The 70,898-nt window shown below is 40.3% G+C and overlaps 9 protein-coding genes across 12 annotated transcripts in view; 6 read left to right on the top strand and 3 right to left on the bottom strand.

The window, feature by feature from the left end:
• The window catches only part of LOC121868241 (M-phase inducer phosphatase-like), a 2,099-nt gene extending 1,065 nt beyond the window's left edge, over window positions 1–1,034 (bottom strand). Inside the window, exons 1-2 of the mRNA XM_042368558.1 lie at window positions 861–1,034; window positions 1–582 (exon numbers count right to left, since the gene is read on the bottom strand). The exon at window positions 1–582 is cut by the window's left edge and continues 1,065 nt beyond it. Coding sequence (XP_042224492.1) covers window positions 1–578 — 578 coding nt within the window. The 5' untranslated portion in view covers window positions 579–582; window positions 861–1,034. The remainder of the gene's footprint in view (window positions 583–860) is intronic.
• LOC121868242 (M-phase inducer phosphatase-like) overlaps window positions 1–8,863 on the top strand; it is a 13,179-nt gene extending 4,316 nt beyond the window's left edge. Inside the window, exons 1-6 of one of the 2 annotated variants that reach the window (XM_042368561.1) lie at window positions 4,926–5,502; window positions 6,516–7,106; window positions 7,210–7,351; window positions 7,549–7,672; window positions 7,774–7,947; window positions 8,290–8,863. In XM_042368561.1, coding sequence (XP_042224495.1) covers window positions 6,579–7,106; window positions 7,210–7,351; window positions 7,549–7,672; window positions 7,774–7,947; window positions 8,290–8,587 — 1,266 coding nt within the window. In that variant the 5' untranslated portion in view covers window positions 4,926–5,502; window positions 6,516–6,578 and the 3' untranslated portion in view covers window positions 8,588–8,863. Of the gene's footprint in view, window positions 1–4,925; window positions 5,503–6,515; window positions 7,107–7,209; window positions 7,352–7,548; window positions 7,673–7,773; window positions 7,948–8,289 lie in introns of those variants that run through there. The other variant, XM_042368560.1, reaches the window with a different exon arrangement.
• Window positions 1,269–2,596, top strand: LOC121868243 (putative uncharacterized protein DDB_G0292292). Its single transcript, XM_042368562.1, has 2 exons — window positions 1,269–1,467; window positions 1,656–2,596. The coding sequence occupies exon 2, from the start codon at window positions 1,663–1,665 to the stop codon at window positions 2,593–2,595; it is 933 nt and encodes a 310-aa protein (XP_042224496.1). The 5' UTR covers window positions 1,269–1,467; window positions 1,656–1,662; the 3' UTR covers window position 2,596.
• Window positions 8,864–9,163: 300 nt separating the features above from the next.
• Window positions 9,164–11,923, bottom strand: LOC121868186 (WD repeat-containing protein 48 homolog). The gene is made up of 4 exons (XM_042368493.1): window positions 10,881–11,923; window positions 10,460–10,579; window positions 9,563–10,166; window positions 9,164–9,449 (listed from the first exon to the last, which is right to left on the bottom strand). Exons 1-4 carry the CDS (start codon window positions 11,117–11,119, stop codon window positions 9,345–9,347), a joined length of 1,068 nt encoding a protein of 355 aa, XP_042224427.1. The 5' UTR covers window positions 11,120–11,923; the 3' UTR covers window positions 9,164–9,344.
• A 1,842-nt stretch (window positions 11,924–13,765) lies between these two features.
• On the top strand, window positions 13,766–15,074 carry LOC121868185 (GATA zinc finger domain-containing protein 8-like). Its single transcript, XM_042368492.1, has one exon. The coding sequence runs from the start codon at window positions 13,784–13,786 to the stop codon at window positions 14,582–14,584; it is 801 nt and encodes a 266-aa protein (XP_042224426.1). The 5' UTR covers window positions 13,766–13,783; the 3' UTR covers window positions 14,585–15,074.
• Window positions 15,075–21,008: 5,934 nt separating this feature from the next.
• LOC121868198 (golgin subfamily A member 7-like) lies at window positions 21,009–31,206 on the top strand (the record flags this gene model as incomplete). The annotated part of the gene is made up of 4 exons (XM_042368509.1): window positions 21,009–21,146; window positions 21,273–21,425; window positions 21,976–22,077; window positions 24,291–31,206. Coding segments are annotated over 4 exons (441 nt in total), but the record flags the coding sequence as incomplete, so codon positions are not given.
• A 6,472-nt stretch (window positions 31,207–37,678) lies between these two features.
• LOC121868184 (probable G-protein coupled receptor B0563.6) lies at window positions 37,679–39,054 on the top strand. The gene has a single exon (XM_042368491.1). The coding sequence runs from the start codon at window positions 37,687–37,689 to the stop codon at window positions 38,749–38,751; it is 1,065 nt and encodes a 354-aa protein (XP_042224425.1). The 5' UTR covers window positions 37,679–37,686; the 3' UTR covers window positions 38,752–39,054.
• Window positions 39,055–42,242: 3,188 nt separating this feature from the next.
• On the top strand, window positions 42,243–57,806 carry LOC121868240. The gene is made up of 5 exons (XM_042368557.1): window positions 42,243–42,422; window positions 46,665–46,788; window positions 49,122–49,216; window positions 49,549–49,644; window positions 52,919–57,806. Exons 1-5 carry the CDS (start codon window positions 42,368–42,370, stop codon window positions 53,053–53,055), a joined length of 507 nt encoding a protein of 168 aa, XP_042224491.1. The 5' UTR covers window positions 42,243–42,367; the 3' UTR covers window positions 53,056–57,806.
• Window positions 57,807–58,116: 310 nt separating this feature from the next.
• Window positions 58,117–69,616, bottom strand: LOC121868239. Of its 3 annotated transcripts, none has more exons than XM_042368553.1 (10): window positions 69,508–69,610; window positions 67,919–67,967; window positions 64,875–67,337; window positions 64,491–64,659; window positions 64,118–64,268; window positions 63,619–63,834; window positions 63,301–63,405; window positions 62,683–62,891; window positions 61,912–62,082; window positions 58,117–61,183 (listed from the first exon to the last, which is right to left on the bottom strand). In XM_042368553.1, exons 3-10 carry the CDS (start codon window positions 66,001–66,003, stop codon window positions 61,030–61,032), a joined length of 2,304 nt encoding a protein of 767 aa, XP_042224487.1. In that variant the 5' UTR covers window positions 66,004–67,337; window positions 67,919–67,967; window positions 69,508–69,610; the 3' UTR covers window positions 58,117–61,029. The 3 variants fall into 3 exon arrangements, with proteins under 3 accessions (XP_042224487.1, XP_042224490.1, XP_042224488.1); XM_042368556.1 differs by having other exon boundaries at window positions 67,907–67,967; window positions 69,508–69,595; XM_042368554.1 differs by lacking the exon at window positions 67,919–67,967 and having other exon boundaries at window positions 69,508–69,616.
• Between the last annotated feature and the right edge of the window lie 1,282 nt (window positions 69,617–70,898).

Genomic DNA, 70,898 nt, shown 5'->3' with positions numbered 1-70,898 from the left:
ACCATGAGATCATTAGTGTTGAAGTTGTTGTCGTTGTTGTTGTTGTTGTTATCGTTGTTGTTATTGTTGTTGTTGTTATCGTTGATGCTGGTGATGAGGTTGATGACTAGGGTGGTGGTGAGGACAGTATTGCTCAGGAAGTTGAAGATGGAACTGGCTGGGTCACTCTGGGAGGGACATTCATCTCGCCTCACTCGGCCCCCTCGCTCTATCCCACCATCGTCTCCTGAGGTACCCGAATTGAGGTCGGTCCAGTCGCCACTGAGATTGTCGCTAAGGACATTGCTGGGATCGTCGCTAAAGTCGTTGCTGGAGTCGTTTTTGGGCTCGTCGCTGGGGTCGTTGATGAAGTAGCTGGGGACATCGTGGGTCCTAGGTCTGCTGATTATACTACTGACTCGGTGAGTATCTGTGTGTGCACCTGTGTATGTCTCTGGGGGCGTGTCCGTGTGTATGTTTGAGTATATGCTCATGTAGGTGCTGTGAGGTGCTATATTGTGTATATCTGTGTGAGTGCTGTGAGGGGCGGCTGTGGTCCCGGAGCACAGCAGCAGTTGCCCCATCACCCGCCACTTCATGACCCTGAAGAAGAAACAAAAGAAAAGCGATCAAAAAGACGTGTTGTTGAGTGAACCTGAATATAAACATACACCTTCAGTATTTATTAGTTTTTTGAAAATACAAAACAAACAGTGAAATAATATAACAACACTTTAAAGTCACTCGGAATAAAATAGTAAACAATAAACTCATAAATCCCAATTAAAAAAAATCAGACACTGAACTAAAAATGTCTTTGCTTAATATTTTATATATATGACAGTGATATTTTGGTAAAGAAATACCATTAGTACCCGTACCTCAGTGGCTGTCGAGTTCTCAGGTCTGTGGGTACTGGTAGAGGTGTACACAGGTTCGCATCCCACCTTGCTGCCTCGGCCACTGACTCTGTGGATCATACAAGACAGTGGCCACGTTTTCTATCATGATGTCACGCGCTGCGATGACTTGAATGGTGGAGGTCGTAGGGTGAATTCATGTGTTGCGATGATGTGAATGGTTGACGCCCAGGAGTGACGAAATGCATCACGAAGATGTGATTGGTGAAGGCTTTAGTGACGTCAAGAATTACTATGGCGTGAGTGGTGAAGGCTTTCGTAACATCTTGTAGTGTAATGACATGAGTAGTGGAATTCTCGATGACATCATATTCTGTGATGACGTGGTTGGTCTGCTATGGATGACGACCCCGCGAGTTTACTGTATGCTTCGCGTCTCCTTACCACCAAGACCCACATAATCTTTAAACTTACAGTTACGTGACCTATTCATAAATCTGACGAAACTAGACCAAGTTATCACCGTACGCCCTTCTCCTCCACCTTCCCCACGCACAGCTGGCGACGACAACGGTGAGGAAGTGATCGTTTTCTCGGGCAGTCCTTCAGTCCTACCGTGGCCAGACAGGTATGTACGTCACCAGGTGTATAAGTGTTCAGGTGTATTTGTTCTCAGATGTGTTGGGTTCAGGTGGGTCCGTAGTAGTAAACAAACAGTAGTCAGGTGTTTAATATTTACGTCATGCTATCTTGTACACAATAGTTGAGGAACTTTTTATATCACTAAGACCACAGCTGTACTCGTCCCTCTGTCAGGTTCAATATGACGACTAACAAAGCAACGGTGTTCCTGCTCCTCGTCTGCCACGCTATAAAGAGCACCACAACCGCGCCCTCACACACCTTTCTAAACCAGGGCCTTCTTCAGGATAGGACACCTGCCCTAACAGTCACAGGAGGAGACATAGAGCCTTCTCAGAGCAACAGAGGAGAAGAGATAAGAGTGTGGAGAGAAGGGAGGGAAGGAATGCCTGAGGGACGCGGAGGGAAGGAGACCTGCCCGCCACAATATCCTGCCGGAGAGTTCACCATCTTCAGCTTCCTCTCCTTCAGTATCCTCATCATGCAGTTCATCGTCAACATGTCCATCAACAACAACAATAATAATAACAACAACAACAACAATAACAACAACCTAAACAATAACAATAATAATGACAACCAGAACGACAACTCCGTCAACAACGCGAACGTCGTCGAGAATGCTGTGACAGGCACTGGTATGGCTGGCAGGAGCTTCCCTTACCTCCCACCAACTGCAGAAGCGCCACAGCACACAGAAACGCCACAACATACTACAGTGCGACAACAAGACGCCTTGGCAAGACAACAACAACAACACGAAGCTCCAGTCAAGACAACCTTATCTTCCCTCACTAACTCCTCACAGTGTGTGTGTGTTCATCCCTCGGAGTCCACCCCTAAGCTATCCTCCACAACCCTAGCCCCTATTGTCTCCCATGGGGCCTCTTGCATCTCCTGGTTACTCTGTATAGCCGCCCAGGAACTTCAGGCCCCCGATGAACTATATTTTGTCGCCTACAAGTTCTTGATATCCATAGATGAGCTGGAAACTTACCTCATCCTAAGAGACACCGCCAAAAGTCGTGTTCAGTCACCCAGTCAACTTAACATAGAAAACGTTAAAGATTGTCGGGAACACTTAACCAAATGTATCCAAGATGTTTTTTCTTAATAAAATGCAATTCTTCTGAGACCGTTGGTATAATTTACTCATGATATTATTAAAAACACCAACTTCTTCAAATGGTCAATAAATTATAATATTAGCTGCATTGGTCTGCACAACGTTTTCTTGGTTGCTAAAATAAAACAAAACAGAATCGCCATGCATATAATTATGACGACTGAACTTATAATCTGTATTTCCGTGACAATTATCAACACGTGAGAATTATCTTAACTATAGATTTATACATTTTTCTCTTGAAGCGTCTGTCTATCTGTCTGTCAATCTTTCACTTACATGAACTGAATTACTCCAACACAGCGTACCCTCGGTGTGAGTAGGAGGCAGCACTGTTATTTAGGAACTTCGCCGTGATAATAAAAGATGGATATTCAGTTATTCATTTATTAAAGATGAACAGTAAAGAGTTTTATCCACTTTATTTATTTCGTGTTTATTTTTCATTTATTTATTTATTTATTTGTTTATTTATTTTTGTACATTTTATTCTTCGTGTCAACAGAGTGGTTTGGTTTGGTTATGTTAGGTTTATATTAGGTTCAGGTTCGGTTTGTGTGTGCGTGGGCGTAAGTATTGTTGCTGTTTATGTGTACTTAACCATGTTTGGGTGTGTATGTGCGTATTTTTCTTTACGTATGTATTTGTCTCATGTACGTATGTGATCGTATGTGAGGTGTGTATGTGTGTATGTGTGTATCTCCATTAGTACACCACACCTCCATCACACCCAGGGAAGAGCCGTCCACATTCGCCCACATCACTACGCCCACGCTCAGCCGCCCACACAAGATAGCTGGGGTCACATCCTCTCTCCTTTATCAGGAGGTGGGCGGCTGCTCTCACGCCCACCACGCCCACCGATGACGTCACTGACCCACCCTGGTGCAAGTAGCCGGCAGTGACACAAAACCTGTTGAAAGAATGGCGAGTGTAAGCTCTCTCTCTCTCTCTCTCTCTCTCTCTCTCTCTCTCTCTCTCTCTCTCTCTCTCTCACCTGCAGTACCCACCTGTAGGCGACGCAGGGAAGGTGCGGGTGTGTGAGGGAAACGTTCCATAAGTCCAGCAGTGCTGCCACGCCCACAAGCCCCCGCGCCCTCACCTTCTCCGAGCCTCCAGGACATGCCCACGCCATCCCCGCGCCCTGTGGAGGAAAAATGAGTGACATGATATGGGTGTGGCAGTGATAGATGGATAGATTGATGGATTGATGGAGAGAGAAAACTACTAAGCGTCATTTACACAGAGGGCTTTCCATGGGACACAGGACATCACCTACAGAAGTTCTAAGACACCTTCTACAGTAGTTCCTGACCTGGGTGGTGTAGGTCCATCGTCGGGTCCTCCTCTGGCTGCGGTAGACGTGGTCGTTGAGGCTTCGCTGTAGCTGAAGGAGGCGCTGAAGACGGCGCCCCACCATCACCTGTAGAGACCCGGGTGATGAGAGAAGTTTTGGACCACACACACACACACACACACACACACACACACACACACATGTACAACAACAAACAAACACACAAACTCACCTCGTTGGCACTGTTGACATTGTTGTTATTGTTGGCAATGTTTATGTTGTTGTCATTATTGTTGTTGTTGTTGTCGTTGTTATTGTTGTTGTTGTTGTTATTGTTGACGTTGTTAGAGATGTTGATGACGATGTTGGCGACGGCGAGGGCGAAGGAGAGGAAACCGAAGGAGGACATCTGACCCGTCTTGATACACTTGGTAGTCTCCTCCGGCACGAAGATGATGGGAGGACGACCTTTCACCTCTTCCTCCTTCTCCTCCTCTTCCTCCCCCTTCTTCCCATCATTCGACTTCCTCTTCTTCAGTTTGCTGGGATATAGATAAAATGTGAAATCTCTCTCTCTCTCTCTTTTTCTATATATGTGTGTGTGTGTGTGTGTGTGTGTAGGTTGCATTACCCTCACAACTTGCATCACGGCCTACCTGCCACTGGGCCTCCTGTGTGAGGGTCGTGGCAGCCTCATCATCTGCCTCATCACCGCCGCCGGGATGAACGGGTGACCCTGAGGTGACCTGACCTTCCTTGACCTGCTTTCCTCTGACGCAGGGAAGTCCTCTCTGCCACTTTTCTCACGTTTCAGGAGCTTCGACTCGACACCAGAAAACTGTAGGTCCTGAGAGAATTTGAGAAGGACTTTCTGCAGGAGTTTAGCCTCGGAGTCACTGGTGAAGGTCAGTAGGTCAAGATCGTCTGTCTCCTGCCAGGGTAGTGAGGTCAGCCATTTTCTCTGTCCTTCCAGGTAGTTGTGTGTGAGGTTGGTGAGGCCACTCCTGAAGGCGTTGTGAGCTGAGGAGGTCCAGGGCGTCGACAGGTCAACAGAAGACACAAGAGATGCCAAGTTTCCCTCCATGTAAGTTATGAGTCTCAGTTGATACTCGTGAAGCTTAAACACAGCGCCACCACGAACAACAACAGTTTTGTGAAGATGAACGCTTTTATAAGTTGCTTGAGACGAACCTTAGCCTGACCGCCCCGCCAGTAGCGACACTCTCGTACAGCACGAACATGAGACTGTAAGTAAAAAACAATGACGACGACCCTGGGTGGTTGTACACCTGGCGGCCACACCAGTGTGAGCTGTATCAGAGTCAGCTGTGGTATGGGAGGTATTACTGAGCTACACACACACACACCCTCACTCTCCCAGCACTCCCACGGTCCTCCTCCCACGCTCGCCCCTTCTCCGAGCGTGAACGCCCTTCAATACACCTACTGGGCCTTACACAAACACCTCCACCCACCACCACCTCCCGTATACGCTCGCCAGCAGGAGTGTTTCCCGGGACGACGTCGGGTCCTCAGCGCTACATACAGGTGGGGACGACGACACACCCGGCACACACGAAGTGTTTCCTGTATTGTCGGTGAGTAATGTTGGTCTATAGTACGTACGTTTTGATTTTATATTAACCCTTAAGTCAGTGTTATCAATATCTGAGTTTATAGTTGGGTCACATAGACGTGGATATACTCTAAGTGGTCATCCTCCTCCCTCACGACACTCTGATAATAGGACTGCCTGAGAAAAGGATTTACAGATATTTTCATTACTGTGTCGTTTATATACACACACTATATAATAATTGACAAAGCCAATAAAGAATAAACACCAAAGAATATACCAACAGGAGAGTCACAGTGAATAACTGGATAAAACGTAAACAAAAGAGCAACGCAAACCTCTGAACATATGATCGTAACCACTAAACTGTGACGTCACGCGCTGTTTACCTTACACACAGTGATAAACTAACTCCTCTCCCGTCCCTTCAGCCCGCCACCACGACCACCGGACCGTAGCGAGCGTGTGGTGCGTTATTCAGTTGGATATAACGGAGGTATGTTGCCCCCAAAGACTGGTAGTATAGGGAGGCAGGGGGGGGGGGCAGGAAGGCGAGGATCGAGTGGGGGAAAATAGTGAGAAAATTAAATTAATCAGGAGATGGAGATATACCTTATAATTCATGTGTTAAATTATGTATCATGTAGGATTTTTGTTGAGGAGAATGACACATCACAGCGACACATCACACATGTTGCTTAATGTTTTGACTGTCACAAACCGTCGACTTTGAAGATGGTCGAGAATATAGCTGTTGTGGTCACCAGTCCTCATCCTTCAGGTAGAGAATTCCTTTTAAAGTCGATCACTTAACCAAAATTTTCTTATTAGTAAAGTGTATGCGTCTTTATTTTCATTTATGTGTTTAAGATAATGTTTCATGATGATGTATAATGTGAGTAGTGTGTTAATATTGTTGTTAGTTTTACTTGTAACTCAGTAGCTGTATTGTTAACTTATCCCGGATTATCTAGAGGAGCATATGAAAGATCCAACGATTAGACCACAGACTCACATCAACACTTACTCCGACAGACCACAGCCTCCGTCTCACAGACCACAGCGTCCCTCCCACATACCACGGCCTCCCGGGTTGTCATGTCTGGGACCATCATCACCAACATGACACAGCTTACAGGGGTCCCATTAACCCCGCCATTACCACCGAGAGAAGAACGGTCACTGCCCTTCCTTCACCCCCACACCTACGCCTACCCTCAAGTACCTGTGGACGTCGGCGGGAGTGTTATACCGCTTCAGGGGTTCTTCCAGCAGCATATAACACACATGGAGGCCCTGAGACCACCCCGACCAGCTGTGTCCCCAAGGCTGCGACAGATCATCCGTCCGGCACCTCTAGTCCCTCATCCCACATCTCCCCCTGTTTCCCTTTCCGCCCTCCTCGATCCTTTCCGCCTCTTCTCTCGCCCAAAGCTGACGAGGAAGTCCTACATGGAAGTAGAGTACCCGACAACGACGGCTAAAACGACAACAACGACGACGAAGGCTCCTCTCGTCTACTTCCCCGCCGGTGACCAGGGCGAGTGTGGTGACTACAAGCCCCCCGGGTTCGACACGTACAGTTTCATCGGGTTTCTGTTAGGGGTCGTGAACATCGTAGCCCAGGTACTAGATGAGAGAGAGTGTTCAGCCTATATCATATAAAATATTTTTCTCAATATATCTTAACCATTACATTACTCACGGCCTTAATCACCTCATATTGCAGGTAGCCAACAACGTCAACAACAACCTCAATAACAACAACAACAACAATAACGACAACAACAACAACCTGGACAATATCAACGTTGCCAACAGCAACAGTAACCAAAATAACATGAACACTGTTACTATACCCCCTGCCATGGGTGAGTTGCCTCTCTCTCTCTCTCTCTCTCAATACTTTTATTAGCATTAACCAATCAACATCTTCCCTTCTGTTGACGTTGACTAATAGCCAGCGCGCTTACTACTCCTGTTGACCAATCAACAAAGTTCCTTATACTCCTGTTATCAATCAACCTGTAGCGCTTATCCTCCTGCTGACGAAGGACTTCTCCTACAGGCCGAAGACGCAAACGAGGGACAAAGGAAGAGGAGGAGGAGGAGGAGGAGGAGGAGGGAAGCAAATGGCAACGACCCAACGTCGAGGAGGTTCTGGCAGCTGCAGTAGCTGTTCCCTTCCTCAGGTGAGAGAGAAGGAAAGAGAATACGTCTGTCATCATAAACTCAAAGTAAACTCGTTAACCAGTACAATAAAAGACCTGCCTGACGGTCTTGTCTCCTGCAGAACCTTCTGGGTGCTGGCTGGTGGGCGCCCCGGGGAGTGTGTCTTAAGAGCCGTCTGTGAGGCAAACTTTAATGCCACCTACGACCTCCACCACACCCATGATCGCTCCTTCAACTACAACAACACTGCCCGCGACGACAGCGACCTCGCTCAAATCTTCGCCGCGATCTTCACGTGAGTATTGACTACTTGATTCTCGTTAGAAAGATAAACAAACTAGCAAGTAGACACACACACACACACAGGACAAAGGTAAAACGTGAGAAAGAAGAAAACTTGAAAACAGTTATACAATTTTGATATTTTCGACCCAAATTAACAAGTTCCCTTCTTCCTCTCTCATTGACTCCCACTTACACATCCTTCGTCGCCGCTCTCTCACCTTTCTACCTCTTTTATTCTTCCCCCCCTCCTTACCTCCCACATGGCATGCTTTCGTCTTTTCCTTCCTCCCTCCTTCTCTCTCTGTCTCTCTTTCTCCTTGCATGTACTCCCCCCGCCCGCCCGCCCTTACAGCGAGGCCCTGGGTGAGTGGGCCCCACCAGCAGGTGTCCCCAGGTCTTCCATCACGGCATCTGGACTCTATGGTCGTCGAGGACAGGATTGTTCATTCCTCAGTCCCCATTGTTCAAGGGCGGCATGGAAGCGCATCCTCAGGGACGTCGAGGACCACCAGACCATGAACCTAAGCTTCCTGAAGGAGGAGGAAGGCGAGGAGGACCTCCTAGATCACATCAGGAACCACTCCGAGGACTTCGCTGACCTGGGGCTGCCTAATATCGCCTCCATTTTTAATTTTGATGAATTTATATGAGAGTCGGATGTTGGTGTATGAAAATCCGTTTGAATTTGGGTTACGGATTAGAGAATCGAAATTTTCTGTGGCTGAGAATTAGAAACCCGTCATTTCCTGGGGGCATTGAACAAGAGAGCTTCCATTTTCTGTGGTAAAGGACAATAGCACTTTTATTTTCTGCGGCTACGGACGAGGATAATGTTCTGGTCTGTGTTACAAGGGAAGCTCAAGTTTTGTTATTGGACTCCGAACCATTATTTGTGAGACAGATTAATTTTTTCTTAATAAAATCTAGAAATAATCAACTGTTGTTTAAGTGAACCAATATTATAATTACTGTATCAAAAATTATAGTTTGTCAGTCATCCAACAGTATTTATTCAGTATAAACAGAGAACGTTACGAGCTATGGAGGCCTTACTTAGCTGATATGTATGTATACGTTTATTGACCATGACATTTCCTGGAGCTGATGTAATGGTGATACTATAATATTTTTTCTGCATGAATTTCAGGGTCCATTGTCAAAGGTAACTGTACTGATGGCCTTGTGGGGAAACAATGTCCAGGGAAAGATACACACGTTAGTACAGGTATTGTAGATTCTGTATTTTGTAGAAGATCAAGTTTTACATAACAACTGTGGCAACAACAACAACGACAACAATCTCGAAGGAATTTGGGGGACCAGTTGCTGGTTTTTCTTAGTCGTGTTGTCCTCTCACATTCTCGCTCTTACTTCTTCCTCTTTAGGCTGCAGCTGAGTAAGAAGTGGCTACTGACGGCGGTGGTGGTGGCCACAGGCGCGGTACTTCTGCCAGCAGTCCACTCCATCTGCACCTCCCTCAGCAGCCAGCACCAGATACTCCGGGTTGACGCCCTGTCGGGGGAGGGGGACACAATTACATCCTCTAGTGTTGTCTGGTCTGGGAGGGACTGATACAATACACTAAGTGTTGCATGTGTACTCTCTCTCTCTCTCTCCCTCCTCACCTGGAAATTGACGAGCATGTTGGCTGCGGCTACGGCACCGACCTGACCCATCATGCCCGCTAACCGCGACACTTGCCGCAGCTTGACTGCAGTGTTACACACCTCGGCCGCCATACACACGGGGTCGTCCTCAAACAGCACTTCTTTCCACATGTCCATCAGAGCGACGGCCGCAAGCAGCGCCTCGTCCACCACGTCCTTGTCATGGCTGCCGCAGGAAGATGAAGATGATGATCCCGAGGAAGACCTGCGGCTGCGGTTCCTGTAGTTTTGGATGCGGCGCATATGACGATCGACAGAATCTCTCATCATCTTGAGCCGGGAGAGGCGACGCCCGGCCGTGGCCATGGCTGTGTTAGTGTTGGTGGCAGTCTGTGATCCCTGGACCTGGTTGGTGTTGAGGTCGTTGTTGTTGTTATTATTGTTGTTGTCGTTGTTGCTGTTGTCGTTGTTGTTGATGTTGTTGGCGACGTTGATGACGGCGTTGACCACGTTGAGCACAAAGCCCAGGAAACCGAAGGAGGAGAGCTGGTTGCTGGAGACGCACTCAGCCTGGTCCTCCTCCGGCACCAGCACCACCGGTAGCTCCTCCTGCTCCTGCCTGCTGGGATAACGCGCAGGGGGTTAAGTACAGTAGTTATCTCTCTCTCTCTCTCTCCAACCCTCATTCCTTTCTTCCCTTTCTCCTCCACCTCCTCACTAATCCTCACTACCTCCCTTCTTCCTCCACCTCCTCACCCATCCTCACTACCTCCCTACTTCCTCCACCTCCTCACCCATCCTCACTACCTCCCTACTTCCTCCACCTCCTCACCCATCCTCACTACCTCCCTGCTTCCACCACCTCCTCACCCCTCCTCCTCCCTCCCTCCCTCCCTTCCTCACTCCTCCACTTACTTCTTTCTGTTCTTCTTCTTGGCGCTAGTGGTCCTCCTGTTGGCGTGGCTGCCGAAGAAGCTGGAGTAGCCGCCCTGTAGTGCCAACAGGTCAGGCGATATCCCCACCTGACGCCGCCTCCTGTTACCATGGCAACACTGATTAGAATTTTGTTTACCTAACCTAACCTAAGGTAAGGTTAGGTAACGTAACGTAACGTAACCCATATCTCCAGCTGGGAATATCTAATGTATGATCTTTTGAAAATCCATCTTTGTGTCGTGGCTTAAGTGAGGCAGGTAATTGCATTGTCTCAAGCCCAGTTAAAGAAAAAATGCAAATTTTTAACGAATCGAAATCCTGGTCTTTAATTCTTACGTTAAATATTTCCTCTAAGTATGAAAGAAAGCGTTTAACTGCTTCAATGGGTTATATATCTCACCTTAACCCCACGCTCCCTGTAGATGAGTCCTCCTGCTGGTTTAGCCCGGCAGTATTCTTCAGGAAGTCCTTCAACGCCTCCGTCATGTTGGTGTATCCCTGGAGGTAAGTGTTGGTATAGACGCCCAGTTGCTGCCTCAGCTCCTTCAGGAGGAGGTCACCAGAGGTCAGAGGTAAAGTCTCTTGAAAATGTGTTGTGCTCGCGCCAGCTGTCACCCCCGATATGTCTGGGTGTAACATCTTGGACCAATTCTCGTTTTGTCTGAGTCTGCAGTTAATTCTTGTCAATTTCAATCTTATCACTGTCTTCCCGTCGTGTCTGATAACTTTCACACTATTTGGTAACACGATTGAGGGTTTCACCTAAAGCCCGTGTCCAGAAAATTGCCCAAAATGTGGAATTACAAACGTCGTGTTCTCGCTCTCAAATATTTATATTTATTTGAATATTTCTGAGTGTTTTTGTTGTTCAAGATAAGACGTACACTGTCTTTATTTTTTTATTTATCATTTACACTATTTTCTATCATTGTGTATAGTCTTAAATCATATGTTGTTTTTTGTAACCTTGTAAACACTTTAGCGGCAGTAGTATTGTCGTCACAACCTGGTGCGTGTTGGTTCTGTTAATATTGCTGCTGTTGCTTCTGTTACTGCCGTTGGTATTGCTGTTGATAATGTTGCTACAGGTGGTACTACTGTTGCCACTGCTGCTGCTGCCACACTCCTTGCCACCGCACTAGCGGGCCGCACTGCCTCTAATCTGACTGACTTGCTCGCGAACAACCCCACAATTGCCACAGTCCTGAGCCCGGGTTTATCAAAGTTCGTAAGTTAATATTCCTCCGTCACTGGAAGTATAAAAATAATAACAAACTAACTAACTTAAACTACGAAGCAAAGATGGATTCCCAAAGGTTCTTCAGCAATGTTTTCCGCCTTGATTGGAGATGTGGGAAGGCATCTAGTTGATTCCCTCAAGCAACGACAACAAAGAGGGATTCTGAAAGGTTCATTTATTTGTATTTTCCTCGTAACAAGAGATAGGAGATCGCATAACACACACACACAGTTATCCCCCCAATCACCCACCATCACCCTCCACGCCTCTGTAGTCTTAAGGTATAACGGCATATATCACCCACCCCCTCTCTCTCTTCTTCACCTTACGTCCCTCACTCTTCTCCTTCACCCCTAACCCCCTCTTCTGCGCTTCCGTCGTGCAGCCCCAAGACGACTCTTTTCACGCCTCACCCTCAGTACACCACAATAGCGACTACGGCAGGTAGGTTCTGAGTGACTGTGTGTGTGTGTGTGTGTGTGTGTGTGTGTGTGTCACTCACCCGTCTGGCGTCCGTCCGAGAGGTAGCTCCGTGTCGAGGGGTGTACTCTGATCCTCCGAGACTTGTAAGGGGTGGCCTGGCATAGAGAGAGAGAGAGAGAGAGAGAGAGAGAGAGAGATAGAGAGAGAGAGAGTAATTTAGTGTTAATATTCATATTATTCTCCTTTTTTTTTAATACAGGTTTTTCGTCATCATTATGTTGCTGTGGGCGGCTCTTAGCGTCACCCTGGCCGGCACACCTCAAGTACTGGCCACCTTTGGCCCAACTATCAGCGTCTTCGAGTTACAACTTGAGGCAGCCGTCAAGGAGCTGTCCTTCCAGGAGTTCTCGGATATTGCCAAGAGTAATCTGCTGCTCTCCGAGGAGGAAGAGGTTGTTCAACGGAAGATGAGGAAGGTGTTGGAGGGGGCAAGGATGAGGGAGACTCGAGCAACAAGTGAAGGAAATCCATCAACAGACGGGGGTGGTGGTCCTAGAACTCCCGCTCAACCTGATGCGCCTTGGTCGACGGAACTGGGTACTGTACAGCCAATGGTAGACGAAGAGCAAAGAGCAACAGATGACAATATAGCAAAGAGACCAAAAGGTGTCGTCGGTTATTCCACACGGCGTCATGAGATAGTTCGTCGTTCCTGCCCTGGAGGTAACGGCGCCTACGGGTTCAACACCTACAACTTCCTCACGTTCTCTCTGCAGGTTTTCAACGGAGTGATCAACGCCGTCAACCGCATTAACAACAACAATAACAACAACAACGACAACAGCCAGAACAGTGTGACAGTCAACACTGATCAGATTTCCAGTAACTCCAATAGTGCCAACGCCGTTCTTGTCATCATTCCTCCCAGCCGCCGCAGGAAACGCCATTTATCTTCCTGCAGACCCGTTGATGGGAACATTGTCACCCTTCACACAGCCTCCGCCCTCATCTCCCTCCTGCAGGAATACGTAGATACTCTAGGTGGGGTGAACGAGGCGTGTCGGGGCTTGCATGTGTGTCGCAGTGTCAGGCAGGTGGCTATCAACGTGGGGTTCCAAGCGATAATCTGGAAGTCATCTCCCTCAACCCACCTGGTGATGAACTCAGCCCCGTGTGAGTTGTTGTTCCAGCGCTGCGCCAGGTTAACAGTACAGTAGAACATGTGGCCCAAACACCGTTAAACAACCGAAATTATTTTCAAGAATAGCTCCATATGTCACTGGTAATTGTTCGGTGATTACATTTGATTGTGCGACCCTGATTAATGGATGAGAGACAGTGTGAAAAATAAGCGTTAGGTGGCGGCTGTGAACACAACTGTAAATCTGTAATTACTACTGAATATTAACAATCAGTCTGCTATAGAGCCCCTGCTGATAACACGCTGTGTAATTTTACAAAGATGTGGCTGTATAATATTGAAATCTTAAAAAAAAAAAATCTTCCACAAGGTCCAACGCGACTCTACACGCACACGACAGCTCTCATCTGCTGTACATATAGTATTAAAACCTAAAGCTCAGATCATTCAGTATTGTCGCACTCAGCTGTCACTCTACTCGTCATCCAGCGGACGTACTATGCAGACTGGACGACGGATGTTCCTGGCAGTGTTGGTGTTGGTCATAGTCACTCGTGTTAACTGTGAATTTGATGATGACACGTTACAGAAATTACGTAATATACTTAGGAAAGAATCTCGGGCATTTCTTGACGAAACTGCCAAAGTAAATCAAATGAGAGAATTTAACAACTTGAGAAAAGTTACAGCAGTGTCTTCTACGCCTCCGTCTGAGTCTTCAGATTCTATTAAGACAAACAGGACAGACAAGTGGTCCAGGTGGAAGAGGTCAGGTTGTCCTGGAGGTGTTGGAAACTTTGGCTTCAACTCCTTCAACCTCCTGACATTCTCCCTTCAGGCATTTAATGGTGTCATCAACACAATCAACAACCTCAATAATAACAATAACAATAATAACATCAACTCTGGAAACAACGCAAACAGTAACTTCAATGAACAAAATTCAAATGTGAATTCCATGTCTATGTTGGTTGTCATAGTTCCACCTCCAAGAAGAAGAAAGCGGGAACTATGGGAGAAGGAAAATGGACATTGTGAACAAGATATGAGTGAACAGGAAATACAAACTGTGATACAAGACACATATTCGACAATATCTGACATCATCAAAATGTCACAACATAATCCTAACTGTGGTAAATATATTTTGTGTCTCAATATACAAAACAGCTATGCTCGCTACGGCCTGCAAGTGCTGAGTGAAATGTCTCGCCAGAAGAAACTGTGGAATGACATTATAGAACCCATGTTAACGGCTGGTCACTGTTCATCCTTGTTCCCAGAATGCTTTTGGGCGTAATATAGTAAAACCATATTTAAATCCACACAAGAATTTAATTAAAAGTCAATAACCTAATCAAGCCTAAATTGGTAGTACAGCTGACCAATCCTCATCAAATCTATCCAAATAAATCAAGCTTAACTCATTATAAACTCCACTCTCTAATAAACACTGACATGAATTGCGATTTGGCGTTTTATTTTTCTATTGTATATGCTCCAAAAAACATCTATATAATTTTATGTTAGACAATATGACACAATGTATGAAGGATGTTCACAACCATATCGAGACAACAGGAGTCGCAGTGTTTCTTAAATTCATCGGAACCCTCCGTAAAGATGCTTTTTGCAGCGAGTCCGTACAGCTGTACATGTGGCTCTAATTGTTGGGTAATTGTTTAGTTCAGGCTGTTATATCAGTTCACCTGAAGATCATTCCCCTAGATTATTTCACCTTAAGATTAACCATCCTCGTAATTTAACCTAACCTTACTTACCACGTAACGTTAAGGTGTTTAATCATCAGATGAAATAAGCTGGGGATAACGATGGTGTTGCTGCTCTTCAAAACATCAAGTCTTTAATTGTTTAATAAGGTTTGTAATTATACCAGACCATCAAAAAATAACAAGAAACAGAACTTTACGAAATCGTCAGAAATTTACATTGACTTCAACAGGATTTACTGAACAGGGAGATAATCTTCCTTGATTTGTTCATAGTTGTAGGCTAGTTTATTAGCCATCTAATATTACATGTTTATAAAGACCTTGATGTTGATGCACAGAGACTACATTTTAAACACCATTTGACAAACTAGGTACAGTTGCCTAATGAAACTTTTATATGAATCTACATACACTTTATTATATTACTTTAAGAACACTCAGGGAACAAAGATGAACAGTGACCAGCCGTTAACATGGGTTCTATAATGTCATTCCACAGTTTCTTCTGGCGAGACATTTCACTCAGCACTTGCAGGCCGTAGCGAGCATAGCTGTTTTGTATATTGAGACACAAAATATATTTACCACAGTTAGGATTATGTTGTGACATTTTGATGATGTCAGATATTGTCGAATATGTGTCTTGTATCACAGTTTGTATTTCCTGTTCACTCATATCTTGTTCACAATGTCCATTTTCCTTCTCCCATAGTTCCCGCTTTCTTCTTCCTACAGGTGGAACTATAACAACCAACATAGACATGGAATTCACATTTGAATTTTGTTCATTGAAGTTACTGTTTGCGTTGTTTCCAGAGTTGATGTTATTATTGTTATTGTTATTATTGAGGTTGTTGATTGTGTTAATGACACCATTAAATGCCTGAAGGGAGAATGTCAGGAGGTTGAAGGAGTTGAAGCCAAAGTTACCAACACCTCCAGGACAACCTGACCTCTTCCACCTGGACCACTTGTCTGTCCTGTTTGTCTTAATAGAATCTGAAGACTCAGACGGAGGCGTAGAAGACACTGCTGTAACTTTTCTCAAGTTGTTAAATTCTCTCATTTGATTCACTTTGACAGTTTCGTCAAGAAATGCCCGAGATTCTTTCCTAAGTATATTACGTAATTTGTGTAACGTGTCATCATCGAATTCACAGTTAACACGAGTGACTATGATCATCACCAACACTGCCAGGAACATCCGTCGTCCAGTCTGCATAGTACGTCCGCTGGATGACGAGTAGAATGACGTCATAGAGTTATAGTATTTGTTAAAAGATTTCTAGTGTGTATAACTTGTTCTTCACCACAGTTGAGGGTCGCTGAGTGCTGTAGATCTCATAGTTTTCATCACAGGGTCGTGTTGTTCGGAGCTTGGTGTTGGTTGAGGCAGTAGAGACGTCACGGACCTAGACTGCCTCATAATAACACGGTATAGGTGTCGGGAGGTGACTTTTATAAGACTGTTTGTGGTTGTTAAGGGGGAGATTGATGGGGGTTGCCACAAAAGTGAGTCACCGTTATAACTGTTGGCAGCACCTGACGCCCGTCCTCCCTCTCTCATTATCTCCTTAGTGGGCGTAATATTCTAACCGTCTTGTTGGCCCGTTCATCCACCCTCCCATCCTTCCATTGGCCCATCCTTTCATCTGTTCGTCCACCCATCCAGGGGCTGAGCCAGGAGGAGGGGGGGGGGGGGTTCCTGGGGATCCGGGCCCTTCTTTTTAGCAGAAAATTCCAATAATTTTCTTTAATGCAGTATTATACTCAGGCGGTAATTGCAACTGACCTCAAAATACCCATGATATTGGTCAGATTTAAAAAATATTCTGGAGGCTTACAGCGTCCCCCCCTACCCTCCCGAAAAATCCTGCTGGGTGGGCTCTGCTCGCCATGGCCTACCCCCCCACACCACTTCGACCCCTCCCTTTTGATATTTCTGGATCCTCCCCTGCCTCCGTTTATCCATCTGCCTGTCTTTTCACCCGTGTATCAATCCGTTTTTCCTTCCATTTGCTTTTCTCTCTATCCATTCATTAATCCGTTTACCCACCCCCCCATCCACCACCTCCTCGTTCTCTCTCTGTTCCCGACAATAAACAACAGAGGTACAGTCTCTATGCATTCCCTCCAAACTTGGTAGTTGGCACCTCATCATCACAACACCTCAAGTGCAGCTGCGAATCGCCAACTTCCGTGCACACGTGACCCCACAGGCCAGGGCCCCGCGTGTGTGTGTGTGTGTGTGTGTTAGTCTACCCCTTACCAGTTAGCTTGATAGAGGGCCTTTGGTCAAGTCTCCATTACGTACAGCAGACCACTTGAAGATTAAACACCCTAGCCTATTTCACCTGAATATTAGACACCTTAAATTATTTCATCTGAAGATTAACCACTCTAACCCTACCTATGGGGGAGGGAGGGGGGGAACTTTGGATAGTCTAGATTAGATTACAAAAGCTTCATATAGGTTAGTTTAAGTTAGCTTGGATTACTTTAGTTTAGTTTAGATTAAATTAGGCTTACTTATATCAGCGTTGGGGTGTTTAATCATCAGGTGAGATAAGCTGGGGTGCCTAATCTTCTGGTGATCCGATTATTCTCATGTTAACAACAATTCGAACTAATTAGCTCCACCAGTCCCTGTATGACGAGGGGTAACTTAGCTTGAGGCTGTGACCATTGGAGGAGTGGACGGTCGTATGGAGAGGTTGCGTATGAGGGGTCATGTAGGGGGTCGTGCTGGGAGTTCGTGTGTGGGGTCGTGTTTGGAGGCCATGTAAGGGGTCGTTTTGGGAGGTCGTGTGTGGGATCATGTAGGGGTCGTGTTGCGAGGTCGTGTATGGTGCCATGTAGGAGGTCATGTTGGGGTCATATTGGGGTCGTGTTGGGGTCGTTGGAAGGTGGTGTAGGTGTCGTATATAGGAGGTCGTGTGTGGTGGGTCGTGCCGAGGCTCACACTCTCATCCTCACTTGTTTGGCTTCGACGAACGAGTGTTTTAATTCCCAGCTGAAGTTGTGTGGTGCTGTGATGAGAGAGAGAGAGAGAGTCCTTAATTATAACAACAACCTTAGTTCAGATATTCAACCCCTACAGTGACTGTCCTGTCGTAACAGATGATGTAAGACTGTGCACCTAAGAATAACAATAAAATTACCTGACTAAGACTCTAGCTTAATTAGAATATAGATGATAGAGAGTGGTAGTAACTCTCGACAGGAGCTGCCATGCACAGGCCAACCGGCCTATTGCAGACTCCTTATTTTCTTATGTTCTGTTCTTATTACATTCAGTTAATTCCAGAGAAAGATAAGGTAGAGACAGTTTGGAAAAAGATAGATAAATAGATAGAAAGAAAGATAGATAGAGAGATAGATAGATAGCTCAGTAAAATAGTCATTCAAGTTTACAATGGGTTCAGCATGTATACACACAATGCAGGTATACAGTTCAACATGTCTTTACCTATCCCATGCTAACCTAACCCAACCACTTCATTTACCGCTAGTGTGTGTGTGAACATCAGATGAAATAAATGAAGGTTCCTAATATTCATGAGCTACAAAATAACCCAGTGAATATGTTCATTTGTGTAATATTTGTATGTGTTTTAGAGTTTACAGTGAAGATCCCTTGAGGGTAAAGTTGTGAGATCTTTTACATGCCAGATCCTTAATATTATTCAAGATGGCGTCTAACACGGTAAACAAACAAGTAGCTCTTAAGTATTTTTCCTATTAGTTCTCAATTTACTTCCCTGTGACGTATCAATAACAAACCAGATGAAAAATGTGGTGTTTTGTCGCCGTGATCTTGAGTTTGAAGTTAATTAAAGGTCACTAAAGGGCGTAAAATGACCCGAGAAATCTGACCCAGGAAACGAAGATTCAGGAAGAGAAGTTTAGGTGACCCAACCCACTTGTGGTAGCTTAGCCTCCACCACACACAAGTCTCTCCTGGAGTTAATAAACTAGTATTAATTGTATCCACCTGCCTGTGTGTGTGGTAGTGGTGGCCAGTGTCGCCTTGTGCTCTAGTAATGGTTGTATGAGAGTCGTAGTGATAAAAGTAGTTTATCTTCTTATTCAGTGTCTTCATCGTGTCAAGGTCATCATTATTTGGGGATATTTGATTATTTTTGATATGAATTATTGAATTTTGTCTATTTAGATGAGGTTAGGTAGGAGTTTGTGTTGGATTATCTGGCGATGAAAATGTTAGGGAGATTTAAATTACAACATGAACGTCTATTTGTTAAGACTTAATACGTATCATGAGAATTGTTTGTATTTATTTATTGTATTATACATCTAGTTGATAATACAGTAGAGAATATATTAATACTGCATCACCTGAAGATTAACCACCCCAGTTTATTTCACCTTTAAATGCTAACTTAATTTAACTTAACCTAACTTCCACAGGTTACATAAGGGTGTTTAATTAAAGGTGAAATAAGCTATGGTGGCTAATCTTCAGGCGATATGCTTCAACTGACATTTTTTCGCATATATTAAATGTGAGAGACACCGCACTAATAGATGAGTTTTCTCTAAATATGTTTTTTCTCAAAAAGTTTCATTATTATTGTATTTTAGAGTTCTGGAACTTCGTGGTGCATAATTTTTTTTTTTTTAAATTACCGAATATTGCATTTAATGTTACTGCTGAGATGAAGTGACTGAAATTTATCGCTGAATTCTATGTGTGTGTCTGTTTGTGTGTGTGTGTGCGTAATAGTAATAGTAATAATAATTAACACTTCATTGAAAGAGCATGGCAGCCAGAAGGGTGTGTGTGTATGTGGTGTGTAATAACTGCATGTTACCAGTAGTTGGTGGCCTGTTGCTGCTTGAATCAATTACAATGCAACAACGGCTTTTTGTTATTTACAATAGGTGTGTAGGCAGTGGCACCATAGGCAGTGATGTGGTAACCTTAAGATAACTCACCACAGAAAGTTATTAAGAATCGTGTTAAATATTCATCCTTTTGAGATAGGTGGATGGATAGATTGATAGATAGATAGAGATAGGGATAAATAGATAGATGTATAGATAGATAGATGAATAGTTAGGTGGGTAGAGAGATAGATGTACATATAGTTGACTTATATGTTGCCGAAATTCGTTAAAAAAGATTTCTACATTTAAAACATTATGGAACAAGAATCTGGAGACAAATACAACCATAGGTGCTTATGAGAATGTCAGACTATTGTTGACATTCACCGATCTGTAAGACTACGACCTTATATAAGTTGCGAACTAACCTTACCATACCTTAACTAACCTTACCTTACCTTACCTTACCTTAACTAACCTTACCTTACCTTACCTTACCCTACCTTAACTAACCTAACCTTACCTTAACTAACCTTACCTTACCTTACCTTACCTTAACTAACCTTACCTTACCTTAACTAACCTTACCTCACCTCACCTTACCGTACCTTACCTTACCTTACCTTACCTTACCTTACCTTAACTAACCTTACCTTACCTTACCTCAACTAACCTTACCTTACCTTACCTTACCTTAACTAACCTTACCTTACCTTACCTTACCTTAACTAACCTTACCTTACCTTAACTAACCTTACCTTACCTTACCTCACCTCACCTTACCTTACCTTACCTTACCTTACCTTACCTTACCTTACCGTACCGTACCGTACCTTACAGTTTGCTTCTATTGGTGTGGATAATTCTCTGTATATGAGCACAGGATCACGATGGGTCTGCTGACGGTTTAACTTAACTCTGCTTGATTTTAACAGACCTAGAAGTTATTTCCATTGTTCCATTCCTGGAAAGTTTAACGTGTTTACTTTTGATTTAGTAAACCCTTCTGGGGTATGTCAGGGGCCCAGATAGTTAGGGCAGTTAATATGACATCAGATGAAATTATACTGTAATAGTTATGAATATCTTATGAAATAGTGTAGCTGTACAGTAATTATAGTTTCCACCTTTTTCCATTCTTGACAGAATCATGGGACGCCTCTGGAGGACCTGGCTGGCTCCCGGGCCGCTGGGTGCCTCAAGGTCTTCATCCAGCGGGACTACTCAGAAGGAACCTCTGTAAAATTTCAGACCAAGTTTCCTCCTGAACTTGAGGGAAAGGTTAGCAGCATTGATTCTTCTCAATTTTGATTTATGATATTGTTGCATTGTCTTAATTTTACATCGTAGAAAGTTCTACAGTGTCTGGGATGGCAGCCTTTACTATTCCATTATTTTGTGTTACAGATTGAGAAAACAGTGTTTGAGAATACAATCAACGACATTAACGGCATGTTTGTGGAAGCGGAAAAAATGTCTTGTGGTCGCTACTGTGAGGGCTGTCTAGGTTGCCTAACAGCGTATCTTGTGTTCTTCTGCATGGAGACACACTATGAACAGGTCAGTATAGGTCACCTTGGCACATTTACCTGGTCACTGTGGGGTCATACGATCACATTGTATTCACAACAAGAAACAGGTTTAATCTTAGATGTTGGGAACATAATTATATTAGCCTGTCATTGAAGTTTTTGGCTGACTTTACTGATGGTCTTAGCCAGCTAGTGCCATTACTTTCTTTAAAGCTGTACAGACTCTACCATCTATAAGTTTATGGATCCTTTCCTTCACATCACTACAATAGTTACTTCATGTAACACACCTGCCTTAAATGTACAGGTACCGTACTTATTCTGTTACTGTCATTTTTAGCAGGCTGCAGGGAATAACTTCCTGAGACAGATTTAAACGTTTTTTGTGATATAATGTGATGGGATAAACTTGTGTGTCCTTAAAGTACTGTGTATGACTGACAAGGAGGTAGAAGATATTAGTATATATTGTATTTGGCTCTTACATAATACAATACCTGAGTGTGTCTGGAGGAAGTGAATGAGTGCTGTGCAGTGACAAACTTGGGTGTAAATTGATGATCACCTTTTTCTCTCAGATGATGAAGAAGGTGACCAAATACGTAGCAGAACAGAACGAGCGTGCATGGACTCCCCGAGGCCTCCTTATCACCAACCCCATTGAACGTGGACTCAGAGTTGTATCCTTTTGTGACTGCATAACTGATCATGTGAGCCAGTGTGTTGGAGGTTAATTAAAGTAATACCGTATATACTCGTGTATAGTTCGAGTTTTTAAGACCAAATTTTTAGGCAAAAAATTGGGGGTCGTCCTATACATGCGTAATAGTTTTGTTAGGTTGAACCCGTGCATGATGGGAAGGGCGAGGAGCAACTTTTAGCTTCAGACATGAAAAATATTTACCATTTACTGCCAGTAAACAATGGAAACATAAAATATGTACCAATTAGTGATGAAAAGTTGTGCAGTTCCTTCAGCAAATGAAGCTCACCAACTTACAATAGGCTAAATTACCTTACAACGTGCTTTCAGTAGTCTATGTTGAAGTTCTTAGCACAGGCTAACTTATCATATCACATACGGTATCACAGTTCTCATTGATCTACAAAAAATACCGGTAATAAAAACCTTTTCGATATTTCACACTTAATATAATACCCGGTAATCTACTTCAACCTCCTATTGTTTACAACTACGCATGACGCACCACCAGCTGTTGAGTATCAGCTAGACGGTATACGTGTTTTTCGAATCGTTTTCAGTTAAAAAACTGTTACATCACATGTATATTTTACCTTAACTGTGCCTGAATGAATATATTCTCGGAAATAAATAGTAGTTTTGCTGAAACGTGATATATTTTAATGTAAAATAGGATAAAATACATGACGAAAACAAAAGATTTTACCTAACCTTCCGATGTTCAAGAGAAGTTACTCGTTTTTTTAATAGTTTTTGGTTAAAATATTGTTATATTACAATGGTATTCTATTCATACTGTGCTTGGTATAAGGCATTCACGGAAATGTAATATTTTTGCTGAAATGACGTACGTATTACAGTGAAAAGTGGGATAAAATCGTGACAAAAACAATGACTTTCGCTTTCTTTTGTTCAAAAGATGTTACCGTAATCGCTTTTCGAATGGTTTTCAGTTTAAAAACTGTTGTATTACGATAATATTCTATCCTAATTGACTTGAATAAATACTACGATACCATATTTCTGAATATTTTCATTAATATCCATCAAAATCATTTTCCTTATCATCGTCTTAAGCACCAAACAGCTCCTCCCAGTCCTCTCCTTGAACAGGGCTAGAGGGTACGTGTTTTTCGAGTCGTTTTCAGTTAAAAAACTATTACATCACACGTATATTTTACCTAAACTGCACCTGAATGAATATATTCTCGGAAATAAATAGTAGTTTTGCTGAAACGTGGTGTATTTCAATGTAAAATAGGATAAAATACATGACGAAAACAAAAGACTTTACCTAAGCTTCTGTTCTTGAGATGTTAATCGTTTTTTTAATAGTTTTCGGTTAAAATTCTGTTATATTACAATGATACTATTCTATTCATACTGTGCTTGATATAATATATTCACGGAAATGTAATATTTTTGCTGAAATTACGTACGTATTACGTTGGAAAGTGGGATAAAATCGTGACGAAAACAATGACTTTCGCTTTCTTTCATTCAAAAGATGTTACCGTAATTGCTTTTCGAATGGTTTAGTTAGAAAACTGTTGTATTACAATAATATTCCCTCCTAATTGACTTGAATAAATACTTGAATGGAAATATACAATATTTTTGTTGAAACTACCCACGTTTCAGTGTAAAATGTCGTACGTAATAATAAATGGTAAACAATTTGCCTTCGGCACTCGTGTTTCAGGCACGGCGAGCCTCAGTTTATAGGACGTAGAGCATTTTTTAGTGAAAGTTTTGTTGTTCCAATACCCTCAAAAATGTGGGTCGAACTATAAACGAGGAATATCGTAAATTAACGATTTCTTGGTCAAAAAATCAGGGTCGACCTATAAACGAGGGGGGGTTATAGACGAGTATATACGGTACTTGGTTTACTAGGTGAGGGTTGGAGTAGGTTTGTATAGCGTGTTGTAGCTAGTTACCTTAACCTTTCTTGTTACTCTACATTATTTTGCACCTTCCCATCCTATCATGTCCCAATTTTGTTGAGGTTTTTACACATTTTTATAGCTCGTTTTTTTTTAGATTCCAAGATAAAGACAACATATATGCCATTCCCAATATAACCGCAGTCTTTATCCATGGAAATTTATATTGTGTGTGTGTGACGTGTTGAAGATTATTTATTTCATTTTATACTAGATGTCGATATGTTCCTTAACCCCAAATCAGATCGAAATTAGTATATTAACAGAACCAGCAACCACGAGATCGCAATGAGACGTCCATAGCAATACTGTTACTGCTGTACAGGACCGATAATTTCTTCACCGTCACCACCATTCATCATCACCATCACACTTCATTGTTAGCCAGTCATAGTAACCCATGATCATCCACAACATTTATAACATTATATGGGATATTCTATGTAGTTTTTAAGAGACGAATATGTGACTTCTGGAAGGTTAGGATGAGTTACATCATCACTGTACAGAATATCTATATTTTGCCTTTCACATTTTAAAAAAGTTGGTCAAAACCTAAAATTATTTGTTTTTTATGTCTGGTTTAGACTAGGGGGTTGTTATTACTCAATTGTGTGGGGCGGGGGCCGTAGAGGCTGTGTGTGGCCCAGCCCCTGTACACCGCCAGATAAATTACAGCCACAGTTTGACTCGTTGTTGTAGTACAGTGTGTTGTGTACATAGTAACTTTCATTTGTCCTGTGAGGGGAAGAAAAGTGCAGTATATCTCTCGCTCTTATTTTATATTTCAAAATTTAGAATATTACGTAATTTTAGATACAGGGATATTTAGAAAAAACATCATTGCCTTTATTATGGAAGTTAGTGTATAATGTAACTAGTAATATGAGGTCTATTGGTGACTAACCATCTCAAAGTTCATCGTACAGTTTGTTCTGGCAGCCCACAAATCAATAATTATTTGTCAGAATGGCAAAAAAAGATTTTCAGTGAGGACAATTTTCAAATGATATAGCGAAATTGATAAGAATGTTCAAGTTTAAAGAAAATTAAATGTGTAACTTTTTAGAAATATAATATTAACAGTGTACTGTAATTCAGTGATCCAAAACATTACAGCAAGCCTGGTGATTAGATAATACTGAGTTTGTCTATTGTGACCATAAAATTTTAGCATCTATAACCTCTGTCATTTCAGTAAATACAGTGTCTCAGTCTTTTTATCAGAATATCTACCAGTAAGATGGTGAAGGGATTTAAAATTTGTTTATCTATCTCGAGAGGCACTCAGCACTGATGAGTTCATACAGTAACTCTTGTGAGTTTCAGGGGAGCAGTGACCACAGTGGCTCCAAGGCAACTGTGTTCATAATGGCTCCACTGCAAGAAGTATTCCAGAACATTTTTACCAACATTGTGATTTCTCCAAATTTTCTACAATTGCTATATTGTTTTGGCTAAAATCTCACATTTGGACTGGTACCATTGACAAGTTTGGGTGGTTGAATATGCTGGGTAGCAGTTGATTATGAAAGCCCTCACTCAGTATATGTAGCATCACTTGCCACACTTTTTCTGTGGCACTAAACAAGAGTGTCCTTCATGTGCTATGATAACTACAAAGAATATAAAGTTGATGATGACAAACTTATTGTTATCCAATCATTTTGATAAACAGTGGAAGAAGAAGTAATGTAGAAATACAAAAAAACAAAACATATATAAACTAAGAGTCAGTTGGTCAGTACGATAAATAGTTTGTGAATGTGTCTCAGAAGTTTGAAGTTGTTGGCATGATGATTATTCTTGAGGTTCGCTTCAACTGCAACTTGGTAGGTGCCGCGGCTTCAGGAGTTTGGCAACACTAGCAACAGCAAGAGTCACAGCAGGTGTTAACTTTACTGTGTTTCTTGCATATGGCTGCCATTAATGGTGATGCAGTACAGCTGTGGTTCCATCGGTTGCTGTGCCCTGTGATATGTAATTGTTTACATGTGAATTTTTAATCTTGAATTGTACTTCTGCGGCACCTTGAACTGGCGGGAGTTTTTCCCAGTGAAGTGCGTACTGTAGTTTGATATGTTTATAAAAGAAAAGCCTTATAAAGTTAGTGTTGACTGATGGGTGTCTGGCTATATAAGTATACAGTATGTCCAAGTTTTCATCTTCATTAGTTATCTTGTTTCATTTTTGTATATTATTGTGTTTAAAGGTACTGTTCCTTGGTGTATTTAATTGTTTGTGTTCTTGTGAAATTATTTGTTTCTTCTGCAAACTTCTTAGTGTAGAGGCTGATCATACACACAGTTTACAATACCAATCAGTTTTGTGGAATTTCTTGTGCAGAATGTTTGTGATGCAGTTAGAACATTTTTCAACAGTAAATGAAAAAATATAGCTTCATGCTGATAGTATTTGTCTTCATTTAAAAGGAAAAAAAATTAAGAACTTTGCTGTGTTGTGACCAGTGTTTGGGGTCATGCATGTGCTCTTTACTTCCAGCAATTGTAAGGTTCCATTATTTGACTCATTATCATATCCAGGTTTAACTTGGACAGCCTCAAGAAATTGTTATATTGAAGTATACAGTACTATAACAACCTTGACTTTATTATAATGATACCGACTCAATTGTTAATGACTGCATTTCCAAACCATATTCATCTTTGTGTATATGATTTATCATAAAAGTTGATATTAATATATTTATTATTACAGTATATTATAGTTAATTCTGTGCATTATTCTTTATTGGTATTGTGGATTCTACATTTTTTCTGTATTCTCCAGCATTTTTCTTTTTTTACAGCAAATAAAAAAAGACATGATGGTTTAGGAAGCAGGTAATGGCTAGAAAAATATATATTTAAAGTGGATTTATCTAAATTCACAGTGCTCGGCTTGTTCTTACGAGAGCATTTTGACCATATTTCCCCTCCGCAAAGCCTAACTGCTGCACAGAAAATTATTATCAGAGAATCAGGCCTGTGTGGTGGTGATGAGCGGTACAGTATAGGCTACATTACAAGTTTGGTGCTATTTTGCTGTCATTACATCGTAATACTCGAATCATAATGGAAAGGAAGACACCTCAGACTGATTACTTAGATACCACATATAATCAGCTTTATAAATTAAATATACAAAAAACAATAGAAAAAGATATTAAGAAGTACTGAAAATCATATTGGCCGTTCATAGATAATTCTCATTGGTGTTTAAATTAAAGGTCACATTTCATCATAATGGAGAAGTTACATCTGGGAAATTCTTTAAGGTATAGAATTATTTACGTTATTTTGTTTTAATTGCATGTGTTAGATTTTCTTTATAGGGAAAAGTACTGTATGGGATATCCTCCTAGTGGAAGGCATATGTGATATATATGTATATTGACTGACATTGTGCAGGATTCTGTCTACAAAATGGAAGGTGCAGTGCTGTTATTCTGTCCTTTTTTTAAGCTTGTATTTATATTTGTAGTATATAATGTAGTTTTAAATAATGTGTTGAAGTTAATATGACCAAAGTAATACCTAACTGCTTTTTCAGGGCAGGAAGGTAAGAATTCCATGTGCGTGTTTTTGGTTTGGTCAAGTTACTCAGACTAAAGTTACATCTATTAGAATTGCTATATGATATTCCTATTAAATTATTGACTTGATTAAAAAAAAAACATTCTGTAGTGTTAATATTTTAGTTATCACAGACTGGTACAGTAGTGTGTAATATGACTGGTTTTTGCATTGATTTGTTTTGAAAAGATGACTTCAATTTGACTCATGTTGTCGTGCCAAAAAGATTGTAATCAATTGTATGTCTTGATCAGTCCTCAGCATCGAGGGGGGAGGGGAGGGGGCAGGACACTATATTAGGAGTAGTAATTGCAGTACCAATACATAGATAGAAAAAATATCTCAAGGTGGTTAATGGTAAAAGTCTTACACAGCGGTTATCACACGTTGTACGCTCTCTTCGCTGGACACTAAATCAAACAACTCATTATATTGACCAATGACACTTGTGGTGTTTAAGTCCACCTGAATTATTTTATCCTTGTACAGTACCATTTTATTTTTTCCCAAATGTGTAGATGTCTTGTACTCATAGCCAGTGTCCTCTTGTCTATGTCTTTCTCTTAACACTGTCTTTTATATTTACTAATTATGTCGGACCCAATTTGGAGAAGCAAAATTATTCCACGTTGCTCGTTGATTAACCACCACCACTTGCCACTCGAGTCATTCTTCTGTTTTCTATTTTGTTATTTTTAAGTGTGTGATTTAAGCCTTCATGAATACTCTACTGAAAACATTGTTCTTCCCTTATCAGCCCAATAATTTACCACCCTGGCATGATACAAGGGCTCGTAAGTCAAGAATTATTCCTCCAGCATGGTATACAAGTATTTTTACTTTTCTTTCACACCTGATTGTCTTGACCACTTTTATATACAGGTAACTGAAAAGCCTGTAATATTGTCATTAAGAAAGTAAAAGTCTATGATTTATATTTCATTTCCATTACTGTTGAGAATCGAAGATCAATTTGACTTATTTTTGGGTGTGTACTGTACTGTATGCATGTATGTATGTATGTATGTATGTATGTATTATCTTGATGATCTGTGCTTTATGACCTTCATTTATAGTGTGTTGCAGGGCATAGGGTGGAATATGTCTCAGGAACTTAAATGTAACTTCCCTATGACTTATATAGTATCCGGAGAAGGGTAAATTAAATAGATTTTTATTGAATTATTGCATTCTCTAATTTCCAGGTGAGTAAATGGTGACTTCAGATATTTTGAATGACCCAAAACTCTTTACCTGGAAGCAGATGTGTTTCACCAAACTCTTGAGTCAAGTTTGCAGTTGTTATCACAGAGTAATTTCCATCAAAAACTGTGTGTGTGTGTAGCTTGATATTTATTAGTTGATGGTGTCTCCTTTATATAGAAGATTTACCCTTCATCCACACCACCACCGTAAAACACAAGAGTGTACTGTACAAGTTCTCGTGTTAGATGTCAACCTCACGAGTTACTAAATATTAATGTGCTTGTGAACACTGTTGAATGAGAGGTTAACCATTCTTTCTTACTGATAATTTTACTAAAAATAAATGACTTTGTAAAGATATATTACATTCCTTCTTCATCAAATGTGGAGAAAGAAAAAGAAGACAATTTTAGGGTGCTCGAAGTCCTGTCACTACTGGGATATTAGGTAATTATCAGTGATTTTTAGCTTGTGCAGTTGTGTTCATTCTTCATCATGAATTAGCCGGTGGATCAATAAAACTGATGCTGGTTGCTGTATATATAATAGTGAATGATTTATTTGTCCATTTACTAATATGACATTTTTATAAGAGATTAAAGACAACCTGTTTTGAAAAGAATGTGGAAAATGTTAAGAGAATATATGTGTGTGTGTGTGTGTGTTTATGGCATTCTTACCAGTAAGAGAAGATACTACATTTAATAATATGAGTTGTCTGAAGCCCAGTACATCTGCTTGTATCATTAAAATAAATTATCAATGTGCTGAACTGTTTTTTAAGGGTCGAATTCAGTCATATTTCTTATATACAGTATAAGTGAATCTGTCTTGTACCTACTACTTCATTGGGAGTCGCGAATGTTCCCAATCATTTATATCGTGGGTTTAGTATACCATACATGCACCTACTGTAGTGTATACCTTTGGGTTAGCCAGATTTGGAATATCAAATTGTACCTTTGTCTATACTCTGGGTGATATTTGGGTCATATTTGTAAATATATATATTGTGTACGAACCAGTCACAATGCCATGGAGATCACCGATATGAAAGCCATCACACGGAAAATAGACTTATACGAGGAAGATGTTTTCACTGGTCGCGGGAGGTGTTGTGATTACCTGTACTGAACTATACATGTTGGGATGCACAGACTCCCCATAGTACAGTAACTTCTAAGTTGAAAATCTTCCTAATATATGCCTGTGTTTTTCTGTGTGGTGGCTTTACAATAACTAGATAATTCCTGTTGACTAGCAGTGGTCCTCTCACCGATAGCCAGTGCAATAGTGAACCATTATCTGTACCTAGTGGTTGCTGGTGAAATGTACCCCAGGCTTAATATGCTCTAACCTAACCTATAATCTAAACTCATTAACTTAACCTAACCTATCCTAATCCATGGGAATCTAACTTACCTAATCCAACCTAATAAAATTTAACTTGATCTAACAATTTAACTTAATCTCATCTAATCTAACTTAACCTCATCTAACCTAACCTAATCAGATCATTCAGGTAAAGCACCATTAAAATTAGAGTCTATTATGGCTGGAGCCCCTTTGACCACACACCTATACAGTACCTAGAACCTTGGGGAGCGGGGGTAGCCTTAGCGTAATGAATGACTTTTTTGTACTTTCTATAATGGGATCACTTATGGGGGTTTTAGTGAATTTAGTGTGACAGACAGACAGACTGGTAATAAACCACACCAAAAATGACTATACTGATGATGGCATTCTTTATGTAGCATTGTTATAACTAAAATTATCTTCATAATATATTTGGTTTATATAATGTATTGATGTCATGATTTAGAGAACAAAAGATATGGAAATTTGTTTTTGATTTGGCTGTGGAATTTGGACTTGTGTGTTTTCATTGTAATAGCATGCATGATGTGATTAGTGGACAGTCAGTCACCTGCAAGTATCTACTCAATATGGCTCTTTCACCTGAGAATCTGTACAATGTTATTTATCGATCACTGTACAGTGCAGTACAGGGTGTGTCTAATAAATGTACACACACACACATAATGCCTTACAGAGTTTTGCGCAGAACCCCTTAATGTTTGTTGCCAGTGTAACAGAAACATTCATGCTACCTCTATGTAATCTGTAAGGTTGTATACATTTTTCTGAGACGCCCTGTATAGTGGGTTCTCGTTTGGGTCGAGTCTTGCTGTTTTATGCTTTCACTGATCAAATAATGCATCTTATTGCGGAATGTAAAGTCATGTGTATAGTCGAGTTCCATAAGCTGCTGTTGTTACCTTACATTCATTAGGATTTGTTAATTTCACTCCTTTATCTGATTTACGACTGTACCTCCTGTCATCCATACTGAGAATAAATCTGGTATGTGAAAAATCTCTGCTTGTTGATTTGAGTGTCTCCTTATGTACTATATATTAACCTAATCCAACCTATCCTAATGTAACGTCATCCAACCTAACCTACCCTACTCTGGTCATACCTAAGTTAACCACAGTACTACATTGTATCCTAAACTTGAGAAAAATTACGAGATGAGAACTTATGCTTGTGGTGGACATAATGGCATATAATGACTGTTGGATCTGAAGACATAGATGTACTGGATGACAAAACAAATATGGTATGTGAATAGAGAAATACAGAATAAAGGTAAAAGTTGTGAAGACGAAAGATATATATAATAATGTGTGAGTTTGTAGTTAGGGAAGATAAATTAGGCTAGCAAAAGAGAAGTTAGACTTGCAATAGGAAGGTTGAACTCGCAATAGTAAGGTTTTACTCGCAAAAGAGAAGTTAGACTTGCAATTGGAAGGCAAAACTTGCAATAAGGTTAAATTTACAATAGAAAGGTTACTCGTAATAGGAAGTTTAAACTCGCTATAGCAAGGTTAGACTCAAAATAGGAAGGTTAAACTTGCAGTTGGTTGGCTAAGGTAACAGGCGGGTAGACTAGGCTAGCGGACGGGTGGCCCAGCATGGCGTTTATACTGTATACCTCATCACCCTAGTAAACATATGTTATCTATATCCCTAATATTTACCTCCATATGTCCCTGTAAGAACACTTGCCGATTTGTGTGTTTAATTTAACCTTGGCTGAATTATGTTGATCTCTTTGGTTCGGTTATGTTAGGTTAACAATAGGTTATATTAGGTTAGATTAGCATTAGGTTATGTTAGGTTAGCATTAGGTTAGTGTAACGTTAGGTTTCATTAGGTTAAGTTATGGTTAGTTTAGTGAGGTAAGCATTAGGTTATGTAAGGTTAGCAAAAGGTAAGGTTAGGTTCAGTTAAGTTAAATGGGTCAGGTTAGTGTAGGACAATCTAATGAATATCTATCTGTTTATATATCAAGGCTGATGGTGGATGTTGATCAATTTAGTGTTGATTTGCTGTATTTTATATAATATTTAGTCGTGTCGTTAAATTACATTTCCCAAGAATTTTCGGAATCTTTAACTCATGAAGATTATGATCAATTATAGTACTACAACTCTCACCAGGTCAAGAAAATCGTGTGAATTTTTTGTTTCTGCCAAACATTTATTAAGCCTGTTTGAATCATTCTTGCAAACAAAGCTGACAGTGAGCGTGTTGTTCTTCCCTGAAAACTTGTAGTTATGTATACGATGACGTCATCTTGACAAGAACGAAAAGAGAAAATGGGGAACCTTTTTTCATTATGCCCCACAGTCGTGGCGTGACCACCCAAGGGAACAGATGTGCCCATAGGTGCTCTTGGCTTCCCGATCGTCCCACCAAGGTCCCCTCTGCCGGCATGTTTTGCCAGCATGGGGGGTCGACATAAACGTCCCAGACGAGGCTCTCTCATAGACGCAGACATCTCTGATACTGATGCCATTACCAACTCGCCTGGTCATACTGAATCCAACACCCTTCAAGAGTCAGACCCCAGTGATTATGACAGTGACGCTAATGTTTCTATGGGAAACGCTAGCCACAGTGGAAACACCAATGCCATGGACCCTATCACCCTGCCCTCTGCCAAACAAACAAGTAAGCTGAATCTCCACTTCCCCAAGGACTCTCTGAAAACTGTAGAGGAACGCTTTAACTGGATGATGAAGTACTGCAGACAGCACGGTTTCAGCATTGAATTCCGACAAGGTAAGAACCGGAACTTTATCAAGTGTCAGACTCCTTAGGCCTATGAAACACTTAGTACTGTTGGCTTTGACGGGGCCGTCCTGCTGCCCCCCCCCGTAGACGCGGATGAATGTTGCCACATCCTCGTGAAACGATTCCCCTTATACGCTGACATCGAAGATGCGCGTGACTTTAACTCTAGTATATACTGAGTATACGTCGCCATTACCGGGGGAGAGTTCCACAACCCGCTGTCATTGTCAAGTGGAAGGGAAGGGAGTGCCCAACCACTGTGAATGCCCACCCACTCTTACCCCCACTGTATGCAGAAGCCTATCATCCTGAGCCTGCATTTTGTGTTGTCTGTTCTCATTGGGGTCACAACTTCACTGCCTGCTGTCGTCGTGATCGGCCGAGATGTCGCTTCTGTTCACGTAACCACAACTCCGCCGCCTGTGCCCAGAAAATCAAAGACCACCTTAATAGTGGTGGGGTAGGCTATGTAATTAATCCCAGATGTTGTAACTGTGGCGGCTGGCACAATGCTGACTCACGGCAATGCCCCAATCGCCCGTCTGTCCCAGGGGAAAAGCCTCCCCGAAGGCCAAGTCTACCACAACGCCCCCCCCAGTCTTCCGGGCCACACCCCCCTGTGTACCCTGTGTCTCCAGCAATGCCTTCTTCAACAACACCTGCCTCTGCCTGGCCTCATCTGGCTACAACACAGCAGTCCCGGCCGTCTCCTAACTCAACTACTACTGGGCCTCCTCCTCGTCTCTACTCTGAGGCTGTCAGGCCTTGCGCTCCCACCGGTGCCCCCCCACAACCCCCCGCCAGTGACATGACACAGATCATATCCCTCTTCCAAGAATTTACCAACCGTATTGAAAAACTCTTCGCTACACTCTGTACCACCATCTCCCACCTACTCCTGCCTTCTGTTGCCACCCAGTCACTCCTCTCTGCTGGTTTGACACAAGCTGTTGGTCCCCCTGTGAGCCCCCCTGCTCACGGCCTACTCCACCGCCGGCGGCCTTCACTACTGGTGTAGTGCCTCCCGGGCCTGCCCTGGTGTGTCCTGCTGCCCCCGAGCGAAGTCCTGCCCCATCCTCACAACACTTGGTGCCTCAACCTGTCCACCACCCACCGCAAGCCGCGCCCGTGTCTGAGCTGTCTCCACCAGGGCTACCTGGACCTGAGGACACCACCCCCGGCTACCTGTACCCCACCGACATGTCGACGAACACACCTTCACAATCACACTAAAAGGTGTGTCCCTCAATGTTGTCAATGCCTATGTGCCTCCCTCCACCCCTACTGTACCTGCCCCACCACACCATATCACCTCCACCCCCACTGTACTTCGCCACGCCTAGTACATTGGCAACCCTGAGCCTGGCCGCACTGTTTGTAAACTTTGTGGTCAACAGACTCTCACACCCTCTTTCACCACATCCTCATCTGCCCTATGACCTCCCCCTACAGGGGTGGCACCTCTTCCCTTCCTGACCAGATATCCCTCCTCCTAGTGACAGGCCTGACACTTGACATTATAAGTGACCTGCCACATTTTGCCATAAACAGATAAATTGTACCGGGAATTTTCCCCCACACACTCATCATTGTCACTTTATGTAACTTGCTGACAAAACCCATGACCCTTCAGGCCTTTTACACCCTTAATGCATGAGTCATAAAGGCAAGCATGAACTCCGCATGCTTCCCAGTTGGGCACTGTAAACGCTTCTGCGCTTCACCTTGCACAGGATGTAAGGGGGTGCCCAATAAACTAGCCCCCTCCGGGGCAATCTGTAATCTATTATGCCCCACAAGTAGATTTTTTTATATAAGATGTACAATGTCCCGTAACCGTAACATGCAATCTATCATTTTATCACCTGAGAGAGAGAGAGAGAAAGAAAGAAAGAAATATAAAATTTGCCACGGAACAATGAGAAGCAGCAGAGGTGGTCTGGTCATCAATATGAAGGTTGTGGTTGTCGGGAGCGGAAGGAACTGGTAAACAATTTACTCTTTTTGTATGCTTCTGAGTTACTCCTGCTGGGGAAGTGATTGGACAGAGCAAAGCGGGTAGGGGCTCGAGTTGGACTACTGGGCGGGGCTAAGGTGGGACTACGGGGCAGGGCTAGGATGGTACTGTATGGGAAGGGGATATTGGCAGGGAAACTTGGGATTGGGGTAGGACAGGAAGAGACAGGGGCGAGATAAGGATGCAGTACAAAGAGAGAAACAAGATCAGACATGGGATGTGTATATAGGGAGAAGTGGTGTCCGCCGAATGTCTGTGGGAATTGGTCGTCGAGACTTGAGACGGACAGTAGTGGTTGTTTGGTGAACAGGTGAGGGCGGTGGGTGGGTGGGCGATGCTCTCTTCCACTCCCTCATTTCTTTCACTCACACTTATAGGGTGAGAAGGTAGTGGAGCTCTCTCACTATCACAATAAGCATACCCATTCCTACACAGTCCTAGGGTCATTCTCATCAGTCCGTCGCGGCAGTCCTTCTTTCTCACACTCCAGTGATTCCTTGTCACCTGCCCCTTGAGGAATATTCTTACATCGTAGTAAGAGGTAAGTCTCGCTCAGTTGATTTTATCGTTTACTATACTGACAAGTGTATGGAAGGGAAGTTAGTATAGCTTAATAGTAATGAAACTGTATTTATTTTCGGGGATCAGCTGAAGATTAGGCACACCATCATATATATATATATATATATATATATATATATATATATATATATATATATATATATATATATATATATATATATATATATATATATAATAATACATAATAAACGGTTTATTAATAGAGTTGCAGCCAGTGGCTGAAAATATGCAGACTTACATTTGATTTAAACATAATGATATAATATGCATTGAATACATTTACAGGGCTGTACAGTACATAAATCAGGAGTTGTTTATTATTTTAACAATAGATGGGATGGTGCTGTTCTTATATATATATATATATATATATATATATATATATATATATATATATATATTAATTAATCTACACCACGAAGATGCCGGAAAACCAGCTTTTTAAAGTGAGACAGATTGTATGGGTATGGAATCAGAAGAAGGCAGAGCATTCCACAGTTTGGCTGTGTGAGGAAAGAAGGATGTATTACAACGGGTTATTCTAGTCACAGTGTGACTGACAGCCACAGAGAAAATGTGGGCACCGCGAGCAAGACGTGTTCCGAGCCCACGGGTTTGCCGGCGGTACACAGGATGCGAAATCCACCGAACATTGCCCGTTAAAGTACCTAATCCCTCCAAGGTAGTGTTAGATTATTTAATCATCAGGTTAAAAGTCAAGTTGTTAAAGGGAGTTATATACAATTCAGAGGCGGATCCAGGAATATCAAAAGGGGGGTACAAGAAGTTTTGGGTGGGGGAACTTGGCGAGCAAAGCGAGCCCACCCCAATTTGTTTTAAATCTGACCAATATTACGGACATTTTGAGGCCATTTTGAAGCCATGTACACTTGATATTCTGAGATCAATAGTAATTACTTTTTACTATACAAAAATACCTGGGTACAATACTGCAGTGAAGAAAAAGTATTGGAAACTTCTGATGAAAAGGGGGGTCCAGGCCCCTAGGATCCGCCCTTGCAATTTATAAAAAATTACGCCAGTTTATGTGTAAGGGTTGCGCTAGGTTTAACCACGGCCCGTTCTCTCACCTCTCCGTTCCTCCCTCACCTCCCATCCTCCCTCACTCCTCTCTCGTCCTCCCTCACCTCCCATTCTCCCTCATCTCTTTTCCCCCTCACCTCCCTTTCCCCCTTCCCCCATTCTCCCTCAACTTTCTCCCAGCATAACCTGAGCGTCGAATCCCCAGTCCTCAGTACTGTACATCATTGAACAATCGACTCTTGATCACCAACACCACCAATCATCTTATCAGATCAAGCCCTACTGTGACATTTTCCCAGTCCTTACTATTCAAATGATATATATGATTTATGTAAGGTGGATTAAAGGTATGTTGAGTACCTTGCAGGCTGTTGTTGGCGTGGGCTGTTGCATGGAGTGGATATTGCGAGGTGTTTATTGTTGGTAAGAGCTGCACTCAACCCCACGAGGCTACCGAGAAATTTAATCCCCCAGGCGAGAGATGAGGTGTTGCTTCTGGCTAAATTTAACAACAATCTTGCACTATTATTATTGTTGTTATTAATTAGTCCCTCACTTTTTAATTATATATCACAGTTTTTTGCGTACTTATTTATTCACCTGATTATGTTATTACGTTCCTGTGATAACCTACTAGTTTTGGGTTTTCTGTAAGATTGTAAATAATTTTAGGACGCGATACCCAATGCCAATGTTTATAATATAATGTGTGATGCTTAGCTCGTCTATTGTAAGATGTGTTGCCATTATAGACCCAAATAATCTAAAAAAAAAAAAATAATAGATCCATAACTGACACGACAAATTATCCTTGCAACAAAAAATAAGGTTATCAAGGGTTTTATTTTCACTACTGCTGTACAAGTAAACCATCCAAAAATATCCTTACGGAAACTGCCTCCGGAGAGTTAATAAATTAGTTTAGGTTTAGCTCAGCTGGTTTAAATTTGACTAAGGCGTTTTAGAGTTGATTAGGTTAGATAGGGTTGGTTCGTGTAGCGGTCTTGTTCTTCGTACTTTTCCCTGTGTATCATAGCCTGAGCTCTTCACTGTTTATTTGCAGGAGCGAGATGCAGTCCTTCTGCCACTGCCTGACCATCTTCAATATGACAGAGGGATGGCAGACCCTCCAGAACGTCTGCCAGGTGTCGTACAAGCAGATCTTCCCCTTCATCTTAATGCTGGCAGCCGTGACCAACATCATAAATGTGGCAGTACTGCTGCGGCCGGTACACCGGGCAAGCAGAACCACCTCCATGCCCACCCGCACCCACCTGGTGTGGCTAGGCCTCTCACACTGTGTCCTCTGCGTAACCGTCACCGTCGCCCTTATCGTTAGGAAGAAGGTCAGCCTGGTCTACACCTGGGCCTTCTACCTGGCGCACCTGGAGGAGCCTATCTATAATATGTTCAATTGTAGCTGCGCCTTCATCATTCTGGGCGTGTCCACCGACCGCTATCAGGCCGTGTGTAGCCCTCATAAGTATTCGGCCACCCTGAGCTACCACAAGATGCCCGGCAGGGTGGCTCTTGCTTACACCGTCTCCGCCGTCATGTATTTCCCCAGCTGCTTCTCACAGGCGCCGCAGTACAGCGACCACCACCAGGGTTGGTACATCACCAAAGGTGCCATCTTTGACACTCGGGCGTGGATGATATGGTCTGTGTCGCTGGAAGTGCTGCATCGCTTCTTACCCTGTGCACTTTTGGTAGTCCTTAACTTACAGATCCTGAGGGCCGTCGTGCGACTGAAATTTGCCAGAACCTCGGTACGGACAACAGCCAGGGCCGGTGGGAGTCGCTGCGAGCAGAAAATCATCTACTTGCTGCTGACATTGACCTTAACCTTCCTGGTGATCAACTTGCCAGTCGCAGTCCTGAAGACGACCTACCTTGTGCAGGGTCAACACTGCCACACCAACGTCACCCTCGAGGTGGTGCGCAGTGTGACCAACTGCCTGGAATTGGCTGGCATTTGTAGTGACTTTTTCCTCTATTTCCTCATGAATCCCGAGTATCGGCGAGACGTGCACAGTCTGATGCTGTGTGTGTTTGGGCTGTGTGGTTGCTGTTCCTCCCTTACAAACTGCTGTCCACTCCAGGACTCTCCAGACCCCCATCCCACGACCACTTAGCTCACGTTAGGGAAAATATATTTTGTTGTTACGTCGACGAGCTTTGTAATTGCTAGTGTTGACTAATTCATCCAATGATACAAATTTTGCATCAGCCCGAGCTGCCTGACGTTGCTTGTACAGAACCGCTGTCCAGCCTTGACCTCTGAGGAACACTGATTCAATATATTATACAGAATTAGGTAAATGCAGTAGGCGGATAAATTTCACCATAAAACATACAAATAACGATCTACTTATTACATTAATTGTTATTGTGCATCATTTTGACTGGATTTGTTTTTATGTGAAATTACTTTTACCCTGAACCACACTACAGATTTAACAACGAAAGTGTTTATTATGGTGTATAATCTAAAGTAATTGTATGAAAACAGTTATACTGAAATACAAATAAAAAATACTTGTAACTTAGTGGCAGCGCTTATTATCGACACCATTTTCACCGTTTTTAAAGATATTGTCAAGAAACAAACACTTTATCTGCGTCATTATACATGGTTGACACGGAAGAGTATAAACATACTGTACTGAAGGTGAACTGTGTGTGACAGCTGTGGGGTCAACATAATCCAGAAAGATAAACATTGTAGCAAAGTTAAATAAATCATGGGAGGGAATGTCAAGGTGTTAAGATTCTGTATAATCCTTTAGTTGAAACCGTTTTCTCACTGGTTGGGTGAGGAGAGTGGGGAGTTGTGACTGGCAAAGTTCATGTTGGCAAAGTCGGCAGCAGTACCCTTCTCATGAGTCCGGGCCGTGGATCTTAGTAACCCTTGACATATTGGTGAGATGATGATAATTATTTATTTTGTACCATTGTTGATATATACAGTATATTAAGACACTCCAGGTTATATTGTCAGTACAGATAGAATATTAAAGCGTTCCTTCGCAAACTGATCAATGCTTGCATTCAGAAATTGAGGTCACAGTTAAAGATTGAAGAAGCCGCAAGTCCAGAAAACTGTGAGGGCAAACTTTTTCGGAGTGAGAGTTGTGAACTCTTGGAACAATCTGCCAGAAAGTGTTGTGACGGCACCGAGTGTGAGCTCTTTCAAGACAAGACTTGACCAACACTGGAGCGGGTTCAGGTACATTCAGGAGCCGGTGCATGCCCAGTATTTGCCAACAGTGCGTAACAGAGAAGTGACCGATCGCCCAAGCGGCTAACGAGCCAATCTTTTGATGAAGAGGATAAAAGAAAAGGAAAAGTAACCAGAAACGTGACCGATCGCTCAAGCGGCTAACGAGCGATCAGTGGTGAAGAGGATAAAAGTAAGGTTCCTTGGGGCTAAAATTTAAAATCATTGTTGCCAGGTACAGGGTAATTACCCTATTCATAGCTTGCAGGGAAACAGGGAAGAAATGGGAAAAAACCCAATTCTAGGGTAATTTTACCTGCCATTGCTAAACCTACAGTATTTCAGCCACATATGTAAAAAAAATAAATGAGAGAGCTTATAGTGCCTTTTGTCAGACCAAACTAAGCCATTAAAAACGTACATTCATTAACTATGACTCTTAGTTAATGAATTTACCTACATGTGGGCCCCAGGCCAAACTCATCAGTGGGCCCCCAAATTTATAGAAATGTTTGCATGTTTCATTGACAGACTGCATGACTGGCTGAGCGAGCTGTCAGCAAACCAACGGTAACCCTTACACGTACTGAACGTGAAACGATCCTGTCCTTCACACGTCAAGGCGCTGAAGGTTTCTTGATCTTGTAGGGTTTCGTGATATTAATGTTGTCTAGCACTCAGGATGGATGGAAACTCTAAGGTGGTTTTCTTATATAATATAAGTTATATGGTAGACAGTCTGGTGCTGGAGGTGCCGTGTGGTGAGGAGCTGCTCAGTAGACACGTTCGGTGAGTAGCGTGTTGAAGGAGGTAGATGTGCAGGAGCTTCGTTAGAGAAGATGTTGCCTGTTGCTGGCCTCCTGGTTGAATGAAAGCTGGACAGCGAGGAGCTTGCTGGGAGGAGGTGTTGCGTGTTCAGGAACCGAGAGCAGATTGAGAGCTGGTTGGTGAGGAAGCTCAGAGAAGGACAGCTGGTGGGTCGCCATGCTCGCTGGCGGGAGCGAGGACCGCCAGGCAGGCGGAGGAGAAGCGAGGGCCGCCAGGCAGCGGCGGAGGAGGAGGTGTTGCGTGTTCAAGTAGAGAGGCCAGAATGAATCTCAATGGAGAGACAGAGCTTATATACCCAGCAGCCGTGAGTCAGCCGTGAGTCATGTAGGGAAAACCCAGGAAGTAGCCGGTCTTTTGACTCAGTTGCTAGGATACGGTGGCATCTGGTGACGCCTCCCCCCTGGGCCGCTAGTTTGGTTGCTAGGGAAGACGTCCCAGGTGGCCTGCAGCAACCCAGTTGTAGGGGAGACGTCCACTACAATCTTCTCTCTCTCTCTCTCTCTCTCTCTCTCTCTCTCTCTCTCTCTCCAGTATATAATGATTAATAATAATAATAATTAACGGTTTATTGAAAGAGATTGGCAGCCAGAAGGCTGAAAATATGCAGTTACATATTTGGGGAATGGGTTTCGAATTACAAATAATATACAAGTAACATAAGTGATACAAATAAGATATATAATAACTAGATGGGGAAAAGCTCAAACTATAGTGCATTTCAACATAGTGACAGTGCAAGAAGTAGTATTTACTGGGAGTGAATACACTGGTTTATTACAAGTTATTGATAATTTTTACAATGGTTGGGACTGGGCTGTTCTTATAGAGATCAGTTCGTGCACGTATGGGCTGGATGCGGTTGTGGTGTCGAACAGCAATTCTCGGGCTAGGGATCTCAGGTGGTAGTAGGAGACGGTGTCGAGGATGGTGTAGAAGCTTCTTACCAAATTTGCAGATGAGGTCGTGGTGATGGTCAGTGAGAGTCGAAAGGGTCAGTGTGTTGAGCGCTTCTTGATATGTGGAGTAGGAAGGAGAGAATAATCTTGCATGGCCTCTTTTGCACTTTTTCTAGGTGTTTACGTTGTGTGGCATTTAGGGAGGAAGACCAGGTGAGGCATAGGTGAGCTTAAGTATGAATGTTGTGTAAACACTGAGGAGCTCGTGTGCAGGAACACCGAGGGACTTGAGTCGGCGTAGGAGGTGGAGACGGAAACTGGAGGATTTGATAACTTCACTGACGTGTGGTTTCTAATTTAGTTTGTTGTCTATATGGTGAGCTTCGTGGAATCTATAACCTGGAGTGTATGTATATAAAAGATAGATAAATAGCTAGCTGAAGATAGATAGATCGATGGTGGGACACGGACATTTAAAAAAAAAAAAATATATATATATATATATATATATATATATATATATATATATATATATATATATATATATATATATATATATATATATATATATATATATATATATATATATATATATATATTAATTTAGGGTAATTTTGTGACAACCAGGGTAATTTTTGAGGGAGAATCTAGGGAACTCTTGGCAACTAGACCTGGCAACATTACAAAGCAAGGAGCCCGGTCAGACGTATGCTGTATCTGCTTCCCGGTCTTATTTTTACTTAATTCTACCACATTCAGCTAACTACAGCCTCCCCAAATCTACCACAGTCATCTAGGAACTACAATATGACTGCTCAACAGGAGAAATTATACTTTCCAGTTGACAACGTCACATTATATGGTGAGGAAGGTTTTGTTGAACTTTAGCTACACGTACTTAAGTGTTAAAGAGCTATATCTAAGTGTTAAAGAACTTTAATAAATATTTAATTTCTATACTATTATTGAGTAAAGGTTCACGGGTTAATGTATTTATTTGAAAAGAAAATATTGGGGATTAAATAGTATTAATACGTTACAGTAATATGAACTTGTGGGTCTCATTAAGTTAAAATCGTTCACTCTGAAATGCCGGAGTAATTATATGGTTAAAGTATATTTTGGATTTTATGTTTAATTTACCTAAATTTTATATCTTTGTATTGTTATTTTGTGTTGTAATTATTTCCGATCTTTATTATGCCAATGTCATTTTGTGTGCTATGTAATTATAGTTCATATTCGTTTAATGGCCTTGACAAGATAATAGGTTTCGTTTGGTAGGTTTGGTTGGTTAGGATAACTAATATTTAGTAATACATGTTTGAATTGAGGTTAAGTTTGGTCTGGTTTGGTTTCAACAGTGGTTTGGAATGGTTGAATTCTACCATAACAACTAGTATAGGTCACAGTCATAATATCAACGAATATTTACCGAATCTTGACTATTCAAAAGGGAAACTAACCAGACAAAACCCAACACCCTAACAAACCCTAATAAAACATATTGGTAGGGTCCGACTAATTACCCAAATGTACCCAAATGTAGCCGCAATGAAGTCAAATAATGGTCCTACATGAATAAATCGGGTTACCAATCACTTCTCGACTAGTATTTGGTGTCACAAAGTAAAAAAAAATGGAAAACATAATTTAATTTGAGTTAATAGATCGAGTGCATGTACCTAACCTAACCTAACCTCGACTAGTATTTGGTGTCACGAAGTCACAAAAAATTGGTACATCTTAATTTAATCTGAGTTAATAGATCTAAGTGTTAAAGAACTTTAATAAATATTTAATTTCTATACTATTATTGAGTAAAGGTTCACGGGTTAATGTATTTATTTGAAAAGAAAATATTGGGGATTAAATAGTATTAATACGTTACAGTAATATGAACTTGTGGGTCTCATTAAGTTAAAATCGTTCACTCTGAAATGCCGGAGTAATTATATGGTTAAAGTATATTTTGGATTTTATGTTTAATTTACCTAAATTTTATATCTTTGTATTGTTATTTTGTGTTGTAATTATTTCCGATCTTTATTATGCCAATGTCATTTTGTGTGCTATGTAATTATAGTTCATATTCGTTTAATGGCCTTGACAAGATAATAGGTTTCGTTTGGTAGGTTTGGTTGGTTAGGATAACTTATTTAGTAATACATGTTTGATTGAGGTTAAGTTTGGTCTGGTTTGGTTTCAACAGTGGTTTGGAAGTTGAATTCTCATAACAAAATAGGTCACAGTCATTAAACGAATATTTACCGAACTTGTTCAAAAGGGAAACTAACCAGACAAAACCCAACACCCTAACAAACCCTAATAAAACATATTGGTAGGGTCCGACTAATTACCCAAATGTACCCAAATGTAGCCGCAATGAAGTCAAATAATGGTCCTACATGAATAAATCGGGTTACCAATCACTTCTCGACTAGTATTTGGTGTCACAAAGTAAAAAAAAATGGAAAACATAATTTAATTTGAGTTAATAGATCGAGTGCATGTACCTAACCTAACCTAACCTCGACTAGTATTTGGTGTCACGAAGTCACAAAAAATTGGTAATCTTAATTTAATCTGAGTTAATAGATCAAGTGCATGTACCTAACCTAACCTATTCTAACCTAACCTAACACAACACAACTCAGATTAAATTAAGTTTATCAATTTTTTGTGACTATATGACACCAAATAATAATCGAGAAGTGATTCACAGCCCGATTTACGCTTGTACGACCATCATTTGACTTCATTGTGGCTACATTTGGGTAATTAGTTGGACCGTACTGGTAAGCTAACCTAACAAAACCAAATTGGTAATATTTTAGATGTCAGACTCGGAGGAAAGAGGCGCTTTAGGAAAATTTTCTAACGAAGATAACTTTTCATACCTCTAGAATAGCTATAAATAGTTGGAGGATTTGGAACTTTACCAAATTTGGATATTTAAAATTTTTAGGTCAAATTATCATTTAGGTCATTCAGCAATTTTTAAGATTTTAAGTTTTGGAATCGATAGTTTAGACAATTCTAAGACACCTTTCTTCTATATATTTCTTATGCGCGTGATTACTTTCAGAGAAAATCCCCCCCCCCCCCAAAGAAAGCGATATTGGGTGGGGGAAAATCACAAAGCAGTAATTTGCGATGAAAATGAAGGTTAGAATAATTCAAAACCTAACCTAACCCTAAACCCAGAAGATTGAGTTAGGGTCATGAGCTCCTCCTTGTCATCCACAGGCTGTTGTTTCTCTAACTGAGGGGGGGGGGGGTCAGCAGGAGGCCAATACCGAGTTGTGATTGGTTAATCCAAAATCATACCCACCAATCAACGTCCAAAAAATAACTGCGCACGTGTCAGACTCTAGCACTTGCGTAATGCAGCCTATTAACCAACAAACGAGCACAGGAACTCTTTCAGACGGTGGTAACATCAACAAGAACTGAGAAAAAATAAAAAAATTTCCAACACTTTTGTTCTAACACGACGTTTCAGAATTTTCCTGGGATGCTGCCATGACTTAATAGACATTAATGCTCCCAATAAATAAACACAAAAAAAGGAATTAGCTTATACTTTATTATCAATAATATAAAAAAAAATTACGATGCTTTATGGCAATTTTTTGTATTATTATTTTGACAATATAGCCTCAGAAGCATTTAATACTTGAACAGGATAGTAGATGCATCTCCCACAGTGACACAGATGATTTACTGCAGATACGATAAAGTCAACCAAAACCTGACCTAACGTAAGATGAAAATGCATTAATTTAGGTTATGTCAAGATGGCTAAGGTTATTTAGTTATTTATTGTCAACACAAGGAGGAGGGCAAATCTGGTGTTCTCTCATCCAAGTGAAATGTTATGTATGATACAGTACATGTACTGTACTCTTAATAAAATATAAGGAAGACAATTTAGGTTATTACAGAGTTTAGAAAGAAATTTAATTCTTCTGAATCTGACATCTGAAGTATTACCCGCATGGATTATTGTACAGGTCACAACTTTACTAAGAATAATACTAAGGTTCACAAAAATATTAATTGCATCATTGTCAATAAAGGAGAAGCAGAACACAACTGATAACTTTGAAGGTAATAATATCAGTTATTATACTCATTCCCTATTGGCTAAAATTTAATGCCCATTGGCTAAAATTTAATGCCCATTGGCTTATCACTCATGATAATTAAGATGGCATAACTACCTTGAGAAAAATAAGTTTTGGAGATATGAATCCACAATAGTAAAAGTCCAAAAATCTGGATGCCAGAAGTCTGGACCACCCGAGAACTTGGACTTTTCGAAAACTAAATTTATTTATTCTTTTAAATTTAGCTGGCTTTTGTGTGTACAGTATGTGCGCATGCATGAGCGCCACAGCTGCATGGCGACGACAAGCGACCACACAGTCACCACTTTAAAACGAGTAATCAAACTGTGACAACGTATGTAATTTTGAGTCCTACTCTTTCCATTTACAGAGTACTGTACAAGCCCATAATAATGGCTCCTAAAGTAGATAAACTTCGTTGTGTGAAGAGAAAGAAGAACATGTTGAAATTGAGTGACAAACTTGAAATAATTAAAAACTAGAACGTGGTGTGAGCATTACTGTTCTAATGTTAACATACGACATTGGAAAGTCTACAATTTATGATACAAAAAAGGCAAAGAATAAAATTCTAGAATTCACAGCTTTTTCTTTAAAACTGCTCGTTTTGATAAATGAAGCATGCTATGTTTGCAAATGAATAAACTATCAAAATGTACCTGTTCATCTCTTCTTCATTCCTCCTTAAATTTGAATTTTAAAAGTACTGCCTGAGAATCAGGGTTGTGCATCACCTAAATGGGCTTTAACCCCTTGAGTACTATGACTGCCCACTGAGTAAGATATCTTTATCCTTGAATATGACAGCTTAGCCCCTTGAGTACAATAATACTGTATACTTGTGAGATTATATGATTGTACGCAAGGTTTTAATCATGTATTATCCCCGCAGTACTGTAGATAGTCGTATAGACATAGAGTACATAATGTTTAATGTATTACCCAAAAATTATTAGTGTTTTGTATTACAGACTTGTTTGACTGGAAGAAAGAATCAACTTGGAGGGAGAAGTTGTCTGGTCAGACCTTAACATGTTGGCATGATCATGCATTTACAGACCCACCAAAATTTAAAAGTTGCAGGCCTGCTATAATGTAAGCTAATGGGATTTTAAAAATATATTTTTTTCACATTTGGAATACTGTACTCTATTTTTTAGAGCGGGGGGGGGGTGCTATACCTAGGTGGTTTAACATTAAATACTATTTTGAGATAATATGATAATAAAAGCTTTCAGGTAGGCCTGTGAACAACTGTTACTTTTTGCCTCTACCACAGGTGATGAAACTCCCTCTTCTGCCCTTCAAAACTATAAGTGGAATTTAGTCAGATAAATCAGTAAAAAAAACCCAAAAAATAAAAAGACAAAAAATGAATAGATAAGTCAGTCAAGTTATAGGAACAATACACTATACAATATATAAGACATATTTATTTCTCTAAAACATGTGGCATTAGCAGACTGTTGTTTTAATGGAATGTATTGTATAGAGCCATGCATTTGGTACATATAATATTTCCCTCTATCCAAAACAAAATACGTTGAGTGGTGTGTGGGTGGTTTAAGCAGCAGAGAAGTGAAGGGTTGCCTATTTCTGGCTGAAATTCATAATTCATTGTAAGAGCAACAGTTGACAACACACACTTACACCTGTAACTTCTTACCATATACAGTAGTATAACTTGTTACTGTATCGGTTAATTTTTTTTTTACATTATGTCTTCCTGCAGATATTTGTGTGTATCTAACAGTTGGCCACAAGAATAAGTATACACCTACAATTCTTATTGTTTGAGACAAAATATCTGGTAACACTGTCCTGAACAGAACAGACAAAATTACCTGTAATTTATGTTTTATTCCTACATATATGTTATAAATACATTTGTTGTGAATGTTTAACTAGTGTCTTGTGTTTATATTACAAGTAATATATTGTATCCAATGGTAGTAAACTTGTTGCCCAATGGGATTACAGTTATCGTACAGCTCCCTCCTCCTCCCCCACTTTCTCCCTTACCCTACTTTTTTTTTTTTTACTGAAGTTTGGATTAGTAAAGGAAGGAAGAGGAGTAAATAGAAGAATAAAGAAGGGAAACAGAAAATAGTTAGAGATAACAGGTGGGGGGAGCCGAGCTTCATCATGCGTCTGGATGCACAGTTTCAACGTTACCAGACCATTTTCGGACCTTACAGCTACAGCGTGTATTCTTATTCCTGTGGCTGACCGTACATTACAGTATAGGAATATAATATTGTAACTTTCATTAATAAAAACAAATATTGGTAAAGAGTGATATGGGTGAAGGGACAAAGTTAGAAATTAAAGTTTTCCTCACACACTCTCCCGTCAACGTGTGATTGATAAAGTTAGTGCATAGTTACAATAATATAAAAAGTAATGGCTGTTCTTATATGTCACAGTTTTAGGCCTAATAAACCGTCTTAGTTGATTTCCACCAAATGAATATTTTAAATGATGCTTTTTATATTTTAATGTAATTTATTTTGATTTATCATTTCACCACTTTATCATCTTATTAGTCATTATTCAGGTGGTTGGTTAGTTTTTTGTTACTTTAAAGAACTTTTTTAGTACAAGAGAAAAATGGAGTTCTTTTATCTACAGAAAACCTGCCATTTAGGGTAGTGAGGGTTATCCAGTGTTAGTAGGGGAGAATACCAGAGTTCTGGACCTTGAAAAATCCTGCCATGTTTGGTAGTACAGTAAGTCATCGCTTACCGTTGGGGTTATGTTCCTAAAAACGCGACGTTATACGAAACAACGTTAAGCGGATCAATTTTCTCCATAAGAAATAGATAAAATACGGGAGTTATGTTCCCCAGCCTCCCTTTGTCCCATGAAATACATTACATATACAGAAAATTATTGCCATTTCTATAGAAAATAATGCATACATATACAACTACTAAATTTGTATTGGTACTCACTGATGGGCGTGTGTGGTGGGTAGTGGAGCGGAGGAGGTGGATGGTGGGAGGGGAGGAGTATGTCAGGAGTGGAGGAGTATGGCGGGAGTGGAGGAGGGTAGGAGGGTGGTGAGTCACTGAGAGACTGCCGAGCCGAGAGAGCGTAGCGCAGCCAGATGAGAGAGGGTGATGTACCGTAAAAAGTAGTCTATGACGACGCAGAACGACGTACTGTGTCATCGAGACATTAAACGAATTTTTGGTATTTCAAGATTAGCGACGTAGTACCGAAACAACATTAAGCGGGCCGACGTTATACGGGGACTTACTGTATCACACTGGATAACACTCTCCATACCTCTGTCTTGTGCCAGGGAGTGAACCCAGGACATGGTGGTGAGTGGTACCCAATACACATTATGTAGGTACCTGTCGGGACCTGTAAGTAAACAAAAATTTATTTGTTTTAAATGTATTTTTTGTATCTCTTGGCAGGACTGCCACTAGGGTGAAGGTTAATGGGCACGAATTGGCACTGTTCCGCTTTGGCAACACTGTTTGTGCCATTGATGAAAAATGTCCACATGCAGGTTCGTATTATTACCACTACTGTACTCTGTTAACTTTAGGAACAAGGCTATTAACACCCAGCTACTGATTCAATATAGAATTTTGTCAACTATTAATAGATTTTATAGTACTTGACTATACAAATTATTTTAAATCTGCTATAACTGCTTCATAATTGTTGAAAGAGAATTCATTATATGAGTAATTAACTTGCTGCTGGAACTCATCTATGTTATAATTAGTGTGCCTGTGAAGAAGTTATATACTGCACTGCACTGCACTGCACTGCACTGCACTATACTGCACTATACTGCACTATACTATACACACCACTATTATTGTCTGTTTGTAGGTGGACCACTCCATGCAGGTGACATTGAGGAACTGCCAAATCACACCGTGTGTGTCAGGTGTCCCTACCATAGGTGGGCTTTCAGCCTTAGAGATGGTAAAGTGAATTATTGTTACATATTTCATTATTAAATGCTTTTTCTCCAATTGCTACTAATTCTAAGATATATACAGTAGAATGTCGTTTTGACGGGAGATACGTTCCAAGAAAGGTCGCTTTAAACCGAATTAGCGCTAAATCGAAGTTTTGTTTCAATGGAAAAATTTAGTTTGGTACTTGAGAGAAACACATAATACTTACAAAACTTTTTTTAACTAGTAAATATGAGAAAAATGTATGGTGTAATGATATATATGCAGCAAGCACTCCCTGCAGTCGAGTTCAGAGCTGGATGGTACTGATACTACTACTAATAATAAACGGCTTATTAATAGAGCTGTAGCTGGTGGCTGAAAATATACAAACTTACAAGTGATTTTGACAAAAAAATTTACGTTCAATACATTTACAGGGCCTTACAATACATAAATCAGGAGCTGTTTATTATTTTAAAAATAGATGGGATGGTGCAATTGTTAGATCTGTCAGTACGGGCTCTTATGGGCTGAATTTTGTTGTAGTGGCGGTCTGCGCAAGGTGGGTGGGGGACTGCTGGTGGTAAGTGGCGATGACGAGGATGGTGCAGTAGTCCACTGCCAAACCCTGCTAGTGCGTGGTGGTGGAGGTCACTGAGAGTCTGCGTAGTACTGTTTGCTGCCTCGGGCCACTGGCCCTCCCCGACTGAGAGTATACACCCAGAATAAACAAAACATTGTTTTGGACAGGTTGTAGTATTATGCTAAAACAAACACTCAGCGATCAGCTGATGGGAGAGGCTAGTGCCGCGCTCCACCCGCCTCTCGTCTGACTCACTTTCCTCTCAACTTATTTTTTTAATTACTCTGTGCTCTCAAAAATAGATTTTCAATCGCCTTTAGTTAGGCAAGTCATCCTCTGAAGATGCAGAGCCCAACTCGACCAGCTCATCATCCACATCACTGTCTAGTGGTGTGGCTGTTGACACATCTGACACACGGGAAGCACTGGATGATGGCCATGTCTGCCCAGACGTAGATGGGCCAGCTACATATTGTATACCCAAAATTTAATGTCTATTTTTCCAAGCAATAAACACTCAGTTTCATAACACGGTTTCATAACAAACTCACCTGATGAGGATAATGGACGGAAGAATGAGGTGATTTTCTTCTGTTGCTGGGCCATAATCAGTTGATCTAGCAGCTGAGAGTACGTAGATGCAGCCAGATACAATGCCTCCACCACTGGCATACTGCGTTCCATATCAGTGTCATGTTGCAGTGGTGGCAGAAGTGACGTGTTGCATAAACTCCCTCAGCTTAGGAATTGTCAGTTCCTTCCCCACTGTTTGGGACTTATCTGTCGCTTCCTCTTCTTCCTCTTGTTTTTTCGCCATCTCCGCCATCTTCAAGACTTCTTCAGAAGAGAGGATCCTCCATGCTAACAAGCAGTTCAGTCACATCCTCTTCTTGGATTTCTTGAAATCCTGAATCACCTCTCACTTCCTTAACAAGCTTAATAATGTCTTTCATGTTCTCACCTTCATCAAAGCCCTTGAAATCATGGACTACCTCAGGCCACAGATTACGCCTCACTCCATTTAGTGCAGTTTCTGGCACTTTTCCACACAAGTGTGATGTTAGTTATGGCATCTTTGATGGTGTAGCTCTTCCAAAACGTTGCTGCAGTCATATTGTTGTCCTTGTTCATAGCTTCAGTCATTTGCCTCATGGTATTCTTGAGATAATATCTCTTGAACAAGGCAATAACACCTTGATCTAGTGGCTGAATAAGTGAAGTCACGTTCGGAGGGAAGAAGGTCAAGTTTACATCATTATTCACACTGCATGGGTGTTTGGAGTGGCTAGATGCGTTGTCCATGAGAACCAAGGCACGAGGTCTAGCTGAGTGTTGGATGACGAGTGGCTTCATTCGTGCGGTGCCTGATGTGTTCGCCGTGAGGAGAATCGTCAGTCTGTCCTTGCTGACCTTAAATCCTGGTGCTTTTTCTTCACTCTTCATTAGTTAGGTTTTCTTGGGCATTCTTTTCCAATACAATCCAGTTTCATCACAATTCCACACTTGGCAAGGAGAATAACCATTTTCTAACACTATATCCTTCATAACTTTCTTCATATCCTCGGCAGATGCAGCTTCACCTGAAGGCGTCACATTCCGTAGCCCCGTCCTTTTGATAAATTTGTACAGCCAGTCTGTACTTGCTGTGAACTTACTGTCTTTGATGGACTTCCCTTCCTTTTCAAGTATCCGAGATTATTTCGTAGGCTTGGTTTTGCAGCATGGGGCCAGTGAGAGGAAGTTTTCTGTGCTGCATGTCTTCTACCCATAACTTAAGTGCTTCTTCCATCTCACCATATGTAGCACTCTTCAGGTGGTTTTTACCCTTGCAACATCTGGTGAAGCATAGGCTGCTCTAATTTTCTTTTCGTTGAGCTTTATCGTGCAGACGGAGCTCTCTGACAGTCCAAATTGACGTCCCACACTTGAAACGCCATTTCCTTGCTGCAGTGCCTCCAGCACCTTGATTTTCTGCTCCAGTGTAATTGCTTTCCTTGATTTCTTGGCCTGTGGGGTAGTTAATGATGTAGTAGCTGGCCTCTTGGACATAATGGCGATGGTTGATACACGTGGTAGAAGAGATAGTGTCACACAGTACAGTATATCCGTTCACTAAAGTGCCAGCACGAGAACTGAGGATGCGAGGCGAGGGTGTGGAGGAGTGGCAGGCAGCCGTGTAGCATGTCCAGAGATGCGTCTGGTGGGGAGACTTTAGGCGTGAAATTTAAAATATGATGTGCCTTAATTGACTCGCTCAAAATAAGAAAGATTTTCTTTAAATTAAAACATTGTCCTTAATTGTGGGTGTCGCTTTAAATCAATAATCTTAAATCGATTCGCATTAAATCGATGTTCTACTGTACTATACTGTACTGTATATACGTTGAGCAGAAAGATTGTAAGGAATGAATGTGTTGATAGAACCTCACTTAGTGGTGAGGGAGGGAATGGGAGCAGTTTAATTATCATCATACCGATACTACCTTCTTAGACGATCAGGCTGTTCTGTTTTATGAACTGAATTATCCAGTGTTAATACAAGAGGAAACTGCATTACATACCCAGAGAAAACCTGCCACGTTTGGTAGCTCACATCTTGGTGTGTGTAGAGGAATACTGTGCCTCTGTGGTGCTTAAAATTGTCTTCCTTTTTTTTTTGTAAGGTTTTATTTTTCTAAGGTAATTTTTATTAATGATGAGTCTTGTTTTACAGGTAAGTGTAAGGAACCTGATTTTCATGGGAAATTATTTGCCAAGGTCTACCCAGTGAAAGTTGATCTATGTAAAGGACAAATCAAAGTTGGGTTCGACTCCTTCCATCCATCGTGTTTTCAAGATTGCATTGAGTAACAAGTCATGAGCTGTGTAGGCAAGTCATTTTTTTTTTTTGGGGGGGGGGTATTTTGTTATTTTGAAACATTTACACTACATTTTGAGGATTGGTCTCAGTTGAGAGTACCACTACACTAAACTTAAGTAAGGTACAGTTGTCTCCACATGAATGTACCACAGCTTGGTAGTGTGTGAGGGCACAGGTATGAGATGTGGCAACGCACTGCGTGGTCATGGGCGTGAAATCTTGGGTTTCCTTGTGTGTTGTGGCTACACAACAATGCTGAATAACATAGATAAAGCATCAATGTGATAAATGTTCTTCAGCATTTATGTGTGGCCACACAAACGATTTTTTTTACTGTTTCACGCCCATTAATTCATCCCCGACTGCAGTGCTGCATTGCCACATCTCGTACCGGAGTCCTCACACACCCCCAGGCTGTGGCACAGTATGTTCTTGTGGAGGTAACTGTGCCTAAGTGTTATAGGTCTACCTTGTCCTATTGCAAATTTACTTACAACAGTTTCATTTTATTGCAATTTAATTTTTAATGCCAGATTTGGTGTGTTGGATTTTTTTGCAATGCAGTCATAAAGAAAAGTTCAAATCATGTGCAACAACTTTGTATGAAGACAAAGATGTGCTGGTATATGTGTGGCTGTGAGAGGGAGGCATGGCTTATGGCTCACTATATTATGTACCACAAATTGCACAGTTGTTTTACACAGTTTAACATCTATTACATTCATATTTTAGTGTCACAATGGTGGTAAAATTAGTTGTACTGTAGAGGGAGTGTTAAGTGGTGGTGGCTGATTGCTTTGCTTATTATATTTGTATTTCCTTGTTCTTTCTTTTGAGTTATTATTTTTTATTATAAATCAGTCATGTATAGAGGCCCTGAACTTCCCAGCCAGGATTGTTACTCCCCATGACACTGTAACAGTATACATTGTTTCTTATGGGAAGATGGTTTTGCTTTTTATGATTTCACACATCATGAAAGTGTTCAGTAATGGGAGCCTGTATAATATTGCAGATTTTGGCTAGTACATCGCAACCCCCCCACCCCACCCTAAAAATTAAACTACAGTACCCAGTAATTTAAGTGTTGTGTTAATTTTTAGTTATGTTGAAATAAATGGTGTTTTAATGTTTTTAGTGTACCTGATTTAATTAAGTGGTGGGGGGTAGGGGAAGAGTCGACACTTATCATTGTGGAATAGGTGGATCTCTCTACCTTGAGTAGCTGCCACCCACCACCACCTGGTTTGCCAGTATGTGCCATGATTTCACCACTCATTACAATAACAGTAGGAATATACTGTAGTGTAGTGGACATCACTTTTTGTTTACATTACATTATGATTGGTTGACCATTCCTCATTGTGTAGCTAAACCATCATTTACAGGTCAGTCAGCAAACATACCAATTCCTCAACCCACCCCTTCTCCTTCCCTCCTATCCTTTCCCCCTCCACCCTATCCCCCTTGCCCCTCCCACCTATCTTCCTTATCCCTCCCACTTATCTCTTGTCTCTCCAACCTATCCCCCTCTCCTCCTTGTCCTTCCCTTTGCCCCTTGTCTTACCGCTACACATCATCAGCTCACAGACCACCACCTGCTCTCAGCAACCTTGGGTCTTGTGAGTTTTTGGTGTGGAAACCTTGCTTTATACAGAAATGAAAGAACTTTTGTTTAAAGGAGATTATTTTTGTTTACATCTATCGAAAATGTATAGAAGAAGAAGATTTTTTTATTATTTACTATATACAAGTGATAAGCTGTAGTCTGAGTAAGGGAATTTGTACTTGTTTGAACGTCAAGAAAGTGAGCGATGGCAGAAGCAGTACTCGCTCTCTCTCTCTCTCCTTTCTCTCTCTCTCTCTCTCTCTCTCTCTCTCTCAAAACTATTGTGTGATAGTGTAGCCATTTTTGTGTAATAGTTAACTACTCCTTCAAGGGATTGACTTCTCCAGTTTTAAATACAAAATGAAATTGTCTGTAGTTTTCGTTCATATCTGTAATACTGTACATCACTACTACTCCTGAGAAGATACAGTAAAGTTTGTATTCATATCTAATACATCACTACTCCTCCTGGGAAGATACAGTAAAGTTTGTATTCATATCTAATACATCACTACTCCTCCTGGGAAGATACAGTAAAGTTTGTATTCATATCTATCTCTGTGAACTATGAAAATGACTTCACACATTCTTTGGTACGTATTCATGAAGCAACATTGACCTTAGAAATGGAGTCTTTATGTGAATTATATCTTAGTTTGTTTGTAATAGAAGTTAATAAATTGTACCAAGGAAGAGAAATGTTGGGATGTGGAGGTATATTGCACAAGAAGTGTATTCAACTTGTAGAACAGAGAACTGAAATTTTTTTCTCTAGTCCAAGAAAGAATAAGTTGAGCATAGCTATGACCACTGAACAACAGATGATCGTGTAGGAATACTGAGGGAGGCTCAACTTTCTCTGTCGGTGTCGGTGAGACTCTTATCATATATCATTACTGTACATTTAAAAGTAATATTCAATTCTGATGGTGTGTGTGTGTCTCTGTCTGTGCAAGTTCATTGTACAAAGATTTTACTGTACTGTATTTGAATTTATGGAGGCAACAAAGTACAGTGATTAGATTTTATTTTTGCTTTAAGAAGAAGAATGTTTTAGTTGGATGTTATTACACGTTATACCCTGTACAGTATTTTGTATATATATTGTACAGTGTATACTGGATGTTCATGCAAAATACCATAAATTCCTCTACAGTATATGCCTGTTAACAATACTTTCTTTTATCATTCAGCTTTAAAGAAAACCCGTATGGTTTTTGTAAAGAATATGTTCCTTTAAGCAGTTTCTTCATTCTAGCAGGAGATAGCACTTCTCTGGTTTGAGGATGTGTGAGTAAATCTAGTCATTAGAATGAAAATACTGTGCCTATAATACTAATACTGTGCCTATAATACTAATACTGTACCTACCTCTGTCTATATATTCTCTGGGAACAAACCAAGCTTAAGTTGTGAGAATTTGAACACAATTTTTATGAGCTACTATTAAGTACTGTACCCCTGTTGTTCTGTTCACATTTACTATGAAAGAAAGAAAAGTTTGAGTTTTGAACGTTTCTAAAAATTGTCACTTAAAACCAATGCTGTACAGTACTTACATTGTCTTTGTTTTGTTTACATCATCTCTGTAAGGAGGTTACGTTTCATTTGATAAATTTAATAAGAATTTCTGCAGCCTGTCATAAATTACTTGATTTTTTGTGCAGGAAGTTGTGTGTTGGGAGATTATGCTACACACACCATACTACACACTCACGCACACACACACTACATACATACACACACCACACTATGTACACACACACACACACACACACTAAAGACAGACACAATAATATTAAAGAATTTTGTACAAAATCTTCCCAACACTTTTAATGTCTTCATCATTTCTGTAATTATTGGTATTCTTAGTGAGTTTATAATACTGTACTATGTTGTGATAAAGATATTCCTTATGTTGCCAAAAATATTTACATGTGTGCTGTAGTGAGTTAATGGAATAATTGTAAAAAAAACAAGTATTTTATTTTATTATTTACTGGAAGTCACAATAGTATATTTTTTTTATCTTTATATAATTGATAAACTGTGACTGTTAAGAGAGTTATTTTCAAAATATATGTTTCATTCTTATTAGTTTCATGTTTGCTTATACCTTACCTAACTTATCTTTAACCCTCCTTGTATACGGTTAGTCCTCTGAGATGAATGAAATCATCTGGCATAAGGCAAATGAAATGTTACAATTGGTGTCCCCGTAGTGAAGAACTTAGGTGGGATGATGATTATGGTGTAGCTGCTGTATACTGTTTCTGTCAAAGTGTGCAACCCTAACCTGTTGTCCCTCAACCCTGTGAGTCAGTTTAGTGTTAGGTCAGTTAAGAATGTGTTTAAGGAGTCAGTTCAGTGTATCAGGTTAGTTAAATGAGTTTTCAGGGAGTCGGTTTAAGTGTCATTGTAAATACATATACATAACTAGCGTACTAAAAAGTACAGTATATCAGAAGAGAAGAAAATATACCTGTTTCTAGCTATTTGGCAGGTATGACTGCAAGATATAATAAACATATACTGTGTAGTATGTACCTGTATATCTAATAGTGTATTCTGATACATCCAAACCAGAACATTATTTTTCACCACTTCTGTATAGGGTCCGCTCTCTGCTGAATAACATCGTCTAATGTTAGCCAAATAGAATATTAAAATTGGTGTCCCCTTAGTGAAGGGGGTTGTCTTTTTTTTTAAGGTTAAAGACTCGCGATACTTTACAGAAATCTCAATTCCATGATAATAATCTTGTCTAATTATTTTTGAGATTTAGAATTTTTTAGTTTGTTTATTGTCGTCTCGGACTTCCTGCCCTGAATGTTTAAAATAATGGACAGTAGACTGTTTACCATTCTGCCAATTGGCTCCCACCTCCGTCAACATTGAACATCTGCATTCTATACATTGGTGTTTACTGTTAATAGAAGCCAAAACAATTTGTTCAAGAAGTATTATTTTCCTGGAGGAGATGGAAGGATTGATGTAGGAGGACGACCATGTGAGGAGAGACGCCAGACAATGGTCAGTCTTGTGTAAGCTCTGACCAAATGCATTGGTGAGTACTGTAGTATATAACTTTTGTATTTTCATTTCCATTCTCAATAAAATTATTTTCTTTTATGATATATTTTAATACATTTATTATGCATACAGTATTAATATTAGTGTTTTTAATGATAAGCAATGAAACCTTTCAAGTATTTCTCAAAAGGAAGAGATACATTAGTGCATTTACAAAGACATCACTGTTACTGTTTCTTATGGTGCTCTATTATCCAGGAGCACATTAGTGTTGTAAAAGGTATATGGTACTAGTTGTGCTGGTCTTACTACAGGAGGAAGTAACACTATTATAAATGTTTAGACATAAAAACTTTATTTACAATTCATAAACCAGAGTCAAAATGTTGAGGAAAGTCAAACAATTAACTGTAGCATATAATTTATTCAAGAGGTAAAGGAACAATATTAGTTTATTTTGAGTAACTTTTCTGTACATGATTTACAGGACAGGCTTTTTTTTTAAACTGTCATAAACTACAAGCAACAATATATTAATGTACTTTCCTATATGAAAAACTGTAGCTTAAAGATCTTTCAAATTATTTACATGCTCTCACAATAGAAAACTGGTGGCAAAGAATAAGGCATATAATCACAGAACATATTTTGCCTGATTGCTCTCAGCATGCACCATTAACTGAAGTATAGAACAAGCTTAATGTTCTCTCGGCCTTACTCATTTGTACGCGCACACATAAGTACTTGAGTACACACGCACACAATTACATAACCAAATATACACACACATGCTCGAGTACCCACAAATATGTGCACAATTACACAAACACACGTGCATGAGTACAAACACACAGATACACATGTATGCATGCCAAAACTTAAGACTAATGCCATCCTCAGTAAATTTTATCATATCAATATATCGTTCATATAAAAGCCGAGACATTACAGTACGTACAAACGTCAAGACTCGCAAGTATAATGGCGGGTTTTATCACATTCCTTTTACCAGTAGCTATTGAGCAATAACTAGGACCTCAACTTTTTTTTTTTATGGAATGAAAAGCAAGCTATAAATAATTATAAGCTATAAACAAACATGCAAGGTCAAGTTACAAAGTAAAAAAAAAAAATTCTCTTGTAAATGAACCTATCCACTAAACCCCATTCCATTATCAAAGATGGCCCAAACTAATATTAATTGTCTACATGAAGCACTGACAACAAGGCCAATACCTTATAATATACTAACAAACCATAAAAAAAGTACTTCGTCTAAAGTAAGTGTAGTTCTCGAGACGGTAACACCGGAACTTACTCTTAACAGTGGATGGCAGAGAAAACGCCCAAGATCTGCTCTACTTCATGTGCTTATAGTGACTCCCATTTCCCCACCCACCCCTGCCTCAAGCACCTTCTACTACTGTACACATAATTTGTAATCAACTTCCTTTATGACATTAACTTAGGGCAAAATTCTAAATGTATATAAATTACCAAATTACTTTACTTTTACAAATACAGTAATATCTGTTAGCCGGAATCCATCAAACCCGGAACTCTCTGCTAGCCGGAATTGAAATTTTCTTGGAAAATCGTTCTCTAAACCACAATTTTCCGGAAAATTCTGGCTTTGGAAACGATTTTCCGAGGGGCACATATACAGGAAAATTCTGAGAATATTTTTCCGTTACCTGAAAAATTCTGGGAATGAGGGATTTTTTCCGGCTTAGAGAGAGTCGTTCTCGTTACCTGGAAATCTCATTCCCGGAAGTGCTCTGCACCAATTGTTCCGGGTAACGGGGATATCACTGCACTTCAAAATATCTTGTAATTTACATAAGTACCTATCTTTCTAGTTGAATTTCCATTTTATTTGAACGAAGTTGATCCAAAAATGTGTATGTAAATATTCAACATCCTTAAAAGTCTACAACTAAGAATGGAATAACAGCATTTTGGCCAAGTTGTTTGTTTTATAAAGGCACGAAAGATCACTTCATGCATTAACTTATATCATAATTTACTTACAATATTTTGAAGAAAGCACAAATTACCAATTAAAGATTCACTAACCCTATTTCTTCTCACAATTTTTAATAATAGCCATTAGACAATGGTTTTTTATGAGATATAATTTTAAAGTAAATATTTAATGATCTATTCTTTTAACTAAATATAATTTTCTACAATCTGACAATGAATGAATCTACTTAGTGTGAGTGAATGAACAAGTTCTTTAAACATCAAAATACACAGACACGATGATCCATCACTTAAATGTCAACATCAAGTGGTAAACCGAAGATTGCCAAAATAGTCCGGCGACTAGATGTGTCGAGAAACAATGTCTACACAATAGTTACATGCATAAAACATTTTCTCTTGTAATAAATATTGCCAAGGAATCTAAGATGACACAAGAGTATCCAAAATATCGTCAACAATAGAATGACTTTATTCTTTTCATGATCAAACCAACAACTTTCCTCTGCATTTGAACCTTAACCCAAAATCTATTTTTTTCACCAATATTTTGATGGGTGAAGAAGTCTGATTGCTACACGCGATAGAGAACTTGAACCAGTGCTTACAAATCTTACACAGTATAATATTAACTTCAGCACTTTTTTATTTAAATTTGCATAGTATATGACCTCAATGAATAGATTAGTCAATTCTTCAGGACCTATTGGCAGGAAATAACACAACAGGTTACAAACATTGTATCTGGGATCACTATTATGTCGAAGAGATAACTCGTTAATGTATGGTACAGTACGTGGAATTTAGAGTCGTTCATAAAATGACTTTGTGCCATAAAGTTATTCATTTGTTAAACTTGTGTACAGTATCATATAATAAAAAAGTTTGATAAGATCCATGAACCCCTTCCAGCAACATTTATTATCATGAGCAACTTCCTAAAATAATTCATTCACAATTGTTAGAGAAATCAACCTTAAGAGATTTATCTATTTATTCCCAAATAATAATATCTAAAACAAAGTAAAAATTAAGTTAGAATATTTAATCCTTTTAATTATTATATTTGACAATCATATAACTTGGTAAATCTTGATCGTTTTCCCACACTAAATTAAATATAGTGAATTTTTAAAAATTTGTAATACCGAATAAATAACTTCTGACACAACAGGTTATCCTTACAGTTCAATAAATCATAAAAATTTTCATAATGAGGAATGTCCAATAATTCATCACATAATTAAGTTGAGAAACACACTTCAGTATTCCGGTCTCTCTCATAATTATTCACCAGCTTAACGTTGTACAGTATTGGAAGTTATGTGTACTGTATTTAGTGAGACATGGATGTGACGTAGGAATAGAACCCTGGCTCGAGGATCTCCGCCTGGGCCAACACCACCCTCAGGTCTGCTTCGTCCAAGTCAAAGACTGAACCAAGAGCTCGACGGAGAGACCCATAACCCGACCGCCTTCGCTGCACTGACCTGCAAGAAAGAAAACAGCAGTACTGTACTTACAACATGGTCAATAGTGAGCAGCACAATAATGTGTAAAGCGCTGTGACAAGGATAAATTTAATTCACCAAACCCACCACGGAGATTACCAGGTCCTGAAGTCAAGTAATGGAAAATATGGAATGTCTTCTCTCAGTCTGGGTGGACGACCAGAACCAGTGTAGCTCAGTGTGGTACAAGCTGAAGCATGATGCAAGCAACCTTCACCATCCTCATTCGTGAGTATTAAATAATTTCTTTGACCATAACCCTTAAGCCCCAAGTGACGTTCCAGAATGTCCGCCTATTTTCACTCCAATTTTTTTTATTATTATTATTTTTGGAAAAGGTGACTTTTTTCACAATTTAACCCAACGGGGCATTACTAGCAGCACCCTAAACCGGGGCTTAAGGGTTAAATATTTGTTCACGTCTTTCATCAGGTGAATTTTTTTCTCAGGTACCTAACCTAACCTCCTCTCCCTTCATTTACATTGTTTCTTAAGATAAATATTTAGTTTCATTTAAAATCACACCTCTCAGGAACTACTGCATACAGTATATGATACGCAGTAACACTCTGTAATTAGACTAATCAGAGAGTTTGAAGTTTTAAAAACAGCTTATACTGTAGTTTATTTGTCACTGTCTTGATCCTTGATGTAATGGCCAGTTAAGTAATAAATCCATCATAATTCTTGTCGATATAAAACCTTACCATTCATGCTGAGTCCAGGTGATGAGGGCCAAGGCTGTGTACTGGAGAGAACGCAGGAATGCCCGAATAAAATTGTGTCGCACTTCATTGTTGCAGGAACTGAGGCGGTCATAATCATGCAGGAAGCGCTTGACTAGTGGGGCTGCTACACGTACAGGTTCCAGTAGACTTCTGAGTATAACCCAAGAATTATATTGAGTTATAGTGTCTTAAAAATTTCTGATCTTTATACTAAATGATATTATTTAGAGAAGAGGTAAACACAGGGTGACAGCACATAGTCAATGTCTGATTAACCGTATGTCCGGTTAACACAATTCCGGTAAACATACATTAGGTTAATGCAGATCAGGTTAACATACAGGTTTTCAGGAACTTTTCAAATATGTTAACTCTTTTGAGTCCTGAAGGGTAAAGCCATCATCGTCAAAGGGTTAAACAGATATCGACTATGCATAGAAGAGGTTAAAGGTAGGATAGGGCGAGGAAATACGAGAGCAATAATGTGTTGGTTAGGTGAAGGAATTTACCAAACTGTGTCTAGATAGGAGAGCCTTGAGAATATACTGCACTTGTCCTCCTGAATGGGTATATAAGTCAACAGAAAAATATTGTTTTCATTCTTGGCACAACTATTATATGAAGAGAAACATACTATGATGTAGGAACTATTTTTTATTGAATGACCACCATCACTGTTGTACTCACAGCTAAAACCACTTACAGTACAGTAGCTACACTAAATATATGACCAAGAAGCTGACAACTTACTCTGATGGTGCAGACACATCAGGTAAGTCATGCCAGAGAGAGAGCAGCTCCTGGTGTAAGGCGGAGGAGTTGCGTCGGGCATGAACATCAGGAGCGCCGGTCTGCTTGACTGTGCCCCAATTCACATCCACAACAGTCAATGGATGTGTTGACTGGATCAGTTTCTGTGCAGAGAGGTTCACTTCCCCACTTGAGCTTCTAACAATACCCTGTTGAATATGAGTAACATCAGGTTATTATCTGCCCCACAAGGACCTGTTACAGTAGATGTAAAATACAGTAATACAGGAGTGACCCTGAAATTTCTTTTTATGATCTAAGGTGATTGGATAACCTAGGATTATATCATCACTATGTCTTGCTCCCCTAGTACTGTACAGTGGCAATGCTGCTACATAGTTATATTTACACACCCGGTAGTTATATGGTCCACTGATTCCCAGAGGATAATGGCCAGACTGAAAATTCTGTCTCTGTTAACTATCACTACCCGACATATGAACCGTACTGGTCGACCGTTTTATGTAACCTCACAGATGAATAAGATAGTTTTTATGACCGAGTAAAAATTTATAATTCAAGAACTATGTATTGAATCTGATTAGGTTAAAGTTTTACCTGAATAAACAGTCCAGGATGGAATGGCCACTGTGTGTATGAGAGGCAGAGTCTAGAAGCCGGGAGGGTACTGGGGTCGGAAAACTGGGCGATCCACATCACCACCTGTCCATAACCAAGTTTAATAAAGTTGTCATCACTCACAATATTAAGGAATATTTATTGCTTTATAAATGTCATTGAAATGTTGTGGATGGGTATATTATTTAAACTATCATCCTCAAAGGGTTAAAAGTATAGTTGAAGAATTGAATCATGATTAGCCATAAGAGCTCTTGTGTAATAAGGTATGATTACTGAACTACCATCATTATATACCTTATTAGCTGCATTAGGCGAGTCAGCAACAACTACTGTACATCCCATAGTCTGTAGGTGCGACGTGAGGATGATCTCGGCAAAGGTGCGGTCATCAGGGGGACGACCGGCTGGGGTAAGGGGATACTGATCCAGACTAGCACTTCGTAAGGCCACTAAAACATCACACAGCTCCACCAGCTTGCTCTTTACACGTCCACCACCTTCAAGACCATACTGAGGATACACAAAGATTTTTTTAAAGTATAGTTTCCAATGCTTACTATATCAGCTATTAGAGTCAAACAGCCTAACCTGTGAGTATCAATCTTATTAAGTATAGATATTAATTCATTTATAACATCTAAAGTGTTTTTATTCTCACTAAAATCTACACACACACAGGTCCTTAGCTAGCTGAGCTAAAAATTGGTATAAAAATCCACAGCTCATCTTGAAAGGGCTATTGAACTACTGTCTATACTGTGTTTTGTGAATAAGTTTGTGCAAATTCACTAACTTTCGTGGTGAGGAGCCTGGTAGTAGCAGCAATAGTGACTAGCCAGGTGGTGACCGTGTCTGTGAGGGGGAGGAAATTCTTGTACTCCTCCAGAGGCACCACCATAGACAGACAATAGGGCACTGCACCGTCTTCTTCCTCCACACTAAACCTGGAAAGATATTATTTCATCATTGGTGGAAATTAGCAAAAGGGATGATGGTCATCATCTGGGGAAGTTTAATGTGTCATGCAGTCCATTTTTGTGCATATGAAGCGAGAAGAGAGAGTGGGGGAATCATTAGCCACTGAGGTTAATGAATAATCTATTATACCACATCAAGATACAGTACAGTATAACGCAGACAGACTAAGTTGAGAAAATTCAACTTGCCGAGCAGCCACAATAATAATGCCCTGATGAGGCACGACGTGGAGTGATGAGGCTATCTTCTCCGACGACGGTCCCACCTGACCTACCCCAACACTGTGCACCGTCACGTACCACACCACCTTCCCTATTCGTAGTCGACTGCGACCACAAGACCAACCGCTCCCAAACTCTGTGTATCAATACATAAGAGTTATAATGGCTAGTAAAGTGTTAAGTGGAAACGATGAACTAAAATAAAATAATTCTACACGGAGAGAGAGAGAGAAAGATATGAATGATCACTTAGGAAATTCTGTCAATAAAATTCTTCCATAAATAAACTGACGCAAAGGTAATATACCAGAATTATGAGTTATAGCTAGAGAGAGAGTTAAAATATCTCACCTTGTCCCTCTGGTTCATCAGTGGATCTCTGACCAACAGTGATGAGTGGGACCGGCTTCACAGTTCTGTCTTCAGGGGATATTTCATCCTCTAAATCACTGCTTATCTGAGACATCTCCTCCTGTGACGCTGTATCTTCCTGGTCCTTAGCAGCAGACGGGAATACACTACCTATGCTCGAGCTTTCTTCGTACTCCGAGCCTGGAGTTTCTTTATGAATGACTTGTTTCACACTACTGTCTACCAGATTCTTTCCTGTATTAGACAGTGAAAGTCTTTCAAGTTCAATCGAGGATTTAGCTTCTAAGTGACCAGAAGCAATATTTGACCTGCGAGACCCATTCTTGTTTTGTTTCTTCTTGCCTCGTCTATATTCCTCTTTCATGAGTGTAGAGAGATGTGTTTCTGATCGTGCTTCACTCTGTTGAAACACTGGGTTACCAAACTTTGTACTCTCTTTGCCCACGTCAATCCCTTCATTATCCTCGTACAGGTCATCAAAGGTTCTTTGTGATGGAAAGGCTTTCCTCTTCCAAACGTAAACAGTCTGTGGACCAACTATGTTATCCCAAACGGACAAAACAAAACAAAATACAATATTGTTTTCAAACGGAAGGCAGGAAATAAAGGGGAATACCTGCCGAAGTGAAGGCTTTTGTGAGGAGACCCTCCTACTGCTGCTGGGGGGTGGGGTGGTTCTGGATCCGAAGTCTGGAGGCAGTCGACTGAACTCTTCCCTCACCTCAATTTCTTCAAAACTATTGTGTGATCCGCTGTCCAAACTTTCCCCGGACCCTCGCATCTGGTTCAGCTTATTGGCAATGTTAGCACTCATATTAACACTACATGTGGCATCCAACTGTGCTGTAACTGATCCCTTTCTACCCAAATTTCTTTGTTTCTCTGGAGTTGAAGGATTGCTACATGATTTGTACTCGGTTCCTGAGGTTGGTGTGGATGATACCGACTCGGGCACAGAATGAACGTCCGGGTTGTCGCCGCTCAACTTACACTGCACGTCACAAGAGTCTATTCTGTGACCACCCTGTAAACTGTCCACATCCTCTACATCACCAACTGGCTGCTGCATCTCTAGAACTTGGAATTCTTTACTTAAACCAGCAGCCATATTTGTAGCAGCTATATTTTCCAGTCTTAGATGTATAACACAGTGGCATTACAATAGTGATAATCAATACACAATCTTTCCTTAAACAGTAAAGAATTCTCGTGGTGTTGGATTTTGTGCCTTAAGTGTTTAAAAAATGTCAATTTGTTTAAGAAAAATATGTCACTTATTGTCTACATAAAAATTTCTCAGGTAAGAAAAATTTTAACTAATGAAAGTTAAAATTTTCCTTATATCCAACTGTTCCTTAGTTCAGAAACAAATCCACCTCCACTTCCCTTTATTTCCACATCATTCAGGAAGCTACAGAAGGCAGTGATCTCCCACACTAAGGCCCAGTGAGCTAACAGGTCCAGGGCTGTGATGAGCCAAGCGTCTGGTGGGAGGAGGTGAGGGGCCGACACATAGACGATCCAGACATGACCTGCCACCACCGCCAGCGCCACCAACACTCCTGCCATAGACACCACCATGCTAAGTCTGGCTGTGTCGTATTTCAGCCAAAGTAATATGTTATGTTCTCATCAAGACTGTCTGTTGTGAGGATTAAATCATACTATTTTACCTTTACTTTTGATTTAGTCAATTATATGGTGTGATAGTTTACTTACTGGGTGTACAGTACACTATATTTCACAAATTATAATAATGATATTTTATCATTGACTTCACTAACATGTACTGTATATTCACAATCCATTTTCTTAAGTACACATTACACTAGAATAATATTACAGATCATATTTTCAAGTGAACCAGCTTCCAACGATGCCACTGGCAGGATGGGGCAGCACTGTGCGGTAAAGGTGAGCGGCCGAGATGATGAACAGCAGCATGAATGAGTACTGGAGGGTCATGAGTACCGTGATGGTGAGGAGGTCATCTGGCAGAGACGTGGTCACTTCTACCGACAACACCCACCACAGTACACACACCACCAACCAGGCGTACCATCCCAGGCCCACCATATCATCCCACCCTGACACTGAACACCAACAATGTCAGTTTCTCTTAACAACATCAAAGGTCACAAATGATGACAGGAGTTATTCTTCATCCTTGTCACTATCTTCTGTGTTTCAATTCTTCTATTAAATTTCCACAGTCATGTATCTTTCTGTATTAACTCAGTGCTTCATTTGTTCTGTCAGAGATGTGGTGAAACACCTTGTATTCTGTATCACCTTAATGAATAGTGGTCCATACCTGGTCCTTCGAGATAGTTATAAAGACTGTACTGTACGTTTACAATACAGGGCGTAGAGAGCAGTATCTCTAGCACACACACTTCTTTTCTTCCTTATCTTATGATAATATGGGCTTCATTTCTCAGCCTGAAACAAAATACTTAGCTGTAGTAAACAACTTCTTAATAAAATTTAGTATGTTTGACCAAGTTAAACTAAAGGAGCAATAACACTTTTATCAGCATCAAACTAAGGCTTTAGCATGGAGAGCAAGGGACTGTACTATACTGTACATCTATACAGAATTTATAATTAATGCCTTAACAACAATATATATCACAATCATATAACAAATATTAAAGTACAGTAGTGGCACACCTATTGTGGTAATATTTCTAATAGAAAACACCTACAGGTATCTTATGAGTTTGTAAAAAAAGGCAGAGTGAAAAGTGTGACCACCCCTGAGTTAGACTAGAGGGTGAGGCTGCAAATAATTTGGGGTTGACCCCCAGAAAGACAGACACATGCAAACAAACTGATGTGATGTCTCGTGTTTACTGAGTATTTTTTCTCTAGTTCACTCAAAGAGAAAATAGTAATACTTTATACAACAGACTCGGAAGAATGAGGCACTTTTAAGAATTTTTTTATTAGATGCAAACTTTTTTTCTCTAAAATAATCATAAAAGGTGGAGGAATTGCAACTTTCCTACTTGTGGTTTTACCTAACATGATTTTCCGTTGATGCGAAGGTTTCCTGGAACGCCGCCATTACTTGTTTATGCATACAGAAGAGACAAACAATTCATTAATATTAATGATTTTATCAAAATAGGTACGAAAATCTGGCACCAGTTTATATTAATGCAGTAATATATCAAAAATAATATGAATAATATCATCAATAATATACCAAAACTTAATATGGATTTATGACAATTTTCGTATTACTACTTCAGTGATTTAATCTTGGCATCGTTTCATACATGATCAGTGCAGAAGTGCATTATATTAGGTTAGGTTGGGTCAGGATGGTTCGAGTTTTGTTATTCATTGTCAACACAAGGATGAGAGTGAACATGGTGTCCTTGTCCAAACAAAATGTATTTACTCAACATAAAACATAAAAAAAGTAACTAATCCTCCATCTAATTTGAGATATTCAAGACACAAGAAACTAATTTTCTTCTATATAAAAAATGTCCTAAACAGGCTCCTTCATCTGTGTCTGACATCTAAAACATTACCATGAGGTCTTCAAAATATCAATTCTACAATACAGTACTAAAAGGTCATTACTGGAGCCATATTATAAGAGTAAGGATCACACTATGAATGGGGATTAAATTTCAGGATAAAGACAATCGTGAGGTTAATTGATACCCCAGTACCGGCACTGTCTAGGAATAATGATTGTATACTTAACTGGTCTATAGACACGGTTTATATGCATTGTTTATATATATACCACACACCTCAAATTAAATGTAAACTTGTATAATGACATTACTGAATAACTATCTCTATCTATCTGTTTATCCTGATATCATCTCTTTGCAAGAGACAAGATCCAGAAGAGTTTTGGTAATACAAGGAGCCAATTGCTTGTATACCTGCACTATGTACAAGCTAAAAAATGTGAACATGCATGATGAATTAAATAAATAAATAAATATCTAGCTTTCTATCTATTACTGATATATATGCAAATAACCTCTAGGTAGAGATAAAATTTCTTTGGCTCAACTTGCATTAGGGAAGTGCATAGAATCTACACAATTATCAAAGCTCTTAGGATATATTATATAAAGTATCTGTCTATATTCTAACTCACTTGTACGATGATCAGTAGTACTGTTCTGAATGGTTTACATATAACATAGATAGGCAGGTGTACATATGAATGACCATTAATTTATTTCAGGTAAGGATAGTCCAAGTAACCAAATAAAAGCTTATATATCCATTTCTAGTAACACGCACAGACGAAAAATGACTGATGATAAGTGACATACTGTACCTCGTCTGTGTTCAGCAGTCTGGTTCATTATTTTGCCTTTATTTTAGTTATCAGAAGACTTTTACACATTACAACATCCTATAATACACCAATAACTTGCTATAATAGACTTACCATGTGGCTGTGGGTAGTAAAAATAAGATATAACGGTACAATAAAAAAAAACTCGTCTCCTGTTTCAAGAAGATTCAATGCATTATTTTACCACCACACACTAACTTCTTGCGGGTCTATGTAATCACCGATAATTGGATAATTATAATCGTCTGTTTTAACGAATTAATATAATCTTACATGTGTAGTGGACGTGTTGGTACATCCCGGAAGATACTGACTGACTGACTGTGACTGACTGTGTGTATCTGCCTCTCAGCTGTTTCTTGTTTACCTCCCTCCCTCTCCCTCACAACCTCCCTCACACCTCACTTCCCTCACAGTAGATGGCGTTAAACGCTACACTATAAAACATTTCTTAAATAATATTACATACAAGTTTTTATGTATATTTACCCAGTAATATAGTTATATAAGTTCACATTAGGTATATACTGTACGTAGACAATACAGGTGCACATTAATACAACACGGGATATACACTGTACTGTACGCATAGGGCAGAAAGTACAGTAATTTTGTGAAACAATTCAAAGGTAAAACTTTAAAATATATTAACTTATGAAGCCAGAGTAAGAGATGAATGAGTTTCTATTAATTATCACAGAATGATTATTGCATTGTTGAAGTGATCCGTCAGCCTCGACCAGTGTAGTGTAGGCTTGGTATATTTATCAACAAATAAATTTTTTTATTCCATTAGATATATATTATTACTGATTAGTAGTAGGTTATCTTAATGGAATTACCTTACGGTTTACTATTGCTGTATACGTGCGCTGTTATAAAACATACCAAACCATATTATTATTCAGCCTAATTATTATTATTATTATTATTATTATTATTATTATTATTATTATTAGGTATACATTGTACTGCACAAGTATTCAGTGTATATAGACTATAATTTCGACATATTCCCGGGAAGGAAGGACTTAGAAATATATTCCTCATTATCATATAACAATGGGGAAGTGAGGAGATTGGAGCGCCTGAACCTGCCAAATTTATACTGTACTACAGACGGGCAAGGGGCGACATAATTGAGGTGTATAAGCATCTCAATGGGCACTACTCAGTCGAGTGTCCTTACTTGGAGCTGGCGGACGCTCGCCCCACAAGGGGTCACAGCTCAAGATTGAAGAAGCCGCAGGTCCAGAAAATTGTGAGGGCAAACTTTTTGGGAGTGAGGTGTTACGAACCCCGCCACCAATTGTCATGATCTACCTATCCAGCACTACGAACCACGCCATCTATTGTCTTGATCTACCTACCCAGCACCACGAACCACGCCATCTATTGTCTTGATCTACCTACCCAGCACCACGAGCAACGCCATCTATTGTCATGATCTACCTACCCAGCACCACGAACCACGCCATCTATTGTCTTGATCTACCTACCCAGCACCACGAGCAACGCCATCTATTGTCTTGATCTACCTACCCAGCACCACGAACCACGCCATCTATTGTCTTGATCTACCTACCCAGCACCACGAACCACGCCATCTATTGTCATGATCTACCTACCCAGCACCACGAACCACGCCATCTATTGTCTTGATC

The sequence above is a fragment of the Homarus americanus genome, unplaced genomic scaffold (genome assembly GCF_018991925.1).
Source record: "Homarus americanus isolate GMGI-L3 unplaced genomic scaffold, GMGI_Hamer_2.0 scaffold19318, whole genome shotgun sequence".
NCBI lineage: Eukaryota > Metazoa > Arthropoda > Malacostraca > Decapoda > Nephropidae > Homarus > Homarus americanus.
The sequence above is the reverse complement of the archived record's forward strand: the minus strand, read 5'-3'. Positions and strand labels throughout refer to the sequence as shown.

Coding starts and splice junctions, on each gene's coding strand:
- LOC121868185 (XM_042368492.1), top strand. CDS start 13,784: ATGCAGACTGGACGACGGATGTTCCTGGCAGTGTTGGTGTTGGTCATA.
- LOC121868239 (XM_042368554.1), bottom strand. CDS start 66,003: ATGGCTGCTGGTTTAAGTAAAGAATTCCAAGTTCTAGAGATGCAGCAG. Junction 63,406..63,618: donor CGCCTAATGCAGCTAATAAG/GTATATAATGAT, acceptor GGTTATGGACAG/GTGGTGATGTGGATCGCCCA. Junction 62,892..63,300: donor ATCCTGGACTGTTTATTCAG/GTAAAACTTTAA, acceptor CATATTCAACAG/GGTATTGTTAGAAGCTCAAG.
- LOC121868186 (XM_042368493.1), bottom strand. CDS start 11,119: ATGTTACACCCAGACATATCGGGGGTGACAGCTGGCGCGAGCACAACA. Junction 10,167..10,459: donor AAGAAGAAGAACAGAAAGAA/GTAAGTGGAGGA, acceptor GCGTTATCCCAG/CAGGCAGGAGCAGGAGGAGC. Junction 9,450..9,562: donor ACATGCTCGTCAATTTCCAG/GTGAGGAGGGAG, acceptor CTCCCCCGACAG/GGCGTCAACCCGGAGTATCT.
- LOC121868243 (XM_042368562.1), top strand. CDS start 1,663: ATGACGACTAACAAAGCAACGGTGTTCCTGCTCCTCGTCTGCCACGCT.
- LOC121868240 (XM_042368557.1), top strand. CDS start 42,368: ATGACTGCTCAACAGGAGAAATTATACTTTCCAGTTGACAACGTCACA. Junction 42,423..46,664: donor TGACAACGTCACATTATATG/GTGAGGAAGGTT, acceptor TTTGTATTACAG/ACTTGTTTGACTGGAAGAAA. Junction 46,789..49,121: donor AGTTGCAGGCCTGCTATAAT/GTAAGCTAATGG, acceptor ATCTCTTGGCAG/GACTGCCACTAGGGTGAAGG.
- LOC121868184 (XM_042368491.1), top strand. CDS start 37,687: ATGCAGTCCTTCTGCCACTGCCTGACCATCTTCAATATGACAGAGGGA.